Genomic DNA, 72,089 nt, shown 5'->3' with positions numbered 1-72,089 from the left:
ACCAGTCAAGGAAGCGGTGGGTGAGAGTGGACACCCATTAAACTGCCATTTTATAGGCAGTAACCTTATACCCCCCTTATAGACCGGCTTCGTGAATGAGGCCTACTAACGGTAAGACTGACTTTACTCTTATACATATATATAAATATTATTAACTTATAATATTATAAAGTATAAGGGTTGAATTTTAACTTTTAAAATTCTAAGGGCTAACTTGGAATTAAAGTATTCATAAGTGAAAACTTTTCAAATTCCAAAACTTGAGGGCAAGTTTTGAAACTATTCAAAACTAATTAATTCCATAACTTATGAGTTTAAAGTAGTTTTAATTAAAAAAAAAAAAAAAAAAAAAAAAAAAAAAAAAAAAAAAACTCTTCAAGTTCCCTAACTTGAGGACAAATTATGGAAGACTTTAAACTAATTAATAAAAAAAAATAACTTTTTTTTTATTGTAACTTATGGAACTAATTAAGGTTACACTTTTTTTTTAATTTAATGAAGAGACTCTTGAACCTCCATAACTTGAGGACAAGTTATGGAGTCATAAAACCATTTAATTAGAACTAGACTCTTCATTTTGTAACCTTTGCCAACTTTTATGAGTTTTATGATTCTTAAATGTGATTTTTCATATAACTTGAGGACAAGTTACAAAAACACACTTTAGAATCAACTCTTAGATTAAAATGGATTGAAAACAACTATTTCACACAACTTTTCTATTAATCTAAGAACCTCATAAGAACAAGATAATTCAAATCATCAATCTTCAAGAAATTAGCATGAACATACAAACTAATACAAATCTTGAAATTATGACAATTATCTTAGAAATTGGATTAGCATGAACATTACCACATCAAAAACAAGTTTATAAGTCCAAAAACATCTTAGGGTAATGTTCCTAGTCCAATTCCAGCCAAAACAATCGAATATATGCATCCAACTCGATTTTTCAGCTACTTTTGCAAGTATAACAAGAAAACAAGCCTAGGCTCTGACACCACTGTTGGGTTTTGAGCATTCTAACACTCCTAAGTGTACATGCAACCCTAAATACCTTGGATCTATGTTTTCTCTATTATACATACAATTATGAACATCCAAGGTATTATCCTAATCTAGCATACAAAATAATAAATATAACAAGATAGAATACATACCTCTTTGATGTAGAATGTCTTCATGAAGCTTGAGTGCCTAGTGCCCCAAGTGTGACACCTCAAATGGTTCACACAACACCAAATACACTTGGAATAACTTGAGAGAAACTTGAACACTCCTTGAAATCGTCTAGCCCTCACACCCACACATTAGTGCACGATTTCTTGAGCCATGTAATTCTTTTATATGGTGGCTATTAGGGTTACACCATGTAACTCATAACTTTACCCATTCCTTATGCTCCATGGATTTTAACCTCCATGGAGTATCCATGGGTCACCCCATGGACTTAGTCCAACATAAGGAATCTTGGATCACAAGCCCACATATATAAGAATGAATGATTTACACAATCAACCCATATATTTAATTAGTCTCCTTTTGATCACTTAATTAATTCCAAATTAATTCTTGATCAATACTAATTAAATAACCTTATTAATATATTAGAACTTATAATATATTAACCAACCTTAAGTGTTATTTCTCTCATTATAGTCTATCCAAATGTATGATGCCATGCAACCCAAATGGACCATGCCGGGTCGGGTCAAGTCTTACCAATTATAGTTATGGACTTAGACATTAATCCAACAGAGATACGGGCCTCTGCCCACACTCCGCGAACTAGGAGATACGGGCCTCCGCCTACACTCCGCGAACTAATCTGCTAATGAATGCTACGGCCTACCCGCAGTCTTACATCACTTTCCTCACGACTTGCTGCTGGGGAATGCTGCGGCTACCCCACAGTCTTATATCCCGCCTAAACTCGCACCTGGAGAAGGCTCTGCGACCTGGTTTTCCTGAACCAGTCACCTGCTAGACATGAATACAGAACTCAAGGTTGGAAAGTTTCTCCAACTCCCAACTAACCTGATCCTCCATCCAAACAGCCACTTGAGTTGCTTCCTTCCTTACCAAGACTGCGAAACCACCCCAGTCTTGTACTTACTTCTATCCTTGGCCACACGGATGGCTCTCCCCCACTTCGACTTGACTAGCTCCTCACAGCTCACAGCTCAGAAGAATTTCCAATTCTTCCTACCATCCCCTGGTCACTTCGCTGAAAACCCGACTTACCACACTTGGGGATCTAACCGCTCCATTTCCAATCGACACCATCCCGAACTAGCGAGGCACTACTAAGCCCCTCACAGGCATGCTACAGTTAATGCATCCTAAGTAACCCGGTCTAAAGGAGACGACCTCCAACTATCATTCTCACATCCAAGGTATGCAGATGGCATATAAATTAATCACAAGCAGACCGCAAAATTCCGAAATATCATTATCAATACCGATGCAGAACCATAACAATAAGACCATAACATAAGCTGATGGAGAAATGAAAGAAGACATGTACCTGACACATCGGGCTGCTCACACCTCATCTGAAACCAACTGATACGCCCTGCTCCTCACTGCAAGCGTCTCTGCCCGGCCCTGACGGCCGTCGATGATCCTCATGGTTGCAGGGGCAGGTGCTATCACCTGTCCTGCTGAATGCAAACTCGGACATTGGGCCTTCTTGTGGCCCCTCTGACTGCAATGGAAATATAACAGGTCTGATCCCTGGGTGGTGGTAGCAGTACAATCTCTGCTGAAATGACCAATCCGGCCGCACTTGAAGCAGCCAAAATCACCACCGCTGCTACTCCTACACGCACCCTCGTGCGTCCTGCCGCACTTGCCACAGCGGCCCCGGTCCTGAGGACCTCTCGATCTAGAGTCTGATGTCTTGGGCCTCTTGCCCGATCCCGTAGATACCTGAACCTCCTCCGGCTTCCTCTTCCCGAGGTGCTCCAGATCGATCTCCCTTTCCCTGGCCAGAGCAATCATATCCTCCAGCGTCTTGTAGCTGGACCGACTCACAAACTCTCTGATGTCGTCTCTCAGCATATCGTGATATCGAGCCTTCTTCATCTCCTCATCCGCGACATACTGCGGAACAAGAAGAGCCCTCTCCCTGAACTTGGCGGTGATCTCCGCCACCGTCTCGGTCGTCTGCTGTAGATCCTGGAATTCCCGGGCTAACTGTTGCACCTCAATAATCGGTGCAAACTCGGCCTTGAACCTGGCCAAGAAATCACTCCATGTCATCGCGTCCAACGCGGCATCATCCCCGATAGCATGACCAACCTCCTCCCACCAATCCCGTGCTCTATCCTTCAGAAGACAGGAGGCGAGTCTGACCTTGTCCCCCTCGGGACACCGGCTCGGACGGAATACATTGGCGACATCGGCCAACCACCTGCTGCTAGCAATGGGGTCTCTAGCCCCATGGTAATCTGGTGCTCCGCAAGCTCTAAACTCTCGGAATGTCAAGGTACGCGCTCTCATCAAGGCCATCATCTCGGTACGGAAGGCTCCCAGCCTCTCATCCAAGATCTCCAGTATACCCTCCTTGACCGTGCCAAAGATCACAGGAGTCTGATCTAGTATGCTGCGCGTAACCTCCGCTGAGACAAACTCTCTCATACGCTCCTCGAGCTGCTCGGTCCCTGAACCTGAGCCTGATCCCTCTCCGGCGCCTGACCCGCCCACTGGCCTTTCACGCAACGTCACCATGCTGAAAGCACATCACAATAACTATCAAAAGACACTTCACTGCTGAGGGATTACACATACACACTACAAGTTCCCTGGCTTTGTCTTGGCCCCTCTTGAATCGAGTACGAATCCTCTGCTTTCAGTAGTACGGGCCCATATTACCTTCCACATCTATCCGTACTTTCTTCAAGAACTGCCTTGACTCTACCAAGTCCCTTCTACTGCTACTGATCTCTGCTACTCTCATCCTAGGCTTGCCCTAGGGAAAATCTCTGACTCCACCCAAACCAATCCTCAGCTACTGAAGGCCTCCTTGTAATGCCAATTAGCCACCACCTGAATACCATCACATATGACGAGGCTCAGATAATCCTTCGAGTAAAAGACTCGTCCCTACAACGGTTAGACTCAGAAGAGAGCTGCGCAATAGGGCCAGATCCAACACTCTGAGATTATTCAACCCTGATCACATGTGACGTGACGTATTCACCTGATAGCTAACTCCCATCACTCAGAGTCCTACAAAGCACAAAGCAAGCAGCATTCTGACACAGGAAACTACTCAAGCAAATCTATCCTCATAACGAGAAACTATACTAGCATACAATGCTAAGCTCATACTATCAGGCATAACCTAAACAGGCTATCCTATTACTGTCTAACCAGCACTATCATGCAGCTCAAAAGCACATATAACAGGCACATAAGGCATCCTCCTTAGATCCTTAGTCCTAATCTAGCACGCTGATCACATAGTCATAACATATCATAAACTTGTATGGGTAATTTGGGAGAACTTACTTGAGCTCGGCTGATTGCATGCACCACGCCCTTTTCTCTTTTCAAAGTTCCTTTTGCTTTTTCTAAAACCCTTTTCTTTCCTCAAAATCCTTTTATAAACTGTCTTTTCTCTTTGAAAATTTCTATACCAATTCCTTAGTTTGAGTTCAGACACACCCGAGAGTATGTCCGAATCCCTCAAACCAAGGCTCTGATACCAACTTGTAACGTCCCAAATTTTGAGTCCAAAAATTTCTTTTAAAAACATTACTAATTCATAGCGTTAATTCATTCAAACATACTAAAAGGGTTTATATGACAATTCATAGTTTTATTTCCAAAACACTTGTTTAATTATCAGAGTAAACATCCTAGGCTAACTTGTCATGGTGTGTGCACTGCAACCCTCCCGAGCTCCTCTTCTGAAAACTGAATACCTGAAACCAAAACTGAAAACCGTAAGCACGAAGCTTAGTGAGTTCCTCAACCTACCGCATACCATACATATCTACTGATCCATACATGTCATACATAATACTGAGCACATAACCACATACTGGGCTCCCGCCCGCTGCATTGGGCCTCGCCCGCTGTCGGACCCCGTCCGTCACCAGGCCCCGCCTGGCTTCGAGCCCCGCTCGGCGTACAGATCTGTTTTCCTTAGGCCCCGCCTGTCTCCGGGTCCCGCCCGCTAACATATACTAGCATACAATCATATCACAACACATAACTAACATACTCTACTGGATTACTGTGCTAAGGCCTCGCCTATCTTGGGCTTCGCCCATCTTGGGCCTCGCCCCTATCCTGCTACTGATGAATCATGGAACCCCGTCCACGCTCCTACTGATAGTGAGATACAGGCCCAGCCCACACTCACTCTTTTCCTAACTTGGGCCTCACCCCTGCTCTGCTGCTAATGAGGTATGGAACACCGTCCATACTCTGCTATTGGTGAGATACGGGGCCTCGCCCACACTCACCTCCCTACCAGGCACATACATGTATCACACAGACAACAAGTATAACTATCATACAAACCATTCCTTGGGCACCCGCCCGCTAACATTGGACCTTAGTCCCGAATGTCATACTAGCATATTGTGCCTAGGGCTAACCCCAGGATCTTCCTATTCATAACTACATGGGCCGACATTGTGGCCGTAGACCCATTCACAAAAAGGGAAACTCACCTGCACTGCTGAACTTTGCTGATAACCCTCTGGCTGATGTCCGACAACTCTCTGAACCGCTGCTCCACTAGCTCCCTGAGCTACTGTTATCAATATAACACTTAGTTCCAAACTGAACTCTAGAAGTCAAACTAAGTCAACTCCGGTCAAAGTCAAAGTCCAGGTCAAATTCAACCTTCCAGTTGACTCGACTCGCCGAGTCAACTCGTAGACTCGCCGAGTTCTTAAGCTCAGAAACTCTCAAAATACGACTCAACTCGCCGAGTCACCCCAAGACTCGTCGAGTTCAACGATCTCTGAGTCCCATCCTGTCCAACTCGCTGAGTCACCACTTAACTCACTGATCTGCGTCTTAACTAGAAAAGGTTGAGGTTCTGCGACCAAACTCGCCGATTCCAAGAACAGACTCGCCGAGTCCAAGGTAATCTTCAACGAAATCGCCGAGTTGTTCTTCCAACTCGCCGAGTCCATGCTCATGTTCATAATACTCGCCGAGTACACCCATGTGACTCGCCGAGTCTCTTCAGATCTCAATCCATACAGTGGCTTTTCGAGCCATGCAGGGGCTCCAATTCATAGGTCCACTCTTCTACCGTCTATCCCCCACGTAAAGTTGCAAACTTTACGTGAAACCAAGGAGCTAAAGGCCCAAAACACTCTAGGGCTAGGGTTTAAGACAAAGGGGCTTCACCAACAACTTATTGACATAAACTTTATGACCTTCTGGACCATCACAAGTCTAGATCTGAGGTAGCAACCTCAGATCTAGGCCTCTAACTCGACATAGATATCAATCATGCCCAAAATGCCCCAAATCTCAAACATAAGATAGATCTATTTGCAATAAAGCCAAAGCAACAGCTTATTACCTCCAATATATGCTCCAACTAAAGTAGATCCTGGATCTACACCACTCCTTTGCAGCAAGCCTCTTGATCTTCAAGCCCCTTTCCACCAAAATCACTTATCTAGGCTCTAAATTGCTTCCAAGGGCTCTCACTCACGATTTAAGGTTTCTGGATCTCAAAAGGGGAGTAAAGAGGCTGGGGAAGGGATGTAATGTTCTTTAAATAGGGCACAACCCCCGGGATTAGGGTTTTTCTCGCCCAGACCAGACTCGCCGAGTCCACTAGCCGACTCGCCGAGTCGGTCACTTACTCTATACCCCGGATCCCGCTCCGACTCATCGAGTTCCTCCCTAGACTCGACGAGTTTACTCATGACTTAGAGCTTTTCCTTTCTTTTCTTGGTCTTTCTGATTCTGGGTGTTACACTATGAATCTAACATTTACCCATTAGCCCCTGATCCCGTAAATTCCTTTCAAATTCGACCCATGAATTACCAAACAGCCCCCAATATCTTAATTATGACATATTCATCCCCTCCACCTCTTTTCCTTTTAAATTAAATCCAAATAATTACCACGGAGCCCCTGTCTTTAGAAATATTTATAAGTTGAGTCTGGAACTTACACGTCTAACTCCCGACTTCTAAAATTGTGACAATTAGCTCTTCGAGACCATCCTTATATACATAATTATTTATTTTAGGGCTACTATTCGTTCATTAATTTATTTATTTATCTAATAAATAAACGGGGTGTTACAACGATAGACGTTTAAATTCTCCTTATCACTCCGAAACGTTACATGTTAGTTCTAATATCGTATTCGAATGCTTAGACTCCTAAACACATAAGGTTTCCAGATCCGGTCGGCAACAGACCATAGATCCGAACAACTAATAGCACATAAGGAAAGCATAAATTATTTACCACATAAAAGCAATTTAGGCATCTTTCCTAAAATAAACTAGTGCTCGTGTCTAAAATATGGAAGACACTCATCTCACGATCATCGCTTAGCATTCTAAGTTTAAGTCTTCAAATCCTATAAATTCCTAGTTCGTTTAAACTAATGCTCTGATACCAACTGTGACATCCCCATTTTTACGGCCAAAATAAAATATGATAAAATTTTATCAAAGCATTTCTTAAAGAAATGTATTTTCATTACATTACAAAAACTCGGGATGTCAATCATCGATACAGATTGTAAGCATAAACCAAAAACATCATAGGCCACAAAACACAATCTGGCCTTAAAACAACATAGGCCTTACAACATTCCATTTATTTTCTACTGGCCTAAAAATCCATAATCTCTCGTCAAGTCATCCAACTATGCTTTTGCCACTACCTGTAATATAAGAAACTGAGTGGGTCAGGCTGGGGAGCCTGGTGAACATATAGGGTTTTCAACCCACAATAAATAAGTTTATTATTTTCAACAATCATTAAACCCGATTACCCGTTCCCGTTATCCTCACCTTACGTCCCTAAAGCATCTCTCATAAGGGACCTATCCTAAGGAATTTCATTGGGATTGACACTACTGCTAAGGGGATTCCTCAGCCATATGTGTCGGTAAGGCAACCATGGGGGGATGGAATACACCGGTGAACACATCGTTCACAAACACCTACAGGTTGTAAGCCTGCTAGCGTTCCACTGGACTTCCTAGAAAAGTCTGTGGTCCTCATCCATACTCCGCTAGATGACTGGATTAACGTCAACATCGAGGCCTCTCATCATTTTATTTCACTACACACCAACTATTTCATCTACCCATGTTTTACCCAACATATTTGTAGACATAAAATACATATACAGTTCAGATCTGGAAAAAGTTTAAATCTTTCATACATCATATATCTCAAAGTACAAAACATACATATACAGTTTAGATCTGAAAAGTTTAGATCTGAAGTGAGAAAGTCTAGATCTGAAGGAAAAGGGTTCAGATCTGGAAGAAAAGTTTAGATTTGAAAGAAAAAGTTTAGATCTGAGAAGAAAGAGGTTCAGATCTTTCATCCAGCATAGATCCCAAGTAAACAGATAATACATATATATATATATATATATATATATATATATATATATATATATAGCACGTAATTTATATAAAATACTTCATATCTATATGTAAGATGAAAGTGACTATATACTCACCTGATAAGAAGTGATTCGAACAGCACTTCGCTTCTTAAAATAATCTTCTTTGACGAAACCAGGAAGTTTGCTTGAAAACCGGGCTTCGCGCGGGCAATTTTTCAAACCGAAAAACTCTTTTTCTTGGAACCTTCGGGCTCTCCGGGGCTTTCTTCTAATTCTAGGGAGGTACCCTAGGCTTTGGGGCGGTTTGGGGGGTTAGAGAGAGAGTTTAGAGGGAGAAAGTGAAGGCTTAAGGTGTGAGTTTGAAGCTTCACCCGACACCTCTATTTATAGGCTGGAAGACTGCTCTACTCGACGAGTTGGTACTTCTACTCGTCGAGTCCAGGCCAGGTGGCACGATCTGGTGGCTAGCCTTCGGGAGAAAGCAACGGCCAGGATTTCGCCACATCACCCGATTTCGCACAGCTCATTCCCGACTTAGAAAAATCATAACTTTTGCATACGAGCTCCGTTTTTGACGTTCTTTATATCCACGTGTAGGTGGGATCATACTCTAAGACTTTCATTTAGACTCTGTCGGCTAATTTTGACTTAATTTTTACAGTTATATTTTTAACAGGCTGGGACAGGAAAAGTCCGTTAAAAATTCATAACTTCTTCATCCGACGCCCGTTTTCATCTGTCTTTTTACCGTTGAACTCCTATTAATGAGATCTTCAATTCTCATTTAGGTTGCGTTGGCCAAAAACCGTTCGATCTAAAATTCGAATTCCGGTTTGTGCACTACTATGCCAAATCTTAGAAAAATCATAACTTCCTCATACGAAGTCAGATTTGGGCGTTCTTTTTATGCACGCTCTCGGTTTAACGTATACTCCGACTTTTGTTTAGATTTCTAAGGATTAAAAGTCATCTATCATAAATTCACTATTTACGTCACGCAGTGTCGTGCCGGTTTTGTCGCGAAACTTCGACAAGCCATAACTTCTTCGTTATAACTCGGATTTAGGTGTTCTTTATATCTCCGGAATCCATGTCACGACCACTACAACTTTCTTTATCGATATCGGGCTGATCTAACATTTTATTTTTGACGCTTAATTTTATCCTTTATTTATTATATCATCATAATTATGTATAAAGCACATAAATTCACATAATTCACATAATACTCAAATAATTCATCTTTATTACTTTAAAATGGGTTACAATGGTTGACCAAGACTATTACATCATCATTAGTGCTAAACCCAGAAACACGGGCGTTATAATTCTCTCCTCCTTAGGATGATTCCGTCCTCGAAATCGTGCATTAGCAAACAAATGCGGATAGCGACTCATCATGTCACTCTCCGTTTCCCAGGTGATATTTGGCCCATTTGAATGTTTCCATCGCACAAGCACTAAGTCGACCATCTTGCGTCGTAATTTCTTCGTCTTACGGTCAACAATCGCCTCGGGCTCTTCGATTAGCCTCTTATTTTCATCCATCCTTAACTATGAAATGGCAATTATGTCGGGAACTTCTCCCGTGAACTTCCTCAAATAACACACATGGAATGTGTTATGAATACCATCTAGTTCTTCTGGTAGTTCGAATTTGTAAGCTTGGTTACCAATCCTTTGAAGAACTTTGAACGGTCCAATAAACCTCTAACTCAACTTTCCTCGTTTCCCAAATCTTATAAGTCCCTTCCACGGTGAGACTTTGAGCAAAACTGAATCCCCAACTTCGAATGTCATCAGTCATCTCTTCTTATCAGCATAGCTCTTCTAACGATCCTGAGATGCTAACATCGTTTCCCTGGTCACCTTTAACTTCTCAACAGTCTGATGGAATCTCGCGGGGCCCATAAACTGCTTTTCTCCGGCTTCAAGCCAACAAGACGGCGTACGACACTTTTGTCCACATAAGGCTTGATAAGGTGCCATCTTGATGCTCGAATGGTAACTATTGTTGTAGGAAAATTCTACCAGAGGCAAATGTTCATCCCAGTTACCTTGAAATTCCAGGGTACATGCTCTCAACATATCTTCAAGTGTTTGAATTGTCCTTTCGCTCTGAGTGTCGGTCTGTGGATGGTAGGCTGTACTTAAACACAACTTTGTACCCAATTCCTCTTGTAGACTCCTCCAAAACCATGACGTGAAACGGCTATCACGGTCTGATACTATCGTTAAAGGAACACCGTGAAGTCTTACTAATTCCTTCACATAAGCATTAGCAAGCTTATCCATAGACCATCTTTCATTGGCTGCTATGAAGTGTGCACTCTTAGTGAATCGATCAACGACCACCCAAATCATGTAGTGACCGTCCTTTGTTCTGGGCAGTTTAGTGACAAAATCCATGGTGATGTCTTCCCATTTACCCATGGGTACATGTAAAGGTTCTAAACTTCCATATGGTTTTTGATGTTGTGCCTTAACTCTCGCACATGTCACACACTCGGCCACATACTTCGCAACATCGAGCTTCATAGAAAAGTATGTAGTCGTCATCCATACTCCGCTAGATGACTGGATTAACGTCAACATTGAGGCCTCTCATCATTTAATTTCACTACACACCAACTATTTCATCTACCCATGTTTTACCCAACATATTTGTAGACATAAAATACATATACAGTTCAGATCTGGAAAACAAAGTTTAAATCTTTCATACATCATATATCTTAAAGTACAAAACATACATATACAGTTTAGATCTGAAAAGTTTAGATCTGAAGTGAGAAAGTCTAGATCTGAAGGAAAAGGGTTCAGATCTGGAAGAAAAGTTTAGATTTGAAAGAAAAAGTTTATATCTGAGAAGAAAGAGGTTCAGATCTTTCATCCAGCATAGATCCCAAGTAAACAGATAATATATATACAGATAGCACGTAATTTATATAAAATACTTCATATTTATGTGTAAGATGAAAGTGACTATATACTCACCTGATAAGAAGTGATTCGGACAGCACTTCGCTTCTTAAAATAATATTCTTTGATGAAACCAGGAAGTTTGCTTGAAAACCGGGCTCCGCGCGAGCAATGTTTCAAACCGAAAAACTCTTTTTCTTGGAGCCTTCGGGCTCTCCAGGGATTTCTTCTAATTCTAGGGAGGTACCCTAGGCTTTGGGGGGTGGGGGGGGTTTAGGGGGTTAGAGAGAGAGTTTAGATAGAGAAAGTGAAGGTTGAAGGTGGGAGTTTGAAGCTTCACCCGACACCTCTATTTATAGGCTGGAAGACTGCTCTACTCGACGAGTTGGTACTTCTACTCATCGACTCCAGGCCAGGTGTCACCATCTGGTGGCTAGCCTTGGGGAGAAAGCAACGGCCAGGATTTTGCCACGTCACTCGATTTCGCACAGCTCATTCCCGACTTAGAAAAATCACAACTTTCGCATACGAGCTCCATTTTTAACGTTCTTTATATCCACGTGTAGGTGGAATCATACTCTCTAACTTTCGTGTAGACTCTGTCGGCTAATTTTGACTTAATTTTTATAGTTATATTTTTAACAGGTCGGGACAGGAAAAGTCCGTTAAAAATTCATAACTTATTCATCCGACGCCCGTTTTCGTCTATCTTCTAACCGTTGAACTCCTATTAATGAGATCTTCAATTCTCATTTAGGTTGCGTTGGCCAAAAACCGCTCGATCTAAAATTCGAAAATTCTGGGTTGTGCACTGCTATGTCAAATCTTAGAAAAATCATAACTTCCTCATACGAAGTCAGATTTGGGCGTTCTTTTTATGCACGCTCTCGGTTTAACGTATACTATGACTTTTGTTTAGATTGCTAAGGCTAAAAAGTCCTCTATCGTAAATTCACTATTTACGTCACGCAGTGTCGTGCCGGTTTTGTCGCGAAACTTCGACAGGCCATAACTTCTTCGTTATAACTCGGATTTAGGCGTTCTTTATATCTCCGGAATCCTTGTCATGACCACTACAACTTTCTTTATCGATATCAGGCTTATCTAACATTTTATTTTTGACGCTTATTTTTATCCTTTATTTATTATATCATCATAATTATGTATAAAGCATATAAATTCACATAACACTCAAATAATTCATCTTTATTACTTTAAAATGGGTTACAATGGTTGACCTAGACTATTACATCATCATTAGTGATAAACCCAGAAACACGGGCGTTACACTTAGACACCAAATCCTACAGCTACATCTAACTTCCTAGGATTACCCTTGCTCCTACACCACCGGTTGCTTTTGTGGATGCTGGTTTTACACAACTCGAGATCAGATAGAATGTCGAACAACCGACTCTACCCTAAGTCCACAACCAAACAAGGAACAGGAAGAAAGGCCAAGTCGATCATTATAGGGCTATCTAATCCAGCCATACACCACCGATCAACATACATGCAACAATCACACAATCATAAACATACGTCAGGCAAACAACTCCCTAAATCAAAAGGCATCACAAAAATCAGGCATCACTATCCCACAATTTCTTAAAGATCCTTATCCACTAGCATGCTTTTCTAACCATCTATACATCAGCAAGATCAAAGGTCAGCAAACATAACAAGTATGGGCATTTTGGGAACCATTCTCCTGTTTGGGCTCTAGCTGACTGTACACACAACATCTTCCTGAAAAATCAAAGTTTAGTCAAGGTCCACATTCTCGATCCCAAGCCAACAATCAAACAAAAACATGACAAGAAACCGAGCCCATGTCCTTAACCCTACTCTTTTATTACATTTTTTTTTCAAAATCATTTTGCAAAAACTCTCGGATCCTAGTTTGAGACTGGATTCACACAAGTGTTCCTCCAATTCACTCAAACCAGGGCTCTGAGAAAAACTTGTAACGTCCCGTTTTCAAGACCAAAAAAAATAATTTTTATTAAGGTAAAGCTTACCAATTTATTAATCCATTAATTAAGAATAACCGTTTATTCTAAATTACATTTATTAAAAATCGGAGTATTGTAGAAACACGAAATCTTCAATGTTGCTGATGAGTGTGTACAGTCCCGCCTTCTACTTCCAGCAAAAAATAGATGATACTTGAAACCATAAACAACTGGGTAAGCATAAAGCTTAGTAAGTTTCCCCCAAAATACCAACACAACAAAATAACGCATATACAATAACAACATTCAATGGGTCTACAGCTAACAGACTGGATTATGCCTGAGCCCTCAGCATAAGTTTGGCTTGCCCTCGGCCCACAGCTTATGTCTGGCTTTCTCTCCGGCCATATTGAATACCACTAAGCCCTCAATACGAGTCTAGCATGCCCTTCCCGGCCATCAGCTCGTATCTGCATGCTCATGAGCCCTCAGTATGAGTCTGGCATGCCCTCCCCGACCCTCAGGTCATATATGGATTACTCCAGGGTTTGTTGGCCTACCACCTCAACCCTACAGCTCCTCCAGAGCCTCCATGCCTACGGCTTACAGCCGGCCCGCACTGGGTATCTTGGCCTACCGCACAAAGTAGTACCGCCTCAAACCAAACCAAACACAATATGTCGACATATAAACAATCAGGATCAAGTAGGCACATAATATAGGAAAACAACAATCATACAGCTCACTACTTCCTACTAATATTCTCACAGCATACAGTCCCCCTACCAGCTAACCCCCATAGAATGCGTAACCATAAGTAACCAAATGGTGAGATAGCTACCCGAACAGACGGTCCTGCTCTAGAGCCATAACCAAACAAGGAACAGGAAAGAGAGCTTAAACAAAGAGTTCTCAGGCTATCTTACATGACCACAGACAGTCCCTAAGGGCGCTACGTAGATAATAACCAGCAAGCACAGATAACATACAGTTCTACAGATTATTACCACAAAGCAATATACTCAATACCAGGAGACAGATCTAATAGATCACTACAGCATAGCAGCATACTCGATACCAGAACATAGATCTAACAGATCACTACAGCATAGCAGCATACTCGATACCAGAACATAGATCTAACAGATCACTACAGCATAGCAGCATACTCGATACTAGAACACAGATCTAACAGATCACTAAAGCATAGTAACATACTCATTACCATAACACATGTTTAATAGATCACTACAGCATAGCAGCATACTCAATATCAACAATCCAAGGAATGCATGGTCGTATATACCCAGAGATTAGATAGTCACCCGGACAGATGATCCCACTCTAGAACCACCACCAAACGAGGAACAGGTAAGAGAGCTTGGATCTAAAGTCCTCAATCTATCCTACATGAGTATATGCACTCGCTAAGGTATCCCTCTACTAACAGCTAACAAAAACTAGTGGGTCGGCATTGGTGTCTTCGACCCACAGTATAGTGAGGCGAAACTCACCTCGATATGCGCGTAGATAACCACTATAGCGACAAATAATTCTACCAGCTTCAACTCACTTCTAATCACCTATAGGAAGATACTTTAGTCAATACCCGATCACATGTCATAGTCACTTGCAACAGTGACCACCTCACATGAAATGACGATTAGGGTTTCACATAAAATAACGATTAGGGTTAAGTAAGAACACTTAACCCATTAAGGACTTAACTACCTAAGGGTAGGACTGATTAAGGTTTGACTTAGTTATTATCGAGTTAAATAATAATTCAATCAACAGCCTAATTACGTGCTCAATCAATATCCAATGTAGAGCTCTCTGATTCTAGGGTTTCCATATAAAATGATAATTAGGGTTAGTTTTCCACACTAAACCCCTTAAGTACTTAATCCATTAAGTCCAATATTGCATTAATTTAAGTGTAGGGGCATTATTAAGTATGATTTAAAATTTAATTAACATTTTTAACGCGGGTCCCGACCAACTCCAAAATTAGGGTTTTCTAAACCCTAATTAGGGTTTACAACCCAAACGCGTGCCACTCGGTCTAACGTTAGATATTTAGGTAATTTATTGTCTAATAAGTCGGGCACCACCCACTGCCACCTCGGCAGTGGTGGTCGGCAGCGGTCCGAGGCGACAATCACTCACACACGGCAGCGGTGGCGGTTCCAAGACATAAATTCAACAATTCAAGCACATAGAAACGTTCCTACATCACACACACACACACTAGCACCAAAAGAATAAGAAAATTCCCAACACAGCCACCAAGGTGGTGGAAGACGATGGCAACAGGTGGTAGCCACCACCTCACGATGGTGGTTGGTTTTCTTCGGTTTTCCAGCCAAGCAATGTCCATACAACATCATACCAATAAAAATACACTCACACAAACTACATTACACATACACATCCACCTCACATGGTGGTTGGTGGTGGCAGAAAGGGCAGCAAATGGGCAGCAGCCACCATGGTTGGCTGCCATGGTAGTTATGGGGGGTATAAGGGTGGCGGCTGGAGGATATGTCTAGGGTTAGGGTTTCTTTCAGGTGTTTCATTCTTAAAAGCGGGAGGGAAGGGAACCGCGTTCAAGTCCCGTGTTTACCAAACTTGAATGCATTATTACGAGATTGGTCCCTTCCTCCACAATTCCTTTTCAATTTAAGTCCAATAATTACCAAACAACCATTGCTTCACGAATTTCTTTATATTTCAAGTCCTAATGTTACAATATAGACCCCAAATTCTGGAAATTATATCATTTAACTCCTTATGGCTAACACTGATAAATTATTACGGATTTAGGGTTAAAACAAAATAAATTATAAAACACACCTTGAGGTTTTAGGCTTTATTATTTATTATTTATTTATCTTATTTATTTACCTACTTTATTTTATTTATTTTATTTCATTTATTTTATTTTATTTTATTTTATTTTTTATTTATTTTATTTAAACAGAATGTTACAAATTCATGGAGGTCTTCATGGATGATTTTTCGGTTTTTGGTTCCTCCTTTGAAGATTGCTTGTCCAACCTTGATTTGATGTTCGCGAGATGTGAAAAGACCAACTTGGTCTTAAATTGGGAGAAATGCCATTTTATGGTTAAAGAAGGAATTGTATTAGGGCATAAAGTTTCCAAAATGGGGATAGAGGTGGATTGTGCAAAGGTTGACACTATACCTCCAACAAACGTGAAAGGGGTAAGAAGTTTTATGGGCCATGCGGGATTCTACAGCCGATTCATAAAGGATTTCTCAAAAATCACAAGGCCACTAACCCAACTTCTTTTAAAAGATGCCACATTTGATTTCTCCAAAGAATGCCTTGAATCCTTTCAATTATTGAAGAAGAAATTAACCAATACCCCTATCATGATCGCCCCAAATTGGAACCTTCCATTTGAGCTTATGTGTGATGCGAGTGACTTTACAGTTGGAGTTGTTCTTGGAAAATGGTTTGATAAACATTTTCAACCCATATATTATACAAGCAAGCCTCTCAATCCGGCTCAAGAAAATTATACTACTACCGAAAAGGAACTGCTTGTTGTGGTTTATGCTTTTGAAAAATTTCGCCCTTATTTAGCTTTATCTAAAACCATTGTATTTACTGACCATTCTGACCTTAAGTATCTTTTTGCTAAATAGTATGCTAAATCAAGATTAATTCGATGGGTGCTACTTTTGCAAGAATTTGACATCAAAATAAGGGATAAAAAAGGAATGGAGAATGTGGCGGCCGATCACTTATCAAGATTAGAATACTCGGAATTGGAAGAGTTGGAAGAAAACAAGATTGGAGACGATTTTCCCGAAGAATATTTGATGGTAATTGCGGGAGAGGTACCATGGTATGCAGATATAGCTAACTACTTGGCTAGTGATTATCTTCCAAAAAGACCAACTCGTCAACAAAAGAAGAAACTATTTTCAGAAGTCAAGTACTACTTTTGGTATGAACCATACCTCTTCAGAAGCTGCACTGATGGAATGATAAGAAAATGTGTCTTCGGGAAGGAAAGTTTAGAAATCTTAAAGCATTGCCATAACGGGCCCACCGAAGGACATCACGGAGCACAGTATACGGAAAATAAAGTCTTTGATTCAGGGTTTTATTGGCCTACCATTTTTAAAGATGCCACCCAATTTTTCAAGGAATGTGATTCGTGCCAACGGTCGGGAAACATTTCCTCCCAAAACAAGATGCCCCAAAATAGCATCATGGTTTGTGAAGTATTTGATGTTTGGGGGATCGATTTCATGGGACCATTTCTGATTTATCGAGGGAATAAATACATCTTAGTGGCAGTCGATTATGTCTCCAAATGGGTGGAAGCACAAGCTTTGCCTACAAATGATGCTCGAGTAGTGGTTAGATTTCTTAAAAGATTGTCTTCGCATTTTGGTATTCCAAAGGCTCTAATTAGTGATCAGGGAACTCACTTTGCAAATGAACAACTAGCCAAGGTGTTACAAAAATATGGTGTATACCATAGATTTGCAACACCTTACCATCTGCAAACAAGTGGGCAAACCGAAGTTACAAATTGGGAATTGAAAAGAATAGGCAGAGAGGCTCTAACACAACCCTCGACCTGGACCTAAACATAGATTCGCCATGCGTAACTGCTGATGCGCAAGGTAACCGAAATCCTCATTCCTTGAGCAACCTCAGCCCATACCACGACCAGAACTGGATATCATCTTGTCTAGGGTATGGAACTCCTCTTTGCTTCGCATATGAGATCATTCCCATTAATCCAAACGATTCTCCCTCACTTGGATTCGACTGCGCCCTGCCAACCACGAAATCGATGGATTTCCAAACCATCCCGCCACATTACTACCCGAAACTGTCGAAAACCTAAGCTTAAAAGAACTAGTATTCCATTACTAGTCAATCCTATAGAACACATACCTACCAAAATTGAATGAATACTCCCCGAAATCTCAATGAGCTCAATATTCCCGAGCACTTTCCACTGAATCCACTATAAGTCCTTGGCAACTTTATCGGACGACGGAGAACAAAATATCAACTGTCGAAACGAGTACCAAACCAATTCCACGACCCACTTGCACTAGAGTAATTACCATATGAACTTGTAACTGACCACGTTTGTCGAAAGAAAACGATGCACTCATAACATCTATATTCAAGTCCATTTAAATCCTATTGTCAATCCCAACATCTAAACAAACACATGCGGTTAATTCATCACTCACACTCTGGAGTGATGGTTCACTACTGCTCTTGCCTTACTAGTAGCAATCGATTCAATGCATGTCAACAATCAGCTAACATCCATCCAGAGCGACACAAGCACTTCTGACTCTGACTTCGTTGTCCCAAGAGGGGACAACCAACATCTACCATATATTTTCCTTAAAGATTTTGATGCGAGGACTACCCTCACATCTTGAGAATATCGAACCGGCAGCAACTCAATTGCACGTCAATCCTTTATTTTCCACACCTATCCTGAATTCCAAAAGTCAACAAACTTGAACTACAACTTCCTCTACCCCGTTGGTGGACTAATCACGCTAGTCTGACTACTGATCTACCAAGCGGTACTCCTAATTCGCTCCACCGATGGCCCACAACATAACACCTGGAGATCTAATTCCAGCTCAACAAGATGTGCTCCACTCAGAACTCTCGGCATGCGAAATGGCATATAACAACTCTCGATAATAATAACCAAGAAATCATAAAAGAAACTACGATCCTTAGGTGGGGACTTAATTGAACCCAACATAACGTCTCAACAGTTTATCACATAAACAAAAGCAATTAAAATGTATGAAGGAATACATACCCATGAGGTCTTGAAGTCTTGGCTCTGCCTCCTGGAGCACCGCATGTGATGGGATATGAGTCGCCCCAATCGGCAAACGTGGGCAACTTGCCCTAATATGACCAGGCTAATGACAACGATGAAACAATTCTACCTCCAGGATGCAATCTTAGCGAACATGACCCTTCCGACTGCATCTTACGCATTTGAACTTGCAGCGTACGGGCTTATGGGTCCCTCCACCCTTAATGAAGATATTATGGCCCTTCTGGCCTCCATCGCTATGCATGGAAACATCAAGCTGCATAGATGTTGCTAGCAGAGTCAAATCATGAGTCTGCTTCCTCTACCCCAATTACATCTCCAAACCAAGATCCCTCTCCCGAGTCACCTCAACCATCCCATCAGTTGTCTAAACGGCCGTTATCTGATCCTCGAACTTGGCGACCAATATGTCAATGACAAGACCAGTAATGCCATGTAACTCCTCTGGTAATATTCATGAAATCTCAGTGGCAATCCATTCACGGAATCGATCCCCCTGAAAGCATGATGAATACCCCACCTTCGATCCTTCCTGGCAAGATCTAACAATAGGGTCCTTCTCCCTGAAATTTTCTAAGGCTCCACAAGCCTTGAGCTCCCGGTGAGCATCTAATTGTCTTGTTGCAATCTCGACCCGAAAAGCCCCAAGACGATCATCCATGAGTGTCATGATCCCTTCCTTGATGGTACCAAACATCACAGGAGTCTGCTCCAAAATACAGCGGGTGATCTCCGACGAGATAAATTTCCGCGTCAGCTCATCCATCGGATCAGGACCAGTACCTGGGCCTGAATCAGATTCCCCTCCACGAGTGCTCATCACCATATGAAAAAGAAACCATACACATGATCAAAACATACCCAAAGTATCCTCATCCATAGGCTTCCTAGATTCTCTGTGACTCTCCTCGATTCGAGTATGGATCCTGTGCTTTCAATAGTATGGGACCAATACTACCTTCCACACCTATCCATACCTTCCTCAAGAATCATCCTGAATCCTCCAAGTCACTTCTCAAACTGGTACTCCAAGTACTCGCTAAACAGCATATTGGAACCCCCTAAAAACACTTCATAGGATCTCCTAGGTTCCCGACCTCACCCTGCCATCAGCTATTGAAGAAATCCTGCTAATATCAGCTAACTACTTCATAAATATAATCACATGCCACAAAGATTAGATAATCCTTCAAGTAACATAATCAACCCTACAACGGTTAGAATCAAACGAGAGTTGTGTAATGGAGTCAAATCCATCACTCTAAGATTATTTACCCTTTCCAACATGTGATAGTTTCACTTTATTTAGTTCTTTTCCTAGTTTATTTTAGCATAAATCATCTCATTTTAGTTAGTCTTTATGCATATTTCCTCTTATTTTTTTTTATCTTTAATCGGGTTCTTTCTAGTCTTTGAGTATGATTGCAGATTTTTAGAAGACTAATATGGAGCAGAGCTGTTCGGGATTGTGGGATTCAAATGGACTTGGAGGACAATGAAGACTCATAGGCTAAAAGACTTATGGAGATGATACAATCCTTGGGCTTTTTGGTGAAATGAAGACTCGAAGAAACATGGGCTTGAGCTTAAAATGAGATGGAAGAAATAGTTGAGTTTGCGAAATTGATTGATCGATCGAGTATTCGAGCTTTGGAGGATTTTGAGAAGACAAATTGGGATCAAATTGAAGAAAACTTGAAGATTTGTGGGCTATAATCTAAAGGAGAAGAAGTGGACCAGTGAGCTAAAGCAGTACAGGCCCAACAAATGGAAGTGGCCCATTCTCAGCCAGCTCACGCGGCCCGTACAAGAAAGTCGTGCGGCCCGCATGAGTTCTTGCAGGGGTATTTTCATGATTTTTCTTTTGGTTTCTATTTGAGGAAGTTTGGTGGGAGTCTTTTGGCAATTTTGACATCTGAGTTTAGGGTCATTTTATCTTCACTTTGAAGGCCTTGAAAGCTTGAAGAACTTGAAGATTGGCATCATTTTCTATCATTTTTTCACTTGGAATGTTTGATACAATCTACTTTTATTTTGCTTTCTTGAGTTTAGCCATGCTGGGCTAAACTAATATTGGTTGAATTTGGTGAAATCACTTGAATGTTGGTTGAATGTTGAAGAACTCCATGAACTTGTTCTTGAATCTTTATGAGAATGTTTTATATTTTAACATCTTTTTGCTACTTTTATGTTTTTATTCATGAGCTTAAATATATTTGTAGTGATTAGTTGGCTAATTTCTTGATTAAATAATGGATCCTCAAATTAGCAACCAACAAGTGGTTATTGTGTTAGTTTTCACTTCACATAATCACAAAAGCATTTTCTCCAACATGGAAGTGAAGACATTTGACTCCTCTTGGATTTGGTGAATTTTTGGTTTTTAATGCTAGTTAATTTTCACCAATTACACGCTTATAGGAATTTGTGACTTTAACTAAGGAAATATGTTATGAGCTTCTCTAACTATATAATAACTAAGGAAAGTCTAGGTGATCTCAAGCTTCTAGGATTACTATAGCCAAATTAGAGATTTAAAACAAGTATTTCACTTTGGATTCTAACGATATGTTCACCAAATGTTCAAGTGAGGAAACCTTAAGTCAACCACCCTTTTCTCATTGGTTTTACATTAAAATCTTGCTTTTGTTAAATTGTCTACTTAAATCTTAGTTTAATTCTAGTTTTCTTTTAAATAGTTCAAAATACCAAAAATCCCCCATTTTTATTTTATTTTAATATGCTACTGTTTGTACAACAAGATTTTTATAGAAGTAACAAATTGAGCCAATCTCTGTGGATACGATCCCTTTACCACTATACACTATTTTAGTGTACAACATTTAGGGTTATTTATTTTGTTGGCCTCGACAACCACCAACATGTGACTTGACACATTCACTTAATAGTTAACTCACATTACTAAGAGTCCCACAAAACACAAAGCAGCATTCGTGCAGTAACACTTCAAGTCATAGAACAAACAAAGAACCTCCCAAGATCACTTACTACAAACTATGTTAGGAACTTCCACTCTCACTACCGGTTGCCTTATGCATGTAAATTATACACAATATATGAAATATGATCCTAATCGTATACAATTTTTAAAGCATACACTTAGCAATAACTTCTATTACTACAGATTCCAAATCTAGCATAACATCCAATCCTCCTAGGCTATGAGGCATCACATATTAGGCCAATCCATCCAATCATCTGAAATCCATACTTACATGCAATTCCAAAAGCTCAAACAATCAGGCATATAAAGGCATCTTTCCTAACATGAAATCTTGAGCAGATCATTAGCCCTAATCTAACATGCAATTCTCATAACATATAACATAACAAACATGTATGGGTATTCTGGGAATCACTTACTTGAGCTCGGATGATTGCACACATCACACCCCCTTTCTCTTAATAAAAATCTTTTTAGAAAATTTATTTCCTTTCAAAAGATTACCAATTCCTCAGTTTAAGTTAAGACACACCCGAGAGTGTGTCTGAATCCCTCAAAGCAAGGCTCTGATACCAACTTGTAACGTCCCAAAAATTCATAGTAAATTTTCACTTTTAAAATAATACACCATACAAAAGAGTTGTTCCAAAACCGATTAAAGCAAGTATATTATTTAAACATCAGAGTAAAGATCATGAATTGTCAATGAGGAAAACTCTAGGGGATGTTGTGCAGTCATGGCGGGCCTTTCCCTTTCGAACCAGAAGTACCTGAAACCATAAACATAAACCGTAAGCACAAAGCTTAGTGAGTTCCCCAAAATACCACATACCATACATATTATTGGTCCTAGCCTGCACATTGGGCCCAACGCACCTTAATGGGCCTAGCCCAACATACATATGCAAGAGGCACAAAGACAGCTAGCACCCTACATAACATATAATGGGCCTAGCTCAGCATACAAGTGGGCCTATCCCGTCAAACAATGGGCCTAGCCCAACATATCATGTAAGAGTCATAAAGACAACTAACATAACATATCGTAGTGGGCCGACATTTGTACCTTCGACCCATAGGTACAATGAGGAGACTCACCTATATCATGATGCTGACTAAAACCTCACGCAACGCCATCCTGATCACAACCAATAGCTCTCACCGCCAAAAGATGGGTGCAAAACACCTCCTAACAATCCACACAAGGCAAACCCTAAGTCTACCTTCTTAAAATAAAGATTGACAAAAAATTCAGCATATGCCAAAAGTCAATGGTCAACGTCAATGGCCAGAGTTGACTTTAGATTCCGGCCACGTCGTGGTCTTCACCCAGCCGAACATACGAGAAATTCCCAGTCGCCACGCCGTGGCGACCTATGGCGACATTGTGGGCACTGGGTTTCCAGCAGCTTAATGATTTAAGTTGTTTTCCTTGATTCCAAGAGCTCCAAATCTCAAATCTGGTCCAAACTATGGTCTAAATGGATAAAGTTACCAACTTTAACCATTAAGACACCAAAAGAGATCAATATCTCAAACCCTAGGCCCAAATAAAGCCAAAATCCATAATATATTAACCATTAAGCCCTTAATCTGAAACATCCTTAACCCCAACTCTTCCAAAAGCTAAAGGGGGTATCAAAGGTCCATAAAAATGGTTACTTGACAGGTATGCATTCACGATGCATGTCCTTAACTCAAACTAGGTCAAATGGAAAGAAAAGGACCTAAAATCATGTAAGATTCACGAATCACAACCAAACTTCATATCCCTAAGATATGATGTAACATCCATAAAAATCATGAAAAATTTAAACATTTTAGAACCAACCAAAAATCATAATTGTTTACAATGTAGTTTTAAAACATGTTTAATATCAGAGTTTTCCCAAAATCATAAAACAAACACGGGGAGGTGGACGATCACGCCTTCGCCTTTCCGCGATCATATCAGGTACCTGAAACATAACCCAATACTGTAAGCCCAAAGCTTAGTGATTTCCCCCAAAATACTAACACAAAAAATAACACATATACAATAACAGCATGCAATGGGTCCACAGCTAACAGACTGGATTACCCCTGAGCCCACAGCATAAGTCTGGCTTGCCCTCGGGCCCACAACTTATGACTGTCTTGCTCCCCGACCAGTTCAGTCTTTGAACTGAATACCACTGGGCCCTCAGTACGAGTCTGGATTGCCCTACCCAGCCCTCAGCTCGTATCTGGAATGCACATGAGCCCTCAGTATGAGTCTGGCATGCCCTACCCGGCCCTCAGCTCATATTTGGTTTGCTCTAGGGTTTGTCGGCTACCGCACGAAGTAGTACAGCCTCAACCCAACCCACACAATATGTCGACATATAATAGATAATATCATATTCAGATAATCATGCAAATAATATCACAGGTAGTCCTACAGATCTACCAACTAGCATATCAGAACTAGCATGCATATTTATCCCATACTCGGCATATCCACGAATATCAGGTTACCAAACCAATGGGACGGCCTTGGTGCCTTCGACCCGAAAGTATAGTGAGGAAAACTCACTTCACAAATTTGAAAAGAACTGATGAGGTCCAACTCCGAATCTCAGCTCTCTACACGACACCTATATCCACCAAGTGACAAATTCCATCAAAATCCCAAAATACCCAAAATGCCCACAAAGTCAAACTTGGTCAACTTCGTCAAAGTCGACTACTCAATCCTACTAAACCAATTGAGTCAACCCAACCGAGTCAACTCAACAAGGGCTGACTCATGCGAGTACGCGGGGCGTAACCCAGAGGTACGCGATGCCTCGCATTGACTAGCTTACGGGGTGGTTAACCGGGTACGCGAGGCGTACTCCCACCTATGCGAGGTGTAACCTTGCAAACAACAAATCTTCATTAAGTGCTTAATGGATTAAGCACTTAAGCCCATACTTCAGATCCAAGGTCCAGAGGCATACTAGAGTCATAAAGTTTCCAACTTTATGACTTTACACTTCCAAAAAGTCCTTAACACAAGGTCTTAATCCATTAAGACCTTCTACAAGATGCATGACACACTTCTAGCAATTGGGACCTCATTTTTATGGCTTAGAATCCCTCTAAGTGTCTGAAAGGACAACTCAAAACAATACTAATCAACCATGCACAAAAATGGGACCTTTGGGACAAGAAAGGCAACATAAAGCTCCCAGAATGAGATCTAATCAAATAAGGCATCAAGGTGAAAACTTTTTACCTCTTGGAGCTTCTTAGGGAGGAAATGATCTCGGATCCACAAGCTAGCTTCCACTTCTATGCTCCTTGATGCAACTCATTCTTCCTTAACCACACCAAAAACACACTTTTGAACTCAAACAAACTCTTGAGGGACTAGGGTTTGCCAAAAACGACTCAAAGGATATGGAGGCTGAAGTGGTGGGGAGAAATGAGCCATAATGATGCTTATATACCACCCAACCCCTAAAAATTAGGGTTTTCTCCTGACAAGAGTACGCCCCACATACATAATTGTACGCCCAGCGTATTAGGGCACGCTCTAGTACGCTCAGCGTACCCTTATGTACGCTTAGCATACTCATCCTGCTCATGTTACAAAATTGCCACTAGGGACTTAAGGCTCATTCTCATGAACTTAGGGACCAAAATGTCATATGATAAAATTATAGGGATGAAATTAGAAATACCTGAATCTCGGGATGTTACAACCCTCACCCAGTTGAACTAGACTTCGTCCTCGAAGTCTGCTGCGGTGAACAAATCCGGATAATGCTCCCGCATCTCAGCCTCCGGCTCCCAGGTCCACTCGGAGATCCTCCGGTGTTGCCACCGTACCTTTACCAAAGGTACTTCCTTGCTACACAAAACCTTTACCTTCCTTTCCAAGATAGTTACCGGTCTCTCAACATAGCTCAAGTGCTCATCGACCTGAATATCATCCAAGGACACCACTGCATCCTCATCCAATACACACTTTCGTAGGAGCGAAACATGGAAAGTGTTGTGAATATGACTGAGCTCCTTAGGAAGATCCAATTTGTAAGCAACCTTTCCAACCCTGGTGATCACTCGAAGCGGAGATCCTCCGATGCTCTTACCGTACCTTTACCAAAGGTACTTCCTTGCTACGCAAAACCTTTAGCGTTCTTTCCAGGATAGCTACCGATCTCTCAACATAGTTCAGGTGCTCATCAACCTAAATATCATCCGAGGACACCACTGCATCCTCATCCACTACGCACTTTCGTAGCAACAAAACATGGAAAGTGTTGTGAATCTGACTGAGCTCCTCAGGAAGATCCAATCTGTAAGCAACCTTGCTAACCCTGGCGATCACTCAAAGCGGCCCAATATATCAGGGACCCAATTTTCCCCTCTTCCTGAAGCGTATCACACCTTTCCAAGGTGAGACCTTCAATAATACCATGTCGCCGACCTGAAACTCCAACTCAGATCGGCACCGGTCGACATATCTCTTCTGTCGACTCTGAGCAGTCTGCAATCTCTGTCTGATCTGTTAAATCAGCTCTATGGTCTGAAGGATCACTTCACTCCGCCCCATCACCCTGCGGTCTGTTGGGTTTTGAGCATTCTAACACTCCTAAGTGTACATGCAACCCTAAATACCTTGGATTTATGTTTTCTCTATTATACATACAATTATGAACATCCAAGGTATTATCCTAATCTAGCATACAAAATAATAAATATAACAAGATAGAATACATACCTCTTTGATGTAGAATGTCTTCCTAAAGCTTGAGTGCCTAGTGCCCCAAGTGTGACACCTCAAATGGTTCACACAACACCAAATACACTTGGAATAACTTGAGAGAAACTTGAACACTCCTTGAAATCGTCTAGCCCTCACACTCACACATTAGTGCACGATTTCTTGAGCCATGGGATTCTTTTATATGGTGGCTATTAGGGTTACACCATGTAACTCATAACTTTACCCATTCCTTATGCTCCATGGATTTTAACCTCCATGGAGTATCCATGGGTCACCCCATGGACTTAGTCCAACATAAGAAATCTTGGATCACAAGCCCACATATATAAGAATGAATGATTTACACAATCAACCCATATATTTAATTAGTCTCATTTTGATCACTTAATTAATTCCAAATTAATCTTGATCAATACTAATTAAATAACCTTATTAATATATTAGAACTTATAATATATTAACCAACCTTAAGTGTTATTTCTCTCATTATAGTCTATCCGAATGCATGATGCCATGCAACCCAAATGGACCATGCCGGGTCGGGTCAAGTCTTACCAATTATAGTTATGGACTTAGACATTAATCCAACAGTCTCCCACTTGGATAAGTCTAAAACTATTATTGCGTATGACTTCAGGAACCGATCAGCAATCGTAGCTCTCAAAAGCTTTTGTCGAACTCTGACCTTGTCGATGAACTCTGACCTTTGTCAATGACTTGTCCATTAGATAAGGGATCATATATTCCTCCATTCTAGATATCATATGGACTGAGACATGGATTATCAATCATTCTCTCTGTCCATTTGTTGTTTCCCGATTTCCGATTCATGATGACTGATTGATTGAACAAATCAAATCAGTCCTGGCTTGGCCAAGCGCTCACATGTATCATCTTTAAATCATCAAGGGGCCCACAGATATCGCTTTTATCCCGAAGGTAAAAGGAATGGATAAACTTCGACTCATATGGCTTGTTCTACTACTTGTTGAATCATACACAAAGGCACGTTTTATAACATCGAGTTACCAATGCGTTTTCATGCAATCAATGTATAACCAACTCATAGTAACAACTCATATCTCTAGGTTTGAAGAATATAAGATATTATCGTCTCATGATCACTCGTGATAAAATCCATGAAGTGATTCAAATGAGCGCGGGTTGAATCCAATACTCTAAACTTATGAGCACTCATGAGTGTTGTAGCACCACTTTGTCCACCAACTTGGACCTCTACAAACCAACCCATGACAGTCTTGATTCATATCTACTTCCAACATATGACCGACTGTGGATGGTTTGAATAACTTAATCATTCAGGAAGAGCGACTTAGTTATTCTGGAAGTCAAAACATGCAAAGTGAAACACAAGAATAAATGAATCAAATATGGTATCAAACCCTATGAATATAAATAAACACTTTTATTTATCACCATACTGATTACTCATTATTCATTGTTTCGGTTTTATCAACTTTATACTTGAATTAAAAACACTAGTTGTCCCATGCTCCAAGCATGTACACTATGTTTTTCTTAAACAATAGCTTTGCCATACACCAAGTATGCACTCTATGTTTGTCTATGATCCTTACTTTGTGAAATAAACCAATTGAACATAATTTCAATGATTCTAATTTCACACTCCCAAATCCTTATCGAAAAATGTGAGAATTTCAAATTCCTATCATTTATCGAAATCTGTTTAGATTTTAAACTTATATGCACTGACCCTCCTGTAATGAATATGTACAAACTCACAAATACTTGTCAACAGTCATTATAAGGTATTCCAATGGATATCAACTCCATGGAAACTAAGTCTCATATTCAAAGTACATTGCTTTGGACATGCTTCTTGCATTAAGTTTTCTAATCTTACACAGATAACTTCCACCTATGGAGACAACTCCATATTCTCATTTTGACTATCACTTCTGAATAAGAGATGCCTCTTTTCATAATATGTCAATATGGTCCTTCCAAAATTAGCACTATACTTCCAACTGTCCTTGAGCAACCAATCTTTGGTAAACCTCAGATTGTCCTCGACAATTGCTTAATCATTTTAGCCATATCCAATTCTAGACCTTTTCCCTTCTTAATGCCTCTGGGCATTTGGAAAAATTTAGAAATGACAAATATTATAGCACATGAAATCGATCCTGTACCCAAAGCAAATGATACACGATTCATGTTGTCTCACATAAATACATGATTCTAGACCAGTCTTTTGCTACAATATTTTTATTTGCCATGTTTTCAAAATTTGATTATGAAGAGGGATGTCGTAATCATAATCGAATTTTTAGAACGCAATATATAGAATTTCCTTAAGTTGAACCAATCCAACATGAAATTCATATATATATTCTTGACTAAAGATGATTAAGGTCTCAATTTAAGCCTTTAGAACTGAAATGAAGTATATCCTCTCCCTTAATTATAGCAAACAACTCTTTCAACCCCTGGCTGCCTCACGAATTGAAACTTTTGTTTTCTATAATTAACATTGCTAACTTGCAATACTTATCATAATTATCATGCTCCCACTAACATGATGATTATCAGCATAATACTTATGCTCCCACTAGCTTTGACATGTATTCAGAAATTAGTGGACTTCTAGAAATCAATACTTTATTGACTTTCTTACCAAAGTTCAAATTTCTGATACTAGATTGCTTTGATAAGACTTTATCCAAATCATACACCTTATTGTAGATAGCCCACTGGTGTGTCTAAACAATTTAAGAACTATGAAAAGGGATGCCGTAATCATAGTCTCAATTGGTTAGACCTTTGCTATTTCTCATAAGTCCATGTTAGTGTACTCTACTAACGAGTTTGAGAATGCAAAGATTACTATCTACTTAAAAAACTACTTAGTGAAAGTGTTTCCTCACCATCATTTTCATGAATCGGAGAGAAACCTTATGACACTTAGATTTTTATGGTGTATGAGTTCCTACCCATATGAATTTGTCAAAACCATAATCACAAGACAAGGTTAGTGACAAATCCAAACTCATATGGATTGAACTTGTGCAATCTTAAGTTCTTGCCACCTGGCAGCACAAGGGCCTGCCATAGCTTCCAAGTAGTTGTGCAACCAATTGAGAACTCTCAGAACTACTATGCAAAGTCAACTTGAATAGGCACAGAAATGTCAACACGATAGGTTATACACCTCAAGTCGTGTGCTAGTGAAGAATTCCAGGTTTTATTCTTGATTAGGTCTTGAAACTTTCAAGAGCTTTAGGACTCCCACTGTCCTCTTGACATATAAGACTCACTTGCCAAATATACAAGAGATAGTGCGGATTCTTTAGCAAGACAAACACTTCACACACTTGGTCTAAGTTGGTCTCTGTTTTATCCAAAACATCACAACTTACCAATTTCAAATGTACAAGAGTAGATAACCTTTTACTCTTCCATTTGACTAGTGTTAATAAACCTTCTTTAAGATATGTCACTCAAGTTACAATCTTGGAGTATGACTCTAAGAATTGTTTTGGAACGAAGTATGACTCATCTTTTTGATTTAACCATTTCAACAATTCATGACTCCTCTTCTTAGTCATAAAAATGCACTAAGATGACCTTAGAGGATCCATTGTGATATGGTATCTTAATCATTAAGATGATCATAAACATGATACTAAAGTACTCTCCCATCTTTTCAGATTTGAGAAACTTTTATCTTTCTGCCAAATTTGATTCTTCTCATTCGTTCTGCCATACATTGAAGTATTTTCAATGTTTTTCAGAATTATACTTAAACTTGTAAGTATAACCATATTTACTAAGCTTTAGTAAATCATGACGAATATTCTTGTCCATCTTTTGTGGTGAACTTTGACTAGTGCACATGAATGTGTACTTGATCCCTTAGTCCTTCTCTTGAGTCACATATACATGTGAACAAGTAACTAGTCTTAATTTTTCCAAAGTTGAAAATTCTCATTCATCATACTATACACCTTGTATGATTCCAAGTTTCGGTCCAATTGAACCTTGGGTGATGAGAATCTTTCCTTATTTGGTAATATTAGACACTACCACAACCGAAAGAATCAAATCCATTTTTCCAATATTGCTATCAATGGAATCTTATAAGCAACAACTTTTCACAAATGCCATTGTAAGGATACTTAAAATAAATAAAATCAAAACCTTTTTCTTTTATTTTAAAACTTTGCGTAAAAACTTATCCTTACAATCCATATGAAAACCTTGTTGTTATCTATTCCTAAGCAATATAAATATCATAACTCTTAAGTAAAAGCCCAAAATTCTGATCACCGAACCATGCGATTGAAATCCATCTTCGCGATCAGAATCAGCATGTACTTAATAGAGTTAGACAATGGACTTTACCTGAAGTAGAGCCAAACTTATTGACTTTAACATCCTTAGGTAAATTTGGCAGCTTCGTAACCAATGCCCCTTCCTTTGGCAATAGTTACCTATGGACCCTTGATAATGGGACTATCTCAGACTTCGCCTCTCTCTTTACCATTGGTTCAACCGAGTTGACTATGGCCGATCCCTTTCCATTGGGAAGAGAGAGCTTTACTGGATATCCAATGTCATCATTGTCAATGTCCATAGCGTTTTAGGAAGTTGATCTTAGCAAATAGATAAGATCATTAAGGGTCTTGTCTTAGTCTGTTTCATAGGATTCCCAAAAGAACTCACTATGTGACTTAGAAAGTAGTTGAGCCACCAACTTTCTCAAGACTTTGACACCCAACTCTCCCGTCTTGTCAATATGTGACTACATCTCCAAGATGTGATCACACCTAGACCTTGCCTTGCCAATAGGGCTTGAGTGACCTTAAACTTTTTAGGAACTTGTGGGTTAGGGAGAATACTTGGAGGAGGTGAAAGAAGTATGATATCCATGGGACATCATCTTCATTTAGGAAAGCTTGTTTCAAGAGATTTGGGAAGATCATAAATGTCTAGACCAGACATCTTTTTGGGAGATATTCAAGATAGTTGATTTAAACTCCTTAATATGACACCCAATATGAAATATTAAGGCTAGGACCCAACAAACTATTTTATAACTTAGAAGAGGGATGTCGTAATCCAAGCTATAAAATATTTGAAGGTAGGTGAATGACGATTCACTAATTTCCACCATGAAAAACGAAATAATTTATTAGGTTTTAATTGGATTTGAAAGTCCTAGATCTTTGAGATTCATTGAACTGTTCAAAGGCATGTTTCAATCTCGAGTGTGCCCTTCAGGTTTTGTGACTGGGATGCTGAGGATCACAAAACAAGGTGTGAATAACCATGCAAATATACTTGGTACCCTTAATATTTACCCCTTAATCAGTGTGTCGGTTAACCACACACGCTCCACCGATACTATGATAAATATTAAGTTACCCTTTGCCTACCTTGTTAAGTCCAGGTTAGTGTGCCGGTTAACCACACACGCTCCACTAACGACTTAAGCAAAGTGCAAAGTGTAATTTCATGGGTTAGCACCAAATTCACATTTTCCTAAGTAACTAAGATTGGGTATTAATAAGAGTTTAGTTACTTAGTATTTATCATTAATACTTTTAATGAAAGGAGAATTATTGTCCTTGTCCTACCCGTTCGGCTAACGACCCTCCACCAGTCAAGGAAGCGGTGGGTGAGAGTGGACACCCATTAAACTGCCATTTTATAGGCAGTAACCTTATACCCCCCTTATAGACCGGCTTCGTGAATGAGGCCTACTAACGGTAAGACTGACTTTACTCTTATACATATATATAAATATTATTAACTTATAATATTATAAAGTATAAGGGTTGAATTTTAACTTTTAAAATTCTAAGGGCTAACTTGGAATTAAAGTATTCATAAGTGAAAACTTTTCAAATTCCAAAACTTGAGGGCAAGTTTTGAAACTATTCAAAACTAATTAATTCCATAACTTATGAGTTTAAAGTAGTTTTAATTAAAAAAAAACTCTTCAAGTTCCATAACTTGAGGACAAGTTATGGAAGACTTTAAACTAATTAATAAAAAAAATAACTTTTTTTTTATTGTAACTTATGGAACTAATTAAGGTTACACTTTTTTTTTAATTTAATGAAGAGACTCTTGAACCTCCATAACTTGAGGACAAGTTATGGAGTCATAAAACCATTTAATTAGAACTAGACTCTTCATTTTGTAACCTTTGCCAACTTTTATGAGTTTTATGATTCTTAAATGTGACTTTTCATATAACTTGAGGACAAGTTACAAAAACACACTTTGGAATCAACTCTTAGATTAAAATGGATTGAAAACAACTATTTCACACAACTTTTCTATTAATCTAAGAACCTCATAAGAACAAGATAATTCAAATCGTCAATCTTCAAGAAATTAGCATGAACATACAAACTAATACAAATCTTGAAATTATGACAATTATCTTAGAAATTGGATTAGCATGAACATTACCACATCAAAAACAAGTTTATAAGTCCAAAAACATCTTAGGGTAATGTTTCTAGTCCAATTCCGGCCAAAACAATCGAATATATGCATCCAACTCGATTTTTCAGCTACTTTTGCAAGTATAACAAGAAAACAAGCCTAGGCTCTGATACCACTGTTGGGTTTTGAGCATTCTAACACTCCTAAGTGTACATGCAACCCTAAATACCTTGGATCTATGTTTTCTCTATTATACATACAATTATGAACATCCAAGGTATTATCCTAATCTAGCATACAAAATAATAAATATAACAACATAGAATACATACCTCTTTGATGTAGAATGTCTTCATAAAGCTTGAGTGCCTAGTGCCCCAAGTGTGACACCTCAAATGGTTCACACAACACCAAATACACTTGGAATAACTTGAGAGAAACTTGAACACTCCTTGAAATCGTCTAGCCCTCACACTCACACATTAGTGCACGATTTCTTGAGCCATGGGATTCTTTTATATGGTGGCTATTAGGGTTACACCATGTAACTCATAACTTTACCCATTCCTTATGCTCCATGGATTTTAACCTCCATGGAGTATCCATGGGTCACCCCATGGACTTAGTCCAACATAAGAAATCTTGGATCACAAGCCCACATATATAAGAATGAATGATTTACACAATCAACCCATATATTTAATTAGTCTCCTTTTGATCACTTAATTAATTCCAAATTAATTCTTGATCAATACTAATTAAATAACCTTATTAATATATTAGAACTTATAATATATTAACCAACCTTAAGTGTTATTTCTCTCATTATAGTCTATCCAAATGCATGATGTCATGCAACCCAAATGGACCATGCCGGGTCGGGTCAAGTCTTACCAATTATAGTTATGGACTTAGACATTAATCCAACACGGCCAACCTCCCCCCAACAAACTGGGGTACGACATCTCCGCCCATACAAGAGCTTAAAAGGCGGAGCACCAATGCTGGAGTGAAAACTTTTGTTGTAGGTAAACTGCACAAGAGGTAGGTAGGAGTCCCAGCTCACACCAAACTCGATTACACAGGCCCACAACATATCCTCAAGGGTCTATATCGTCCGCTCACTCTGTTCGTTGGTCTGCGGATGATAAGCAGTGCTGAAGTGTAACCTCGTGCCTAGTTCCTCATGGAACTTATGCCAAAAATGGGAGGTGAACAGAATATCACGGTCTGAAACAATGGAGACTAGAACCCCATGGTGAGCAACGATCTCGCGAACATATACATCTGCCAACTTCTCTTCCGAAGAACTCTCTCGAATCGCCAGAAAGTGGGCACTCTTGGTCAATCGATCCACGATGTCCCAGATAGCATCAAAACCCTTTGCCGTATTCAGCAACTTAGTGATAAAATCCATCAAAATCTGCTCCCATTTCCACATCGGAACCTCCAGAGGCTGCAGCTTTCCATGCGGCCTCTGATGCTCAACCTTGATCATCCTGTAGGTCATGCATCTCTCAACGTACCAGGGTATCTCTCTATTCATGCATGGCCACTCCCTAAGCTTAAACCTTACTTGCCCTCAAGTAAGAAAAAGGATTAAAACATTATAAACAAATGGAAATATGTAGGTGACATAAAAAACAACTTAGAAAAAATAAAAGAAACTAAAACCTTAAACAAAAATACTTCACTTTTTTTATGTCATATGATCATATTTCACAACGAGGAAGCTCCAACGAAATCACTACCTAGACAACAGTCTCAATACTTTATATTAACGATTCAGATTTCATATTTAATTAGGTCAAACCAAGATTAAGCAAATAATTTTTACGCCGAATTAAATTTGTGAAAATAGTGTATTTTTAAAAATCATTTCACGAAAATTCGCTTATAAAAACTTAGCTTGACCAACCCCTCCTTTTTTCCGAACTCGTCCAGTAAACGCGGTAAGCTCCATTATGGACAGAAAATCCAAGATTAACCCTATGATTCCACTATCAAAGGATCAATCTCATTATACCACACATCTTCTTTGTCTTGATCAACTATTCAGATTTAACATGATTGCTTCTTGATTTCGACTTGAACTTGACTTTGATTTGACTTTGAATTGCAGATTTCTTCAAGTTGCTTGATGTATCATTTCTAACATATATATTGACTGGGCGCGAATTTTACTTTGAGGCCCACCATATCTCAATACTTCAAAAATGATAATAAATTGTGGGTATAACAAGAGTTCCCTCCTAACCTCAAAAGGCGCAGAAACTATAGGGTTCAGTACTTCAAGGAATGATAAGGGTTATCCAATCTAGGTTCTTTTGAAGGCATTCAAGGAAATTATTTTCAAAACACTGTTAGTTTTCCATCCTATACTTCCATTGTAAAAATTATCTGACTCTTATGTTGGTTCATATTGAAAACTTTTAAAGCACTTGAAAAGATAAGTCTTAAAAAGTGATTGTAATGAGACTGTTATATTCGGTAATTATCACACTTCATCTTAACAGAGCTATCGAATGTAAATAATATCCTCATCTCATGTAATTTTTTTCAATTTTTTTAATTTGATTTTTTTATATATAGAAGATAAAAAATAACTATAAATAAAAATATTTTTGGGTTTTTTTTATGAATGCAGAAAAATAAAAAGAGAAATATTTTTGGATTTTTCAAATTTTTTATATGCAAATGCAAGAGAATAAAATGAAAAAAGAAAAATAAAATTTGAAAATTTTAAATGAAAAACTGAAAAATTAAATTTTTTAACAAAAATGCACATTTTTACACTAACCCCCTCTCAAAGCTTAAAATGATGCATTATCCTCAATGCTTATAGAGGAATGAACACCTCAATAAAAAATATAAAAGCAAAAGGGTTACAGCTAGGAAAGAATATACCTGGTAAGGTTGCAGAAATCTTATTTTGACGAAGATGTGGCGAAAAATCTGAATTTCAGCAACTCTGTCGATCCTCTGATTTCCCCAAGCTTGCTTGGAACTATGATCATCTCTTTATTGCAAGGTTGTAAAAGTCGTTCGACGTTAGCTAGTCGGTGGATTGGGGTTAAGGGATTAATTGGCTAGGCGGAGATTAATCGGGGGATTAATCGGGGACCATTAATTGCTAATTTGTTAGATTTTTAAAAATTAAATATGACTAATATCATATAAAAGTTCGTAAATGCCACTAATATCATAACAAAATAGGTTAATATGATTAATACAACATTAATTATACCTCAAATCGTATTTATTGAGATATAAATTCTTCAAAGTGTTAAAATTTCATCGGGTTCTACTGTTTCGGTCATTATGTATGCATGGATTAATCGCTAGGCGCTCTCTAATCGGTCGAGTAGCGCCCAAGGATTAATCGGAACCTAATCGGGATTTTTACAACACTGCTTTATTGAAAGCATAAAAACTAAAAACTACTCATCGGGTTGCCTCCCGGAAATCCGCCCTTTTTTAAGGTCGTTGCCTCGACCATGCCTGAAGACTAGATTACCTGTACGTAAAGATTTTGGCACAAAACAATTAGCAGTATTGTGTCCCTGACAACGGCGCCAATTTGGTAACACGCTGTCGCAAACATATGAAGCAAATAAATTATCATTGTTGGTTGCACTAAAAATATAGCACATGGAAGTAGGGTCGAATCCTCAGGGACACAACCTAAAAGTCAATGACTTTTTGCATCAGGCACTTTCTAGTCAAGAAACATAATATAAAAGGGGGTTTTGATTGTAAAATAAAAACTAAAAATGCAGTGATATTAAATTAAACGAAAATCAATATAAAAATGATTTCAGTTCTGTTGCGACTTTTCTAATCATGTAACTGATCCAGATCTGATTATTCGAGATGCGTTCTATCTAAGCTGGTACTGAGAAAAACTAACAAGCTCTACTATAATCTGTTTTACCAAAATTAGTTAATCAAAACAAGCTCTTTGAATTAACCCTAACTTTTTACTGTCTAATCAAACAAGCTCTTAATTAAGATCATAAAAGTTGCATTAAGTTCTTTGTAAAATTCTCAGTAATATCCAATACTTCTCACAAGCTTGGAAGCGTAAAGATATGATTTTCAGTTTATAATAAAGTTAAATCCCAAACACGGAACTGATTTATTACATGTTACTTATTACCAATTGACAAGAACAATTACGTATTCTATAACTGATTAACTGGAATGATAAAACCCTAGCTAGGTGATCAGACTAACAAGAATCACAATCAAACATTCATTAAGAACAAAACTAAAGAATCTAGACAGAAACACAAATCAAAAACCAGATCTAATGATCAATCACATGAAAAGTACCCGTCTTTGCAGAACTGAAAACTAAGGTTTTAGCCATACATAGCTAAAATCTTATAAAAACAAATGAAAAGAGACATCAAGCAACTAATCTTACTAATCTACTTGAAGGAGATGATCCACAGTCTTCAGATCTTCAGAAATTGTTGAAATCAGAGAAGAAACGCCTCCAAAATTGTATTTTCGTCATCTGGTACCTTTGGAATCGCCAACTTCGGTTACTAGAAGGTTATGAGGGTCTATTTATACGTCCAACAGCGAAAACGACGCGCATGCGATCGCATGTATCAAAGTTGCGATCGCAGGTTTTGAAGAAAACGCGTCTCGGGCCTTTTTAATGAGGTAGGATGCTATTTTGGCACTTTTTGGGATACCTGCGATCGCATAGAAGGAAGTTGCGGTCGCATGTTTTACTCCCGGATGAATTTTTGGCACAAAAAACCTCGAATCCAAGTTGCGAGCAAAGATACGATTGCATAAAGGCTCCATGCGATCTCATGGACCATAGTTGCGATCGCATGTTTTGCCTAAGACGTCCAAAATTTCATATACTTTTCAGATCATTTTGAATCTCGTCAATCGGAGTTACGGTTCATGAGATATGGTCAAAATACTGACAGGGGATCAAAGCTGCCAGCAACATCCTTTAACTTTAGATGGTAGATTCTATCTTCGTCTGATCAATTCGATCAAATGTTTCTTGACCAAAGCATCTTGCAAACATTCCTCAACATCCTTCATAAGTTCCAAGCTCCATTTTAAGCTCCAAACGTGCATCCAACTGCTCCCAAAGCACTGCTCCACTCGAACTATTTGAAATTGACATAAAAACATGAGCAATACGGGAATTCTAACGAAAGACATGAACTGAACATTATTTAAATAAATGACATGAAAATGTACAAAATATGATCCTAAATTCTAATGAAAACTACCCTAAAAGATGCATAAAATGTCATCTAACAGCCACCAATAGCTCAACCTCAAATCCCGATACATCTTGGTGGCCCCCGGATGGATAGAAAAACGAGACTTATGAGCGTCCTCCAATACAATATGTCTGACCCCACCAGACATCGGAACCCAGACCCAACCACATAGGGTCGAAAACCCACGACTATCCAAGACAAATCTGGAAACTTCACCTCTGATCCTCTCTTTCTTCCAATTCTCTTCCCGGACACCCTCGGACTGAGCCTCCCTGATCAAACCCAAAAGCGGGGAATCCACGGATATCCTCATACACGACCCCCCATTAGAAAAACCAGCCGACTTGCGGATCAAAGCATCCGCCACTACATTCGTTTTACCCGGATGGTAAAGGATCGCGCAGTCATAGTCCTTGAGTACGTCCAGCCACCTGCACTGCCTCATGTTCTGGTTCGGCTGATCCATAATATGCCTCAGACTCTTGTGATCCGTGTAGATAGTACAATGGACCCCATAAAGATAATGCCTCCAAATCTTGAGGGCAAAAACCACTGCCCCCAACTCCAGATCATGCGTGGGATATCGCTTCTCGTGCGGCTTCAGCTTCTGTGAAGCATAAGCTATCACCCGTCCTCTCTGCATGAGAACCGCCCCATACCAGTGATGGATGCATCACATAATACTACGAAATCCTCAATTCCCTCTGGGAGGGTCAATACCGAGGCCTCACATAATCTCTGATGAAGGGGCTCAAACGTCGACTGATGCTCAGTGCCCCATCGGAAATCCACCCCCTTCCTCGTCAGACGAGTGAGGGGTACTGCAATCATGGAGAAATCCTGAATGAATCTCCGATAGTACCCTGCCAGACCTAAGAAACTCCTGATATCTGAGGGAGATCTTGAAACCTCCCACTGCATCACGACCTCGAACTTGGCCGGATCGACCAAAATTCCATCCTGGTTAACGAGGTGTCCCAGAAACTGAACCTCTCGTAACCAAAACTCACACTTCAAGAACTTAGCATAAAGTCGTTCTCGCCTCAAAACCCCCAGTAGCTCGCGAACATGCTCCTCATCCTGCTCTCGAGTCTTGGAATACACCAAGATATCATCGATAAACACAATAACTGAATGATCGAGCATCGTCCTACATACCCGATTCGTCAAATCCATGAATACTGCAGGCACATTGGTGAGCCCAAATGGCATCACCACGAACTCGTAATGCCTATAACGATTCCGGAACGATGCCTTCTCCACGTCCTCCTCTCTCACTTTGACCTGATGTGTAACGCCCCGTTCCTGGTATGTATTTAATTTATTAAAATGTCATTTTATAAGAGCTACTCGACGAGTTGGTAGCCCTAACTCGTCGAGTAGATGCCAGTTTGATCGCGGGGTTTAAGTGGTCTACTCGACGAGTCGAAGCCTGGACTCGGCGAGTAGGTCCATCAGGATGAAACCCTAATCTTCAGGGTTTGCACCCTATTTAAGCATCATATCTAGCCTCCACCCCAGCCTCCATCACCTCTAAACACTATTATCAAAACCCTAATCCTACATAAGTGACCTTGAGCTAGTTCTTGCCATTTTTGAGTGTTTTTGTGCATTATGAAGCTTGTAGAGGAAATAGAAGAGTGAAGACTCAAAGGGGAAGAAGTAGATTCAGGAGCTACACTTTATTTACTGCATATTCTGGTAATCAAGCTTCCAACTTGATCATTCTTCTCTTAGATCTAGTTATCTTCATATTATGTTAGTTTTGGGTCAAGAACCTTGGTCCTTGGGGTTGGGACGTCCCAAGTGACTCATATCTCAGATCTTGGATCTAGGAAGTGTTCTATGGCATAAAGGTGCAAACTTTATAACCATGGAAGCTCCCATGCAAGCATATGAGCAAGCTTATGGTCTTTTTAGGCCTAAAAGACCATTCATGGAAGAAAAGTTTGAAGCTTTATGTGTCCAACAGATGCTAAGACCTTAGATCTGGGTTTGTATGCGTGGATTTGAGATTATATCGCCTTTTGGACAAGATCCATATATTGGAAGAACTAGGGTTTTCTCTAAACCCTTTTAGAGGAGCTATGAATGGGTAAAGTTGGAAACTTTACCCTTAGGAAGGCCTTTCCAGTGGATAAACGGACTAAGGAACATAGATCTGAATGATAGGAGCTTAATCCTTTGAGATGGCTCAATCAGACAGGGGAATTCGCCGAGTCCAGGGAAGGACTCGACGAGTTGAAGCAGATTGTCCCGATTATTATGAAAGCTAGAACTCGACGAGTCGGTTAAGGGACTCGACGAGTTGACTCTATTAACAACGAGTTTAAGCACTTAGGGACTCGCCGAGTTGGGAGATAACTCGACGAGTTGGGTTGACTGGGAGTTGACCTTGACTTGACTTTGACCATGGGTAAAACGGTCATTTTACCATAAGAGAATATTAGCAGATTCTGATTAAGTGTTGTATTGGAATTGATAGTCGGAGAGTCGTCGGAGCAGCAGACAGGGATTCCTTGCTTGAGTTTTCAGCAGCCAGTCTTGCAAGGTGAGTTTCCTCCTTTAGGAACGGGTCTACGGCCACAATGTCGGCCCGTTTAGATGATAGTAGTTCTGGATTTCGATCCAATGCTGGGGGTTAGCCCGATGCAGCTTATATGTTTCCGGACTTTGGTCCGATGTCGGGGCGGTCCCGAGAAGTAATTATGTATGCTTGATGTCTTTGTGATTCATGCATGTTATGTTATGTTATGTGTTCCGGACTCCGGTCCAATACCGGGCAAGCCCGATGCAGTATATGTGATTATGTTATATGATTATGTTATGTTTGTTCAGTCTATACCGGACTTCGGTCCGATGCCGGGCGGGGCCCGATGCAGTGGGCGGTGCCCAAGTTATTCCGGACTTTGGTCCGATGCTGGGCGGGGCCCGATGCAGTGGGTGGGGCCCAAGTTATGTCGGACTTTGGTCTGATGTCGGGCGGGGCCCGATGCAGTGGGCAAGGCCCAGTACGTGTTAAGTGTTATTGTATGGTATGTGGTAGTTTGGGGGAGCTCACTAAGCTTCGTGCTTACATTTTTCAGTTTTGGTTTCAGGTACTTCCGGTAACAAAGGGAAGAGCTCGGGGAGATCGCATGGCACACACCATAGTATTTCAGCCTGGGATGATTTGAGACTCTGATATTTTATCATTTGTTTTGATACAGTGTTTATTATGATATTATGAGATACATGACACTTGGTTTTCTTATCGATTATGAATGATTATAGTTTCTATAATGTTTTTCAAACAAAATTTTTGGACCGTATTTTTGGGATGTTTCATGACAATACCCAGACCTCAGATCTATCTTGGAGAACCAAGACGCACCCTGCAACTAATCAAAGAGGTCGTCCATCTGCAGAAGGGGATAACGGTTCTTCACCATTAACTTGTTCAACTCCCGGTAATCAATGCACATCCGGTGCGAACCATCCTTCTTCTTGACGAACAAAATAGACGCTCCCCACGGAGAACTGTTTGGTCTCATGAACTGCTTGCCTAGCAGCTCCTACAGCTGAGATGACAACTCCTGCATCTCAGTTTGTGACAAGAGGTATGGTGCCTTGGCAATAGGGTCCGCACCTGGCACAAGGTCGATCCTGAAATCGACCTGCCTCTCGGGAGGCACTCCGGGAAATTCCTCCGGAAATACATCTGCTACGCCCTGACAACCGGGACCTCTAAAACTGAAGTTTGATCTCTCACACGTGTATCCACCACATAAGCCAAGTAGCCTGCACACCCATGCTTAATATACTGTCGAGCCCTGGCTGCATAAGAAAACCCTAAACCCATCCTGGTGCCCTCTCCATAGATAACCAATTCTCCCCCACTTGCGGTTCGAACTACCACGCGTTGGCCTTCATAATCAATCATAGCACCGAACCGGCTCAGCCAAACCATACCCATAATAACACAAACATCACCCCATAGGAATAGGGACCAGATCGATCGGATACGACACCCCGAAGATCTCTAGAACACAATCGTGATATACTGATGATGCAGAAACCTCGTGTTCGTTGGTGATAGAAACTCGCAACAAACACTCTAACTCCTCATTGGGCATATCAAACTCCCTACTGAACGATCGAGATACAAAAGACCGACTCGCACCCGAGTCAAGCAATACCAGAGCATGCAAAGAGTTCACTAGGAACGTACCAAACAAAGGCACACAAATAAGCATAACATACAACATAACCAACAAAATAATGGATAGAAACAGACCAGTCACAACATCAGGAGATGCTATAGCCTCCTCGACAGTGAGCTAGAAAGCGGGACCTCAAGCCCTCGGGGGCTCCACCCTGCCCTGACTCCCATCAGTGATCCTCAAAGTAGTCGGCGCTGGAGCTTGTGCCGGCCTAGCAGCAAGTGAGGGACAGTTGGCCTTTACATGGTCAACCTGGTCGCAATGATAACAAATCTTGGAGCTGAGTCCTGGGGACTACTGGTGGCAATCCCTCGCTATAAGGCCCTGTCGGCCACAATTGTGGCACCCGGAAGATGATCGGCAGGCACCCTCATGAACCTTGTTGCACTACCCACAAGTGCGGCCCCTCCGACCCCCAAATATGACATCAGGGACTTTGAACCGCTTCGGCGCTGGCTGCGACTGCGTCGGGGCCAGTCTCTTCTCCCTAGTCTGAAGCTCCATCTCAATCTCACGCCGCTAGCGGCGTCCTGCAAATCCATCAAAGAACTATAGCGATAGGTGGACAAAAACTGTCGGATCTCCGTCTTGAGCATGCTCAAGTAACGGTCATCTGAGCCTGCTCCGAAGCAGCAAACTCAGGACAAAACATGTTACTCTCGGTAAACATCTTGGTGATCTTTGTCACCGTCTCCGTCCCCTGTCTCAAATCCAGATACTCCTGGGCCAACCTCTCACGCTCCACCAACGACACATATCTAGAGCGGAACATCTCCGAGAACTGCTCCCAAGACACAACAGCTCTCTGCTTAGAAGAAAACGAACTAGTAACAAGTCTCCACCAATCCTTCGCTCCGGACCTCAGCAGGTTAAGTGTGCATCTGACCTTCTGGTCAGCTGGGCAAGAACAGGTGAAAAAGCATCCCTCAACATCAGACAACCACCTCATGGCTATGATCGGGTCCTGCACTCCATCAAAAGTCGGGGGCTTCATATTTTCGAAGTCCTGGATAATGAAAAACCTGATCCGATCCAACCCCTACAGCAACAACAGCAGCGGTGGCTACAGCAGCAGCAGCCTCAGACAAAGCGACATAACGCTTATCAAAGTACTCGATCATGGCGGTCTTAATAGACCTAAACATCTCTGGAAACTGAGCTCGGAAGTGAGCAACAACCTCCTCCTACAGGATCTCCCTAATCCTGCCATCCAACGCACCTGACCCACCCTGGCCGCCAGCTCTCGACCCCAAATCAGACCCGGTCTCAAAACGTCTTGTCATCACCATACTGAAAATAAACTAGGGAGATATTAGACAACACACATATCATATCAGGGGAACCAACTCCCAACAAGGCCCTGGGGGTTGTGACCTCCTTGTTACGCGTACGGGTTCTGTGCTTTCAGTAGTACGGGCCCATACTACCTTCCACGCCTACCTGTAATTATCTTAGGGATCATCACAACAACCCTAGCAATACACACTAGCATAATAATACACTCAATCCTCACTCCCTAGAGGAAATCTAAACATCTCGAAACTGGTCGGCTAACCCCACACAACTCATCCATGAAACTTCCACCAACCCTGCAACACTCGTGTATGCTAATCATACATAACACCGGACCCTATGGACAGTCGAATATCTAATCCTACCCTAATCCCTTCATCAAACAAGAACATGAAATAAGGCCAAACCAAACATTCTCAGTCTATAGAATCTTGGTTATGTATGACCATGATGCATACAAAAGGCAACTACAGTAATGATGTCAGTTCCATATAAAGAAAGGTCCTAGGATATCAGGCATCATGAAATCAGGCAATTATGTCATACAATTCCTGAAGATCCCTAGCCTATAACTAGCATGTTGTTCTAACATAGCACAATATCAATAACAGTGTGGTATTTTAGGGTCTACTTATTGGCTCCGACTGATCGTACACCTTGCATCCTCCTCAATTATTTTGAAAATTATTTGAAAATTGTTTTAAAAATCTTTTTCCTTAGTTCGAGATTGGATTCACACGAGTGTTCCTCCAATTCACTCAAACCAAGGCTCTGATACCAACTTGTAGCATCCATAAAAATCATGACAAATTTAAACTTTTTAGAACCAACCAAAAATCATAATTGTTTATAATGTAGTTTTCAAAACATGTTTAATATCAGAGTTTTCCCAAAATCATAAAACAAACACGAGGAGGTGCACGATCATGCCTTCGCCTTTCCGCGATCATCTGAAATACCTGAAACATAACCCAAAACTGTAAGCCTAAAGCTTAGTGATTTGCCCCAAAATAATAACACATATACAATAGGCAGAATTTCGTATACGCCCTTTCTAAAAAGCTAAATATCATATTTGCCCGGACTAAACTCTAAATATCGTATTTGCCATTCCTAATGTTTTTTAATATCATATATACCCAAATCTATTTTTTTTATATTTTTTATTGATTTATAATTGTTTTTCATAATATTAAATCATTATAAATAAAATACACTATGAATGGACAATAATACCCTTCCTCCTAATCTCCAATACAACAAACGATTCACAGTTTTATGGATCGATTCTGCCAAAAATCGTTTTCCCCATATCTTCTAAAAATCACGATCGAGCCTTCCCTTCCCTGAGGCTTCCGATCTTTGCATCCAATCGCCACATATAATCAATCGTTGGTTCCCCTGTTATCGCATACACACACAGCAGGTAATTAAGAACCGAATCCATTCCCGTACTTCAATTTTGATTATGTTGTTGTTGTTTGATTTGTTCAACAATTCCTAGACTTATTGTAGCTGCCGTAATCAGGATTTTATGGTTTTTTTTGTCAATTGAACATTCAATTTGGGATTACAACTGATGAATATGTCACCTACACATCTAGAATCTGGAATTGTTGAAGCCCCTGTATCAGTTTCATAATTCCTTTTCCATATAATTTGTCTAATTTGTCAATGATTCCTTTATATCATGAAGAAAACTAATTGATGTCAAAACAGAAGAGACTAACTAGAAAACTAATTGATGTCAAAACATGACTTCATGGGAAGAGACTAACCAGAAAACTAATTTTGATTATGTTGTTGTTGTTTGATTTGTTCAGCAGTTCCTAGACTTTTTGCAGCTGCATATAATTTGTCTAATTTGTCTGATGATTCCATTATATCATGAAGAAAACTAATTGTAGTCGTGTTGTTATACCTTTATAGCTGAATCATGTTATACCTTTATATCTGAATCAACTACTCTTAGCTATTGTGCCAATGATATGCAATGTTGATGTTTATAGTCGTGTTTTTATACCTTTATATCTTTTTTTTCTTATCGCCGACTTAAAATTATATTTTAGAGGCGATACAAACCAATGTCGGAAGATCATTCTCAAACAGAAGATACTACCCTTCATGACACATCAAAACCCATATGGGAGAGCAGGGCTACGTCTCCAATAATCGAGTATGTTTATGCGAATATCTTAATGTTAATTCAATTAGACATTTATTAAATTGTATGATTGTTTCTCTAATTAATTTTCAATTTTAGGCGTATACCAACATCCAAGTTTAAGTTAAAATTGAAATATGGAGGTTACTTTCGACTAACGAAGAATAGTTGTAAGCAAATATATTGCTTTGGCTCTCAAAAATGTATCCACATAGACACATTTGTATACAAGTTTAGTCAACTACATGAAGAAGTGGTAAAACGTTATTCATCAAAGAACAACCCGAAAATTTCTATTTTTTATGTTGACAAGTATGCACCAGAAAAATCCCATATTGTGCTTGATTCTGATGAAAAGTTCATGGCTATGCTTGGCATGTATGGAAGCGAGAAACAAGTAACCATTTATGTGACAACAGAGAATAACCTTGGCTCCAATAATCATACTAACCATTTGTGTGCTAACAGAGATGAACCACACGATAAGTATGATGCAGACCTTTGTCCTAGTGAAGAAAGCTATCACAGTCATCTCAGTTCTGATAATAAAGATGATATAATGAATGATGATGATGTAGTTTACTCATCTAGTAAAAATAGTATAAGCATGAAAGTCGGCTCAAAATTTGAAAACATGGTTGATTTCAGGTGAGCTTTGAACCACTTTGCAATCATAAATGAATTTAACTACTACATTCAAAAAAGCGACCCGGCACGATGCACAGCAATGTGTGAAAACCTAGAGTGCGAGTGGAGAATCCATGCTTCTATTACACAAGATGCAGTTACCTTTGAAGTAAGTGTATACCTTAAGTTATATTTAACATGCTTCATATTAAAAATATATTTATGTTTATTTCATTTTTTTTAGGTTAAGAAAATGGTAGAAGTACATTCTTGCACTCGCAGCAACAAGGGTGGCAATAAGCGAGCCACTCAAGGATGGATTGCTAATGTAGTTACTGACAAGTTGAAATCTGATGGGGATATGAGCTTAGAAATTGGATTATGAAAACTTACAATGTTGATGTGCCATACCTAAAAGTTTTTAGAGGGAAAGAGCAAGCTTATACCGACATGTATGGTAAGTGGGAAGACTCCTTCATGAAGATGGATGAATTTAAAGAAGAACTATTACGAAGGAACGAAGGAAGCATTGTTGAAATTGACTTTGACATAGTTGGTGGAAAGAAACTTTTCAAAAGGTTTTTTATTTGTTTAGCAGCTTGTTCTAGAGGGTTTGTTGCTGGTTGTCGTCTGTATATTGGTCTTGATGCTTGTCATTTAAAAGGAAAGTTCAATGGTGTATTAGCCATAGCAACTGGTATTGACGGTAACAATTCTATCTTTCCAATAGCATATTGTGTGCTTGAATCAGAAAACACACAATCATGGACATGGTTTCTTGATTCACTGAAAAAAGCAATTGGAACGCCAAATGGTCTTATTATCTCATCAGACATGAAAAAAGGGTTAGAAGTAGCCATGATGAATGTTTATCCTAATGTTGAGCATAGAGAATGTATGAGGCACTTATATAGCAACTTCAAGAAACACTTTCGTGGGGACTTCTTTAACAAAAAACTATGGGCTGCTGCCAAAACCTACCGTCCTACCAAGCATGACAGATTATTGAAGGAAGTTAGTGATAAAAATGAAGATGTCATTGCATATCTAAATACCAATCACAAAAAAATATGGAGTAGAAGCAAGTTTGGTACTACTTCCAAGTGTGATTACATCACTAATAATATTTCAGAAACGTTTAATTCTTGGATTAGTAAATTGCGCTATAAACCCGTGCTTGATCTCCTTGATGCAATTAGGGAAAATATTATGAAACGGTTTGATAAGAAAAGAAATTTGGTGAATACATGGAATGGCACATTGGTTCCTATTGCTAAAAACCATCTCAATGACATCGCTAAGGTAAGCATGTTAAATAATTCAGTTGAATGATTATATTTATTTTAGTTTTTACTTCAATATATATATATATATATATATATATATATATATATATACACACACTTAATTTTTCATGTAGAACTTGGGAGAGTATGAAGTTACTAGAAGTTCTGAGAATCAAGCTGAAGTGAAGTACAAGGCAACACGTTGGCAGGTCAACCTGGATGAAAGAAAATGTAGTTGTCGAGTGTGGCAAGTTCAGGGTCGACCATGTGTACATGCAGCGGCTTTTATTGCTTATATAAGGGATGCTAACTGGGACAAATATGTTGATCCATATTTCACTATAGAGAACTTTAAAGCCGCATATGCTTTTCAAATTGCTCCGATGGCCGGACAGGATCAATGGGCGCAAAAGAATGGAGAGAAAATATATCCACCTATTATCAAACGCCCACCTGGACAACCAAGAAAAAATAGAATAAAATCATCGGATGAGTCTAAAAGAAGACACAAGTGTCCGCGATGTGGAGAATATGGACACCGTGAAAGGACATCTAAAAATCCAGCATCTCAAAGTTTCGATCAAAGTGAAACATCCACATCTAAAAGGTTACGTGGAAAGGATACAAAATCGCATGGTTGTTCGGAAGTTTCGGGTTCTACATGAAAAAGTCTTATGTAATTAGTTGGTCCTTTAGAAAAAAAATTTTAGATTAAGTTGAAAATATTCTTAGTTAGGGTTCAATTGATGGATTTTTATTGTTAGTACGTGACATAAATAAATATTTTTTTTTAGTTTTTCTTTCATGGATTTGCGTTTGTTGGCAAATTGGTATATATGGTGCAAATTTAAAGTTCATGGACCAAAATGTAACTAATTCCAAATATATGCTTTAAGGACCAAAATTGTATATATTACAATTAAAACATACAAAGATAAAAAAAAATATAGCTATTGTTATTAACTATTACAAAATTTTGAAAGTTCAATGCTATATATCAAGAATTTCTCAAAGTACAATGCTATTTCTTAAGATTCGCTTCACGCTTCATGTCCTATCCACTACATTTTCAAAGATTGCATGAAACAGGATAAGTTTCTTTTGGCCACCAAAGACTTCTCCTCCAGATATGTTGACTATTGTGTCCCATGAACCATTTGGATGTTGTGTGTGTGAATCCATAGTAATATTGCCTTTGATAATTCCATGTATATCCTTCATATTCACACAAAATCCATCAAAAAAAAGATATAGTTGGAATAATTTAATTAAGTACCTAAAAAATCTCAGCACAACCATGATACAGTACAACCCAGGTCATTACATAAATAACAATGTATTTACCTGTAAGCATCCACCATCAGCAATAACAAGTTCATCTACAAAGTGGCGTATGAGAGCTGGAAGAAAATGATGTAAATAATAGTATGGAGATTGTGAGTTAAACACTTTAAATGAAGGGATTTATTTCTTTCTAATGTGTAACAACGTAATTTTTCAAAACAATTTTTCATTTTAAAACATACTTTCATTCACACGATAATCATAAAAACATAATGTGTCCACTGTAACATAACAAAACGTGTCCCAAGATCTCATATACATAAATCCTCTCAGTGTGTACGGATCACGCCGGCGCCTTTCCACGGTCCTCGCTAGTACCTGAAACACATATCACAACAACTGTAAGCATAAATGCTTAGTGAGTTCCCTAAAATACCACATACCACACATACGCCTTTCCAGGCCATAACTCTGTAGGATCTTCCGATCCATGTGTCTCAGGGGACTTCCGTCCCAAATCCCGGTAGACCTTCCGGCCCTACCCGTATCGACCTTCCGGTCCATATCATCTTGACCTTCCAGTCCATATCATCTTGACCTTCCGGTCCATACCATACATAACATACATAGCACATACATATCACATAGCCACATATAGCACATACATCTCATAGCATACAAGACCTTCCGGTCACACATAAGTACCCTTCCAGGTACAGTATAGTGAGAAGACTCACCTCGTATGATGTCTAGTAACTCACGTGCTCGATATCCCTGAATCTCGAAACAACGACCTAGCCCCGCCTAATCACATAAAGTAATTATTTCAAATCATTAACGGCTCTCAAGGCTAGACTAAATCCCTTTCTACAATCCCACAGAAGGGTAAAAGACCATTTTACCCCTCTTTGACTCAAAAGTCCACATGTTGACCAAAACCCTAAAAGGCAACGAAAGTTAACAGCAAGCAGTACGCGGGGCGTACCAGCTCTTGTACGCGGGGCGTACTCCAGCGATCCAGAATCGGGGTCTCGGACCCTTACGCTGCGGGTACTGAGAGTTACGCCCAGCGTAAGTCTCAGTTTCAGCCATTCCATGAATTTTGGTCTTAAACGGTTAAGACACTCCTTCAACTTCCAGATCTGACTCTCCTTAAGCCTCTTATCCCGTAAAGTCGGAACCTTTAAGCCTTTGCATGGTTGTAAAGGTCCCCACACCCTCTAACACCTTTCCTTTCCCCTCCAAAGGTCTAGATCTCATGCATGGCTCAACATTTACGTCCAAGATTGCATTTTTATGAACATACAACTCATATAGTCCTGAAATATGATGGATCTAGGCCAATGGAGACCATTTGCTCATAAAGTCTCCATCTTGGGACCAAAAACCCTAGAAATTGGTCCAAGAAGCACACAACACAAATGACAAGGCAAGTTTTGAGCTTTTTACCTCAGGAAGAAGCCCCAACCTCTGAAAAGCTCGGATCTACTCTTTCCCACAAACTTCTAGCTTCCACAATGGCCTCTTCTTCTCTTCCACCACCTTGAAATGACACTTAGAAGCTTAGAACACCAACACACTAGCTAGAAACGAAGGAGGACTCTCTTTTAGGGTTTCACTCTCTGGAATGGAGGCTGAGGTCATGGTCATAGCATTCCTTTTATAGTGCACAAGTCTCATTTAGGGTTTTGCATCTGGGCCGACTACGCCCAGCGTAATCCTAGGTACGCCCAGCGTACCTAGGCGCCTCTGCGTCCAAAATAAGCGCATGAGTACGCGCAGCGTACTCATTTGCTACAAATTCCACTTAAGGGCTAATCTTGACAATTTGACAAAAGAGAAGGGTTAAATAGTTGTACCTGAATTTCGGGATGTTACATTATGGCTCCTTTTATGGTTTTGGGAGGGGTTTTCACAGTTGAGATATCATTTGCTAACGTTGCCATGAACTGATCTTCATTGTAGATGTAAGCAAAACTTTTAAACTGGACACTGCAAACAACATATAAAATTATAAAATTATAATGCTGGTGTTCAGTACACTATTTACACATATACCATTTCAACCTATTTAATCAGTTTAAAAAAATAGAATGAAAACCTGATTACCTTGCTGCTTGTAGTTGACTGTATCTCTGGAATCACAAGTGTTGAATGCAATGCTTTTGAATAACATCAATCACCGAGCTCCTAATCTCATGAGGCTGAAGATCATAGGCGAAATTAAAAGTTCTTAGTTCACTAAAATCGATTGTACCTGAAATCCAACATAACTAAGCTATCAAATACAATATAACAAAGCAGATTGTAACAAGAATTTGAACAATTGAAACTAAAAACCCTAAAAACAAAATTAAAGGGATGGAAAATAGGTATATGTTGAAGTCACTAGAACCTGATTCGATGATGTGAGTGTGCGACAACAGGGGGAAGAAGGAATTGTGCTACGATCAGAAGGAAGCTAGATACGGAAGGAAGGAAGCTGCAACCTGCTGCGTGTGTGTATGCGATAACAGGGAACCAACTGGAATCAACGATTGACTATATGTGGCGATTGGATGCAAAGATCGGAAGCCTCAGGGAAGGGAAGGCTCGATCGTGATTTTTAGAAGGTATGGGGAAAACGATTTTTGGCAGAATCGATCCATAAAGCTGTGAATCGTTTGTTGTATTGGAGATTAGGAGGAAGGGTATTATTGTCCATTCATAATGTATTTTATTTATAATGATTTAATATTATGAAAAACAATTATAAATCAATAAAAAATATATAAAAAAACAGATTTGGGTATATATGATATTAAAAAACATTAGGAATGGCAAATACGATATTTAGAGTTTAGTCCGGGCAAATATGATATTTAGCTGTTTAGGAAGGGCGTATACGAAATTTTGCCTATACAATAATATCATGCAGTGGGTCCACAGCTAACAGACTGGATTACCCCTGAGCCCACAGCATAAGTCTGTCTTGCCCTCGGGCCCACAACTTATGTCTGGCTTGTTCCCCGACCAATTCAGTCTCTGGACTGAATACCATTGGGCCCTAATACGAGTCTGGATTGCCCTACCTGGCCCTCAGCTCGTATCTGGAATGCACATGAGCCCTCAGTATGAGTCTGGCATGCCCTACCCGACCCTCAGCTCATATCTGGTTTGCTCTAGGGTTTGTTGGCTACCGCACGAAGCAGTACAACCTCAACCCAACCCACACAATATGTCGACATATAACAAATAATATCATATTCAGATAATCATACAAATAATATCACAGGTATTCCTATAGATATACCAACTAGCATATCAGAACAAGCATACATATCTATCCCATACTTGACATATCAACGAATATCAAGTTACCCAACCAATGGGACGGCCTTGGTTCCTTCGACCCGAAAGTATAGTGAGGAAAACTCACCTTGCAAATTTGAACAAAATTGATGAGGCCCGACTCTGAATCTTAACTCTCTACACGACACCTATATCCACTAAGTGACCAATTCCATCAAAATCCCAAAATACCCAAAATGCCGTCAAAGTCAAACTTGGTCAACTTCGTCAAAGTTAACTGCTCAAACCTACTAAACGAATTGAGTCAACCCAGCCGAGTCAACTCAACAAGGGCTGACTCATGTGAGTACGCGAGGCGTAACCCAGAGGTACGCTTAGCATACGCGATGCCTCGCATTGACCAGCTTACAGGATAGCTGACCGAGTACACGGGGCGTACTCCCACCTACGTGAGACGTAACCTCACAAACCCTAAATCTTCATTAAGTGCTTAATGACTTAAGAACTTAAGCTCATACTTCAGATCCAAGGTGCAGAGGCATACTAAAGTCATAAAGTTTCCAACATTGTGACTTTACACGTCCAAAAAGTCCTTAACACAAGGTCTTAATCCATTATGACCTTCTACAAGATGCATGACACACTTCTAGCAACTGGGACCTCATTTTTATGGCTTAGGACCCCTCCAAGGGTCTAAAAGGATATTTCAAAACAATACTAATCAACCATGCACAAAAAGGACCTTTGGGACAAGAAAGGCAACATAAAGCTCCCAAAATGAGATCTAATCAAATAAGACATCAAGGTGAAGACTTTTTACATCCTGGAGCTTCTTAGGGAGGCAATGGTCTCAGATCCACAAGCTAGCTTCCACTTCTATGCTCCTTGATGCAACTCCTTCTTCCCTAACCACACCAAAAACACACTTTTGAACTCAAACACATTCTTAAGGGACTAGGGTTTGCCAAAAATGACTCAAAGGATATGGAGGCGGAAGAGGTGTGAAGAAATGATCCATAATGATGCTTATATACTACCCAAACCCTAAAAATTAGGGGTTTCTCATAATAAGAGTACGCCCCGCATACATAAGTGTACGCCCAGCATACTAGGGCATGCCCTAGTACACTCAGCGTACCCTCGTGTACGCTTAGCGTACTTATCCTGCTCATATTAAAAAATTGCCACTAGGGCTTCTAGGCTCATTCTCATGGACTTAGGGACCAAAATATCATATGATAAAATTATAGGGATGAATTTAGAAATACCTGAATCTCGGGATGTTACATATGATGCTCAAGGGACACTAGAGAGAAATAAAGTTGCCAACTTTATTCCATCCATTCACTCAAATCAACTCTATGAACCAAAAGGGACCAAAACAACCTAGATCTAAGATAATAACTCCAAAAGGTAGAGACTTGAATCCTTACAAATGGTTCAGAAGGAGATAACCAAGATGAGAAGGTGTTATTTGCTTGATACTTACACCAAATCTTCCTCGCTTCCTTCCAAGAGCACCAAAACTACCCAAAATGAGCCAAAACCACCAAGAGGGAAAGGATTATGGTTTTCTGAGGTTGACGGGGATAGAGGATGAGAAATGAACCCTAGAATCGAGTTAGAGAGGCTTAAATTTGAAGGGAACCCTAAAAGAGTCATGGTCTTGGGCCTGATCAGTTGCCACATTGTGGCTTTCCCTTGGCCACGTCGTGGTGGCTCAATAAATTACGCGTGCCACTTATTCAATGCCACGTCGTGGGCATCCTTGCTCTACACCGTGGCACAGAGTTTTTCCAAAAACTCCTTTTTAGCCCTAGGAAATAAAAACTAAACCATACTGGAACACGGATGTTACAATTACATATCTGTCAATGTAAAGACAGTCCAGAGTGGATATCATATGAGAGAGTTATGAATTTTTAACGGACTTTAACAGTCTAAGCCTGTTAAAAATATGACTTTAAAAATAAAGTCAAAATTAGCCAGCGGAGTCTAAATGAAAGTTGTAGATCTCGTCAATAGCTATACGTGGATATAAAACCCGTCAAAAACGAAGCTCGTATGAAGAGGATATGAATTTTTGAAGAAACATAAATTCCTCACGTTCGCTCGCACGCAACGACAAAGTGCGCGCACTGACACTCCACCCAAATTGTGACATGTATTAAACGCCTGCTGGAGCCATGTCACCCACCCGACCAAATATACGATGTGTCGGGGACCAGATGCGTGGAACGTATCAGTTTTCAGCCTATATAAACCCTCGTTTCCTGCCTCATTTCTCACATATTTCCTCTCAACTCTCTCTAGAATTCTCTCGTGTTTCTTATTCTCGTTACTTCCGAGTTCCCGACCCCTTTTGGCGAAGCCTGCGGTGTCAGATAGTCGGCGAATAGAATCTCCCGGATCAGAATTCTGCTCATATAATCCCTGGTTTCCATCAGAATACTCTGTAAGTTAATCTACACTTTGTTTTATTCAAGTGTAAGTTTTAATTATAGTCATAGTAGTTATTATAAACCTATAATTAAGATTTATCAGTAATTCCAAGTCCTTATATTGATTGATCTACTTACGGGGATGATGTCTAGGCTGGATTTAGTAAGGTGCTTAAAGTGGGCTTTCCAAACAGTATACTTTGTCTACCAAACGGACCCTGCCTTCGATATGATCCTAACTGGTTGTTCCTTACTTGATAGATCTTGATGTAGACATTGAGATTAGTGAGGAATCTAGACTATTATTTAAATAATCGATAGGGTTATGAAACCAGGCTAAGACTTAGTGTTAAACAGTTAGGTCTTTGAAAAGTGTGAAGGCGAAGCGATGCCCTAGCTTTAAATTACCTACTTCTGTCAGGTGAGTGCATAGTTACTTTCAACTTATACATAGATACAAGTATTCTAAATGCTTAAATGATATGTGTGCTGTTTTGATGTGTTTGATATATTTGTACAATATGATATGGTTTGATATAATCGCATGTTATACTTAATAATATAATTGTGGGTTGAAAACCCTATGTGCTCACCAGGTTTCCCAACCTGACCCACTCAGTTTATTTGAATCGCAGGTAATTAAATAAAGATACTTGGGTAATGATGTATGTATATGCTGATAGATTCAAAGAGATGTAGATTGTTAGTACATTGAGACATTGTAATGCTTATGTTTCTAGTATCAGTTATGACATCCCCAACCTTAATAAATCAATGGAAACATTTCTTCGGAAATACTTTTACGGGACCAAATTCCACACTAATGAATAAACTATGTATTAAATAAGCATAAAAAAAAAGTTTTAAAATGACCGTAAAATTTGAGGATGTCACAGAATCACTACAAACCGAATTTCGCATTGAACTTATTACGATCCACTCTGATTGATCGCAACCGTTCGAAATAAGAGAAATATACCATTTCAATTTGCAGCAGTTTCGTAACGACCGAGTCCACCCTTCAATTTTCTAAAATTGAAATAGAATCCGTTGGAATTACAACCAGTGTTACAATATCTCCAAATAGATCAAGGATAAAGAAAAGTTTCATCAAATCACGAGAAGAATTACTGGAATCATTAACTAGACTTGGTAGAATCTAGGTGGTTTTACTTATAACCTCGAGGATTCTAGTGCAAATGTGTTTCAACAGTAATAGAGGATCAAATTTAAAAAAAAATGGAAATATGGTGATATGAAAATTGATACGAAAGAAAACACTTGATTGATTACATTGTAGTTGTTTCGGACTAGAGATGTCTTGGGATATGCGTCATTGTGTGTGCAAAGTGTAAGAAATATGAGATAAGAAGATGTAATCGAGTTTCTCACAATCCCATGGTGACAATGAAATTGATCATAAAAAAAATCTTTGAAAAACCATAACTCCAATTTGTTATAGACTTGGAATGTCAAAGGTTAATAAAAAATCATGTTTGGTTTAGAAGGAACCCTATGTTTGGATTCGTATATATCCAAGACATCATCGGTTTCTAAGATTGGTTAAAGAATCGTAGTACCTCTGCTATGAAATAAGGACCAAGCAGACATCTCTAAACATCGAAATGAGTAGAGAAATGTAGCTCTGTGACTTTTGGTAATATAGCATATTGGGAAGAAATTCTTAGAACAAGAAATTTCATTAAGGATTCATAACCAAATAGTCAATGTGACTAGGGATGTTATTCGGGTCAGAACCAGACCGAACCAACCTGAACCCAAATAACCCGAAAACCGAATAAGGGCAATTACATGAACCGAAAACCGGACCAAATAACCAATATGCGTTTGGTTCGGTTCGGGTATTAATTGGTTCGGTTCGGTTTTTACTTTAATAACATGTACAAGATGATTAACGACCTAATATAACCAAAAAGAACCGAATAAACCGTATTAGGATTCTAAAATTCGAATAACCCGAATAACATTTACAATATGATTATAAACATTGTATTTTTTATGAATTTTGTAGCTTATGATTCCATAACAAGTCTTTTAAAGAAACAAATTTGTTAATTAAAAATAATACAAAACATATACATAATTGCTTCAAAGGTGAAAAAAAAAAGGTTAGAACTTGTGTGGTAAGAATATAAACACGAATTAACTATTCTTGAGATATAAGAATGTAAAATCCAAACACCAAAATCTTGATATATAGTTATGAAGCAAGATACTAAACACTAAACATTAAACATTAAACATCCAAAACACCCAAAGAGAAATATCATTGTAATTTATAGCTTTTGATTTAAACTTAATTAATTAATTTATATATTAAATGACTGTTATGCCCTTATTAAATGATTTGCTGAGAATAAGTTATACATTTATACGATACTTATTAGGTTATATATGATCATAGCTTTACAAAAATAAACCTCAAATGAAATGAAATGTGTTAAAACCAAGTACTTGAGAACAGTTTACAACTTTAGATAATGTAGAAAATTGCAATATATAGACCCTCAATTATTTACTAAAAATAGATTTAATCATTTTATCCAAATAGAACTCGTAAGAAGGCGGCAGAAGGTAAGAAAATTATTATAGTTTTATCATTTTTACGATTTTCACATGATAATCTTTTTTTTATAAAAGCCATTAAAAATTGAAACTTTTTTTATAAAAGCTATTACCGTACTATACATTTTAAAAAAGAAAATACCAAAATAATTGGTCTACTGGTTTGTCGCAATGGATTACATGGATATATTTTTTTACGACTATGTTTCCAATTCCTTTTTAATGAGAGAAGCGAAAGAAATTGGGAAAAATGAAAAAAAAAAAAAAAAAAAATGTTGTATCGTAGTTTTTTAATGGAAAAAATGGATTGAAGAGAAAAGAAAGATTATTGGTGACCGTGACTCCTCGTAACTTTGCTTCTAAAATGGACTGATTTGGAAATAAAGTAATTCTATACAAATATAAGTCTATGTCATTTACCGATTTTACCCTTCAACCTAATATTAAAAAAAATACGTAGCATCTATAATCACTATTTTCTTTCGACACATCTCACGAACGTTGTGTTTTCTGTCATGAAACAACTTCATTTCTTTCATTTTCTTTCGAACCGGAGAACACGAAAATAAAATATATCTTTACATTACATTCTTTTTCTTTTCTCTCCTTATTTTTCATCCCCTTATTTCATTTCCTTTATTAAATTCGGGAACTTGAAAAATGATAAGAAAGTCACCAGTTCGATCCCGGGTTTCCAACAACTCATTCTGATGAGCCACATTTGATTAAAAAAACTTGTACCCACCAAACCACTCATATGTTGCATGAGCATGATTTTACGTCTTATCAAAATTCATTTAAAGAATATAATTGACCGCATATTCAACTAAGGAAAAAAGTATTCAAAAAGAAGCTTTATTGAAAAGAAACATTTGTCGAGGATCGCAATAGGATTTTCTTAAACGTGCGAATAATTTAATAAACCCAAATCCAACTCTTCGTTTAATGACTAACTCACATACCTTTTAATCTACACATTTGTCCTAAATAGACTTCAACCTTCAACCTATTGGTTGAAGGGCATATTTCCAACAACTCTTGATATCGTTAGTAGCCACATAAACTTTGATAAATCCAATTTGTAGTTAACATATATACATTGTTAGCGTCCATCTAATTAATTCAGTGTTTTTTGCTTTGGGTGTCTGGTTTAGACAAGCTAGATGAAGAAGTAGCATGTGCTTCTTCCTGAAATGAAAGGTGGTTCTTCTTGAGGGAGGGTGGCAATTTCACCTTTAAGCATCAAAAACATGTTTTCCATGTAGGTTGTCCTTGTACAAGGTGTCCAACAATAATACACTTCAACACTTCATTTGGATTGCATTGATTCCATTAGTATTTGATCCATCAACTCCAATGGCTCATCTTCCATCCATAAACTCCGTGCCTGAAATATATAAAAATTATACAACATATAAAAACCAGAGTAGGTAACAATAACACTTCATAAGTCAGCTTATAGAACTTACTTGTCCTAAAAGGCTTGTATCGATAGAATCCTTTGTTCGTTTTTCTACTTATGACCTCAATTATTACTATTTCCAAGCTAAAAACATCAGATTTCACACAGAACACACCTCTTCACTGCAACTAGTTTTCCTCCAGGAAGGTTACCCTGCTGAGATTCTAAAGTTACTACGTATTATAAGTTATATATAGAGATAATAATTAACTGAAAGTACTTTCTATATATATATATATATATATCATACCTTTAACCCACTTTGTCAAGTGCATGAATGAAAACCGTCTTTCAAATTGTGGAACCGAGATTACTAAATGAAGGGAGTGTTTGGCTGTAGTAGAGCTTGTAAAGAGATTCCTTGACTTAGCTGGAGAAAACAGACCAACTATGAGGGTTGTGACAATGGAGCTACAGGGCTTAAGGAGGTTAATTTACTACTCATCCTTATGTTCAACATGAACAAGTGCCTCAAGAATATCCCGATTCAAGAAGAAAGCTATTTAGCTAGCATGAAGACATAATATATATTTAATATTACCTTCTTCTGAAAGCGTAAGAACTGATCCACTTTTATCAAGTAGCGGCTTATCAACCCACAAAACGATGTTTGGGTCCATTGTAAACCATATCCCTACATATCTTCTTGAATTTGATGTTTTCTCATGTGGAAAGAAACCCATTTGAAGCTTTCTAAATAATCTTTTCCTGAAAACAGGAAGAAGATATATATAGAAATTCTTTTCTGAATATAATTTTAAACTTTTTAACGAAGATGGGATAGTGAGATCGAGATTGCATGGTGCATAACTGCATGTGAATGATATATGGAAGATCTGCTATTTATATACTATTGAGGGAGGGGCCAACTTTATTAATTTCAACTATTTTACTTATTATTTTTCTCTGTAGATTATTTAAGTTTTGGTTTAACCAGCTTAATAAATTCGATACTTCCCATTCTTATTCTATAAAATTTACAAGAGTTAGCTACCAATATATATAAATCCTCTATTTACAAGCCATTCTATATATCATTCTAACATTATTAAATATTAATTAACGTTAATTTATTTACACAGATAAACGAAATTAGGTTGCAAGTTTTGCATTTTCTCCTAACAAAAATATTAAATGTTGCAAATGCTTAAAATGGTGAGTAAATAGGTCGGCTACCAGTAAAGTGAATGTGTAAAAACTAATGAAACTTTAGAAAGTACAGTATGGCGAGAATTGATTGTATAATAGGACATGTTGGTTGTAATTGGGTAAACATTTATTTGTTGCACAAATGACAAATGTGACAAATTAACCACATGGTGTTTTTCTTCATTTCTTTGAAACAAAAACCACCCATATTCACCTTTGTATGGGAAACATTAATTGACGCCACCTTCCATATTAACTTCCACCATCCATTTCCATGACTCGTTGCTGGATATTTTTTTCGACTTCTCTTTTTGCATGCTTAGAAAACCCACCAATGACTTGTAAGTCGTTAAATTATCATCAGCAATGACATGAGCAGCCAAATTATTACAAAACTATATAGCTTTTAATTTGGTTTTTAGGATTCGATGACTGATTATGATGTTGAGGCGAAACTGGAGCCCAAAGCTTGATATATTCTGTATTCAAGATGAAATATGATTGAAATATGATTCATTGATTATACCACCATGAAAAAGGAGAATTAAAGGGAAAAAAATGCACGCCTAATCTAAGAAAAAAGAATATGACAAAAAAAAAAACGCCCTACGCAAAGAAAAAAATGGTAAACTAAACACAGATTAATAATTTAAGCAAAAAGATAATTTTTTTTTCTAAACAAAAATTAACTTTTTTTCCAAAGGTAATCACCATTCACCAATTTGTTAGAGAAGTGCAGAATGCCTACGAAATGGAAAATGATGGACAACGAAATGGGTCAATGGGCCTTTAGCTAAAAATCCCATTTTTCAACTTAAGAAATTCGTCTTTGAACAATATGGTTGAAAAAAGAGTATAATGGGTGGAATCACGACCGCTGTTTGTTTTTTCTGAGGCAATATGTCTGCAGTCTGCGGACCACATCTGTAGACCTCTGCAGTAGAAGAGGTGGACCAAACGTCTGCAGTCTGAAAAAAGAAGACTGTTTGTTTTTTTAACATCTGCGGACTACTAAAATAAACTGAAATCTAAATAAACTGATTTTTTTAACTTCAAAGTGATTTTTTAATATTTTTGACTTTGTTATAAATAATTAACAAATCTAGATCAACTTTTATGTATTATTGTATAAAAAAAATTGTATGAATTAACGTATATATTTGATAAAAAACCAACAACTTTGGTTGCAAAGTTATAACTAAACATTATAATTAGGGATCAAAGAATTTGATACATAAATGGATGGAAATAAACTTCGATTTTTTCAATTAAATCCATTAAAAACGTACCATAAATATTTTCTCAAGAAATTGACGATATTGTATTAAATAATGTTTTACAAAATTTGGTAAAAAAATATAAGAATATATATTATGATTTTTTTTTCATATTTATATAAACAACTTCAACGACTATTGTTGTAATAAATATTTATTTATAAATTTGTCAAAAATATCATGTTTGTATCGTCGAACGTTTTTTTTTAAGTTTTGTAATTTTTTTTTCAAATTGCTTATCATTAATAAAGTTGGAAAAAATATAAATTTAAAAAAAAACTTAAAAAAAATAAAGATATATGTGTTTTTTTAGGCTAGAATATGTCTGAAGATGTTAGAAGACTCTGGTCCACATCTGCGCCAAGAAGAGGGCGCGCAGACATTTTTAGGTCTGCAGTCTTCAAAAAAAACAAACAGTCTGCGAAGGCTAATGTCTGTGCGTGGTCTGCGCGGCGCAGACAGAAGAGGTTACGCAGATCTGCAGACAAAAAACAAACACCACCTAAGTTTCTTTTTTGTTATATTCGTATAGATCGTAAATTGTACAGATTTGACAATTAAACACTAAAAATAGCAAACATCCATCTTTCCATATATTTTCTGCGAAAATAAGTGTTTATCCATATTTGAAGTGTCTAAAATACGTTTCTAGCAATTTTTTGCTATTACTTTTGTTTTTTTTTTTAATTCAAAAAAGATTTTTGACATTTTTGCCGGTAATTTTAGGTATTTTTACTCGTCATACCTACAACAGATTAATTTTGAAATTCAAACATGAGTAATTTCATTGATAAATTATATTATTTTTGTAGGTTGTACCTGCAAAATTACTTGTTTGCGGTATTTTTGTAGGCCAGTTTTGGTATTTTTGTAGGCCATGCATGTGAAATTATATGTTTGTTGTATTTTCACAAATTATATGTTTTTGGTATTTTCACAAGCCATTTTTGATATTTTCACAAGTGTGGCCTACGAAAAATACCATAAACCATTTTTCCTTGTCAATGTTACTTTTCGTTATTTTGTTTTACAATACCATGATAACAAGAATTTTGGTGGACAAGTGAACCAAGTAGGAACTATAGGTTATGTCCATAAAGTCTTAGATTATTTATCATAACAACGTTGCACAATATTTGAGGCCACATGTTTATGATATTTGCTTGATGTAACACCAACATCGTGGTACATGTTACTTATTCATGGATTGATGATATATGAGGTCCTTTCTAATGAAGATTTAATCATCAGCGTTTGTGTTACTTATTCAAGGGTTACTTATAGATGAAATGGAAACATTCTTATAAACAAAACCTTACTTGGGAGATCAAAGAATAAATGATGATATATTTATTACCCTGTTTTCTTATACTACAAAGTGATTTCGGGGTCATAATCTTCTTAAGGGATATGTACTTTTAACACCTTTAAATTTGAATATTCGGGATGTTAAAATAGATAAATATATGTTTTTGAACCCCATAAATTAGTTGTGAAAAGGTTGGAGACATAGAAATCACATTTAAAAATATAACGGACTTTAAGATTCCAATGTGTAGTCGGGACAATAAAGAGTGTAAGTATAAAAGAAAAAAAATTAATTGATCTAAAATGAAGAAGCCACTTTGAAAATGGCATGTTGCTTGGCTGTAATATTTGATGTGTGCAACGTCCAAATGTATGTCTGTGGCTATAGAAATTAGGCTTTAGAGCATCAAATTAGTAGTTATTGATTCTAAAATGTAGACAAGAAGAAAGAAAACATAAAATAAAGAATAAGCTAAAAATATTAAGGAATAAATATATACAAACTAAAAATTATATTATCTTATTAACTCATTTTTTGTTTGGTTTAACCGGGGTAGTCAGTTATAAAAAATGAATGTATACAAAAAACAAATTAAATAGTTAATTATGAAAAAAATCGATAACTAGATATACACAAAATAAATATATATATATTTTTTGTTCTATTAAGTCATTTTACTTATTTATATTAATAAAAACGAAAAATTAACTTATCAGAGTAACTATGTATTCGTTTTGTTCATATTTGAGTAATTTTCATATTTTTTGTACACATCTAGATAACGAACTTTTTAGAAGTATTCACATATGACCATTATGCCGGTTGTAGCAAGTTACAACCGGTCATAACGGTTATATGTGAACACTTTCAATAAGGTTCCGTTTGATAAACGTCTTTCCCGACCCATAAAGATCTTTCCAGCTGAATGGGCCGGAAAGACCGTTTGATTTGGACCAAAAAAATCATCTTTCTCGCTAAGATGGGTCTTTCCCACAAAGCAATAAACCCAAGTCTGTATGGAAAAGAAAAGGCGTTGGACAATTATGCCCTAGCAAAAAAAGAAGCGTATTCCCTTTCCCTGCGTCGCCTCCATCCGTCATCATCGTCTTCCCTTCGTCGATTTTCATCACTCGTCTTCTCCGGCCAGCCTCCCCCCGCCAAGCAGCCTCCATCACCACCGGCTCCGCCCTGCAGCTCCTCCCAAGGTAATTTCTTCCTTTTTTTTCTGCCGATTTCTTGTCGATTTCTTCTGGGGATTAAAATCAGAAATTATGATTTCTTTTGATTGTATTTCGATTGTATGTTTCATTTGTGTTATGTTTTTTTTTCTTCTGATTTTTATGCTTCATCTCTTTCAGTTGTATGTTAGAAATCTGATTTTTGTTCATCTTTTTGTATCAAAATCAGAATTTGTTTCATGTTTTTCATCTTGTTTTCTTTTCTCTTCTGATTTTCGTGCATAGGTGAAGAAAATACGTGTTGATTCGGAAAGATGAACAAAAATGTTGAAACATGTTGTTTTTTGTTTTTTTTTCTGCCGATATATGATGTATTTTTTACATAGATGCTGAAAATACATGCTGATTTGTCTATATACATGCTGATTTTGTTTTTTGTTTTTTGCTTTTTGAAAATACTTGCTGATTTGTGTATATATATGCTGTTTTTTTTAATATACATGTTGAATTTCATATATATGCTGAATTGTGTATATACATGCTGTTTTTTTGAATATATATGTTGAATTGTGTATATACATGCTGTTTTTTTTTTAATATATATGCTGAATTGTGTATATACATGCTGTTTTTTTGAATATATATGCTGAAATTTCATAGTTATTGCTGTTTTTTATTATAGACATGTCACAAAGAAAATCTAGAATCATTTGGGACCAAAGTTTAGACAAAACTTTTCTTGATGCTTGTATCCAAGAAGTAACCACATATGGTCGTGAGGGTAGTGCCCTAAAACCAAATTCATGGAAAACTGTAGCCGAAAAATTATTAAAGGAACACGGTTTAGTCGTTGACCAAAAACAGATGAGAAACCACTACGACTACTACAAAGGAAAGTATCAAGCTTGGGTGAAACTTAAAAGCAAAACCGGAAATATATATGATCCTCTAACAAATAAATTTAATTTGACTGACGAACAATGGGAGACGGAGACGAAGGTAATATATATTCGTCTAATTATAAAACAAAATAGTAGAAATATGATTATTTTCTTTTAATGGTTTGATAATTTCAAAATGTTAAACAGTTGAACAAGATTGTAGGAGCTTTGAAAACCGTGCCCATCCTTTTCCCTGATCTGTGCACACAATTATTTGAAGGTTCAACCTCTACCGGCTTTGATAGTTGGGGGCCATCTTCTACACTCCCCCGTCCTACTCCTGAATACACTGAGCATGACTTTGATGAGGTTCAATGCACCCAAACGGAAACTCCCGACTCAACCCAACACGTAGCTGCAAGTGAAGAATCCTCTGGACATTCGAAAAATAGGAGAGTGGGTGGAAACAAAAGAGCTGGTGGAAACAAGAGAAACGCAAGGGCACTAGAAGTTGAGGAGGAAATCATCAAGTTTGCAAGGACGCTTGTGGAACAAAACCAAAGAAGTGAAATGGATAAGGACATAGATGCATGTATGGAGAAATTGGCAAAAATGGGATGGGGAGAAGAAGATGAAAGACACAAGACCGCTCTTTTGTTATTTGCTGAAAGTGCCGATATTAGGAAAGTTTGGTTACGACTTACGCCTACTACTTGTGAGTCGTGGGTGAGGAGTGCAGGAATGAAGTTTGGTTACCTTTGATGACTTTTTAGATGTTACATTTGATTACTTTTACTATTTCTTTGTTGCATGACTTTTGGATGTTAGGTTTGATGGCTTTTTCTATGACTTTTGTTATGTTACGTTTGATGAATTTTATATGCATGGGTTTTTTTATTGGATAATTTTTGGTGCATCACTTTTGTGTTATTAGATAAATATTTTTTTGTTATTTACTTTATACTTGTCATGTTATAAATATTTTGGTTGTTTATTTTATATTTGACATGTTATATGTAATTGTATTTTACATGTCAAGTATGATTTCTAATGGTGAAGCTTTAGTTTTTCTTTTACTTGTCTTGTATTGGTTGAGGTTAAACCGGCCAAGGCTAAAAACAATTCATAGAATAAGAGATAACGATTCGAGCGGTTATGCGTATACGTAAGATTTGATACTAATGGGTTTTAGGTAAAACAAATAAACTAGAAAAACAATTCCTAAGTTCACATGCAACCTACTTTGGATCTATGTTTTAACTATTGAACATACAACTTTGAATTGCAAAACAAGAACCCTAGAGGAGAGAGGCTAATTTCGAAATTAACAAACTAGGGTTTAGGGTTTACATACCTTTCAATTGTTATAGCAAACAATTGATAATCCTCTTGATCTTGATCTTGATCTTCTTGGAAGCTTAGCACCACAAATGTAATGCCTCTAATGGAATCACACCCAAGAACTAGCAAGAAGGAAACTTGGAGGAGAGAGGATGGAGAGAGTATGCAATTTCGGCCTTAGGGTTTCTTCCAAAGAAATCAGTCCCCAAAATGTGAGCCAGGAGGCTCCTTAAATAGTTGAGGGAACTAGGGTTTAGGGAAAACCCTAGTTATCCTTTGCTTAGGGCCTAAGCAAGACCCAAGGCCTTATCTTGGACCCCTTGGACGAATTCTCTAGGGTTTCCCCTAGGGTTTTCGTCCACCCCCTTCCAAGGGAGTTCTGGATCCTTCCATTCAACTATCAGTTAATTGCAAACTAGTCCCTGCACTTTATAATTAATTCTTTTAACCCCAAAATTATTTCTGATTGATTTCTGGCTAACTATTAATTAAACATAATGATTTCTAATTAATATATTAATCTTTTAACATATTAATAAATCATTTATATTAATTTATTAATCTTATAAATTAATATCTCTCCTTTCATAATTTCCTTGTCCATTTGCTAGGTTGAGGGCAACCCAAAAGGAATGTGCTGCTATCGATTCAAGCACATACCAATTATAGTTATGGGCTTAGACACCTAATCCAACAGTCTCCCACTTGGATAAGTCTGTAACTATAATTGCTAGTATGCCTTCTAAATTTGACCAGCAAATTATAGCTTCCAAAAAGCTGCTGCCGAACTCTGACCCAGTCAATTATGTGTCCTAAGATAAGTGATCATATAACCCTTCGTTCTGCTTGATATCCCCAGACAAAAGACATGGAATGTAATCAATCTCTTTGTCCAGAATCTATGTTTCCCGATTCCTGATTTGTGATGATGAAGGACTTCTAATCGAACACATCAATTTAGTCCTGGCTGGGCCCAGCACATAAGTCAACACCAAATCATCGAGGGGCCCACAGATATCGCTTTTCCTGTTAGGGCAAAAGGAACGAATAAACGTTGACTCATATGCTTGTATCTTTTACTCATCAAATTATGCATGACAATACGTCTTATAACACCAAGTTACTGATGCGTTTTCGTATCACCAATGCATGACCGACTTGTAAATCACAACTCATATATCTTCGTTTCAAAATTATAAGATATTATCGTCTCAGTATTACTCGTGATGAATTCCATGATGTGATACTCTGAGCGAGGGTTTATCCAATACTCAAATCTCAATTTCTGAGTACTCATGAATGTTGCAGCAATTCTATTGCCATGTCTATCCTTTAGACAATCTACAATCCAGTTCATGACAGTCTTGATTCACTACTTACTTCCAAAAGTACGAGCGACTGTGGAGTTTGAATAATCTTATTATTCGGGAAGTAAAACATGCAAAAATGAAACACAATAATAAACAATTGACAAAAGGTAGTAGCCAAACTTATAAATAATACTTTATTATTTAATCACCAAAAGTCAATTACATTTACTTTGTTACAAGTTTCAAAAACTAATCTAACTACTAAAACTAATATCATCTTTCAGTCCTATGCTCCGAGCATGCTGAATATGCTTAGCCCTACTCAGACCCTTTGTGAGAGGATCTGCTGGGTTATCTTCAGATGACACCCTCTTTACTATAAGATGGCCTTCTTCTACTCTATGTCTGATGAAATGGTACTTTCTGTCGATATGTCTGGTCTTACCATGATCTCTCGGTTCCTTTGTCAAGGCAACCGCTCCTTCATTATCACAGAACAGTTCCATAGGCTCCTGGATGGTTGGAACAACTCCGAGATCCCCGATGAAGTTCCTCAACCAAGTTGCTTCTTTCGACGCTTCACTTGCTGCTATGTACTCTGATTCACAAGTAGAATCAGCCACCGTATTTTGCTTGGAACTCTTCCAAGTAACTGCTCCTCCATTCAGTAAAAATACCCAGCCCGACTGAGAACGGAAGTTATCTCTATCCGTCTGAAAGCTGGCATCACTGTAACCATCTACTCTCAAAGTATCACTGCCACCAAGCACAAGAACCCAGTCCTTTGTCCTTCGCAAATACTTGAGTATATTCTTAACTGCTATCCAATGAGCTCTACCTGGGTTTCCCTGATAGCGACTGACCATGCTCAAAGCAAATGCCACATCAGGGCGAGTACATGTCATAGCGTACATGATCGATCCGACAGCGGAAGCATAAGGTACACGACTCATGTCATCTATTTCAACATCTGTACTCGGGCATTGAGTCTTACTCAATTTGGTATTGCTCTGGATAGGTAGCTCTCCCTTCTTGGAATTTTCCATACTAAACCTCTTTAGTACCGTATCCAAGTATGTGCTCTGACTAAGTCCAATTAGTCTCTTCTTTCTATCTCTCAATACTCTAATCCCAAGAATATAGGCAGCTTCTCCAAGGTCTTTCATGGCAAAACACTTTCCAAGCCAAGACTTAACTTCTTTCAAGGTTGGAACGTCGTTACCAATGAGTAATATGTCATCGACATATAACACCAGAAAAGTTACTATACTCCCACTAGCCTTGATATACACACAAAACTCATCTTCACTTCTAGAGAAACCAAACTCTTTGACTTTCTCATAGAAGCAAAGATTCCAACTGCGAGATGCTTGTTTCAATCCATAAATGGATTTCTCAAGCTTGCACACTCTATTGGGGAACTTTGCATCAACAAAACCCTCTGGCTGACTCATGTAAACATCTTCAGCCAACTTCCCATTAAGGAAAGCAGTTTTGACATCCATCTGCCAGATTTCATAATCATGAAAGGCAGCTATGGCGAGCAATATCCTAATAGATTTAATCTTAGCTACTGGTGAGAAGGTCTCATCATAGTCAACCCCTGGGGTTTGAGTGAAACCTTTTGCAACCAGTCGAGCTTTGAATGTGTGCACATTCCCATCCATGTCTGTCTTCTTCTTGAAGATCCATTTGCACCCAACTGTCTTGCGACCTGGTGCACTATCAACCAAATTCCAAACTTGGTTGTCATACATGGACTTAATCTCGCTGTCCATTGCCTCTTTCCACTTGGAAGCCTCTGGGCCTGCCATTGCTTCCTTATAAGTGACTGGTTCATCTAAGTTTACCAGTGTTCTGTCACTTATGAATGTGTCACCATCTGAAGTAATATGAAAACCATACAACTCAGGTGGCACACTCACCCTAGTGGATCTTCTAAGAGGTAATGAGTTATCAATTGGTTCAACAGGAACTGTTTCCTCTGGTTGAGTGCTAGTGTCATCTAAGGTTCCTTCATTGGCTGACTCTTGAATTTCTTCAAGGTCAATAGTGCTCCCACTGTCCTCTTTGAATATGAGCTCTCTTTCAAGAAAGACTCCTCTTCGTGCTACAAAGACCACGTTCTCACTAGGCCTGTAGAACAAATATCCAAAAGACTGCTTTGGGTAACCAGTGAAAACACATTTCTCACTTCTAGCTGCTAGCTTGTCGTGAGTCTCTCGTCTTACGAAAGCTTCACAACCCCAGATTTTAATATGTGCTAACGAGGGAACTTTCCCTGTCCACATTTCGTGAGGTGTTTTGGCAACCTTCTTTGTAGGGACAAGATTGAGGATGTGGGCGGCTGTCTCTAAGGCATACCCCCAGAAGTGAATAGGAAGCGAAGCCCGACTCATCATAGAACGAACCATGTCTAACAAGGTTCGATTGCGCCTCTCAGCTACACCATTTAACTGTGGTGTCCTAGGAGGAGTCAATTGTGAGACTATCCCACATTCTTTCAGATAGTCGTTAAACTCGATACTAAGATACTCCCCGCCTCTATCGGATCTAAGTATCTTTATCTTTCTGCCCAATTGATTTTCGACTTCATGCTTAAACTCTTTGAACTTTTCAAAAGTTTCTGACTTATGCTTGATCAAGTAGATATATCCATATCTGCTATAATCGTCAGTGAAAGTCACATAGAATCGATTAGCATCTCTTGTAGTTGATCTGAAGGGCCCTCACACATCTATATGTATGAGATCCAACAGACCTTCACCTCTTTCACAAGACCCTGTGAATGGTGATTTTGTCATCTTTCCCAAAAGACAAGATTCACACATATCATCTGACTTTAGGTCAAATGATTCCAACACTCCATCCTTTTGGAGTTGGGCTATGCGTTTCTTGTTAATGTGTCCAAGACGACAATGCCACAAGCATGCCTTGTCTACACTATTAGACAAGTCAATATTTAGCACACTATTTCCTAGGCTATCAACACAAGTCACTGTTTCATACACACCATTACAAGGCAAAGCTTCAAACATAAAAACACCATTCTTATAAACAGAAATTGAACCATTCAAATCATTAAAAGAATATGTAAAACCTTGTCTGAACAATGCATGAAATGAAATAATGTTTCTCGTCATCTCAGACGAATAGCAACAATTTATTAAATCTAATCTAACATCATTACTAAGCAGAAGCTGATAAACTCCGATCTTGGTTACTGGTGAAGACTTTCTGTTTCCCATGATCAGGTTTATCCTTCCTCGCTCTATCTCCTCACTTTCCTTTAGACCCTGCAAATCAGAACAGATATGAAAACCACATCCTGTATCAAGGACCCATGAACGAGAAGATAATGAGTTATTAGCAGAAATAGTGTAAATACCTGCCGAAGATGGCTTTACTTTGCCATCCTTGATATCTTGCAGATATTGTGGGCAATATCTCTTCCAATGCCCCTTTTGGTTGCAGTAAAAGCAAACTGCCTCTTTTGGATCAGAAACATGGGGAGTGGAACCATTGGGCTTAGCCTTTGGGCCATTACTAGATGACCCAGCTTGAGCCTTGCTCTTCCAGCTTTGCTTGGGAGGACCTTTCCTCTTTTTCCCCTTTCCCTGTCCAATAGCCAAAACAGGGGCACTCGTAGGTGTGGAGGGTATACTTTTACCCTTCATCCCTGCCTCAGCTGTCTGCAACAAGTTGTGCAATTGGGCCAAGGTCTGCTCAGTATTGTTCAAATGGTAAGTTAGAATAAACTGACCATAACATTCAGGAAGTGAGTTCAAAACCATGTCAATGGCCAATTCCTCATTAAAGTGAATATTGAGCTTGACCAAACGCTCTATGTAGCGTTGCATTCTTTGCACATGTGACACAACCGACTCCCCATCTTTCATCTTGCAAGCCATGAGTGACTTGACTACTTCGAACTTTTCTTGACGAGCTCGCTTATGGTACTTTTCCATAAGGTCCTTGTTCATCTCGAAAGGCCAGTAGTCCTCATAGTACCTCTGCAGTTCTGGGGACATAGTTGCCACCATGATGCATGTCACTTTGGTAGCATCATCGTAATGTTTCTTGTAGGCAGCAAGATCTTCAGGAGTAGCTTCATTCTCATCAAGCTCTTTGAGCTCCTTTTCAAGAACATATTCTTTGTTCTCGAAACGAAGAGCCATCTTGATGTTGCGCATCCAATCGTTATAGTTTGAGCCATCCATAACGACTTTGGAGCAGATATTGAGCAAAGAGAAGTTTTGGTTGGAGGAG

General features: G+C 38.6%; 1 protein-coding gene and 1 long non-coding RNA gene across 2 annotated transcripts; one reads left to right on the top strand and one right to left on the bottom strand.

Annotated features, from left to right (window-relative positions):
• The first annotated feature begins 47,406 nt into the window (after positions 1 to 47,406).
• On the top strand, positions 47,407 to 48,976 carry LOC145113750 (uncharacterized). Its single transcript, XM_079049800.1, has 2 exons — positions 47,407 to 48,327; positions 48,446 to 48,976. The coding sequence occupies exons 1-2, from the start codon at positions 47,407 to 47,409 to the stop codon at positions 48,974 to 48,976; spliced, it is 1,452 nt and encodes a 483-aa protein (XP_078905926.1).
• A 9,816-nt stretch (positions 48,977 to 58,792) lies between these two features.
• Positions 58,793 to 60,175, bottom strand: LOC145117244 (uncharacterized). Its single transcript, XR_013712572.1, has 4 exons — positions 59,917 to 60,175; positions 59,626 to 59,745; positions 59,383 to 59,528; positions 58,793 to 59,300 (listed from the first exon to the last, which is right to left on the bottom strand). It is a non-coding gene; the product is annotated as an uncharacterized LOC145117244 (long non-coding RNA).
• Between the last annotated feature and the right edge of the window lie 11,914 nt (positions 60,176 to 72,089).

Source organism: Lactuca virosa, chromosome 5 (genome assembly GCF_052849685.1).
Source record: "Lactuca virosa cultivar CGN04683 chromosome 5, Lactuca_virosa_CGN04683_v6, whole genome shotgun sequence".
Taxonomy (NCBI): domain Eukaryota; kingdom Viridiplantae; phylum Streptophyta; class Magnoliopsida; order Asterales; family Asteraceae; genus Lactuca; species Lactuca virosa.
Note: the sequence above shows the minus strand (reverse complement) of the source record. Positions and strands in the feature narration are given on the sequence as shown.

Coding starts and splice junctions, on each gene's coding strand:
- LOC145113750 (XM_079049800.1), top strand. CDS start 47,407: ATGAAAACTTACAATGTTGATGTGCCATACCTAAAAGTTTTTAGAGGG. Junction 48,328..48,445: donor ATCTCAATGACATCGCTAAG/GTAAGCATGTTA, acceptor TTTTTCATGTAG/AACTTGGGAGAGTATGAAGT.